Below are 72,089 nucleotides of genomic sequence, written 5' to 3' on the forward strand. Positions count from 1 at the left end.
GATTAATGAAATGGAAAAAAAATGATTGATGATAATGGGTCAATGAATATTGTAAAAAAGAAAAAAATGGAGCTGAAGTCATTGTTGGAACAAAGAGTTAAAGGTGCACTAGTTAGAGCTAGAATCTCTTCAGTTAAGGAAATGGATGGTCCGTGTAACGCTTCACAATTCAATCTTCAGACCATGCAATGCAAATGCAAAAATGAAAAATTGAAACCAGACGTTCATTTTTCTTGTTTTTCAGTTACATCATCAATGGATATTTGCCATTTTCCCCCTTTTTTCAATTTCACTTTTGCAAAATGATGACTTAAAAAACAATCATTTGAATAAATGAAATTAACTGATTTTCTTTTTTTCCATTTTTTTGTCTTGCAATTTGCGCCATGGGCTGTACCATTAGCACGGGGGTGTGGCCGCGGACTGCTGTCATCTCACTGATGTAACTTCTTTATTTATGCTGCATGCATGTTGAGGAGTAGTTGAAAAGACTGAATACACAGGATCATCTTTTCACTCTATCATTTTTATTATTAATATACTAGTAACTGTTCTAAATATAAGGTAGTGTTGACTGGCCATCGCGGGCTGCTGGGAAAAGTGAGATCCCGGTGGCTTGGCTGACTTGGCACATATTGTCTAGTTTGTTTGTATTTACTTATTCGTTATTACTTTATTTTATTAATATACATCATGCCCTTGGTAAGCGGGTGCATTTTACTTGGTAGGCTACAGTACAATCACGAGATCCCAGTTCATTTTCAGAGGGCAGGCTTGCAGGTCCTTCACGTCAATATATGAAAGATAAAAATACTACCAAGCGAAAATATACATTAAAAAAAAATTGAGCATCATTTTAAAAATTGTTAGGTTTTAGCTCTCATTTTATAGGCTAGCTATAGCGCTGTCAAGATAGGCTTATACGATTTATATCGGTTCATTATCAAATGCTGGATTCTCGCAGTAATCCTTTGGGTACACCACAGGCAACAAATAACACCGAATAAGTCAATAAATAAATACAAACAAGATGAGCAGTGCAACATCAAAGTATTTGTATTTATTTATTAAAATAATGGAAAATAAATCAGTGCTCCTGACTTGCAGCATAGATATATTTGATTTGCCTCATCTCCGGTGAACCGCCTCTACTGTAATGAACAGAGTTAATAACTGTGCTGGATTTAAGGTTATTTTAAGCGAATGAGAAGCGTGTGAAATGCGGAAGCTCAAGCGGTTGCCGTGCTAAAGAAAACATCTGCATTTTTACTGTACAAATATTGTATTACAAAAAAAAGGGAAAAACTTAATGTTTTGTATATTTTTTATAAATGTTTTGTATATTTTTGCTTGGTAGTCTTTTTTATCTTTCATATATTGACATGAAGGATCTTGGCAAGCGCTGCTGCTCGAGCTGCCCTCCATCAGCCTATCCCTCTGAAAATGAACTGGGATCTCGTGGTTGTACTGTAGCCTACCAAGTAAAAATGCACCCCCTGACAAAGGGTATTGTATATTAATAAAATAAAGTAATAACTAATAAGTAATTGTAAATTCAAACAAGCTGGGCAACGTGCCAAATCAGCCAACCCACCGCGATTTTACTTTTCCCAGCTCGCGATGGCCTGTTGGACTGTCTATATTAAGCACAGTTATTATATTAATAATTAAAAATGATAGCACTTCGGGTGAAAAAGGTCATCCTCCATTCTTTTAAACTGCTCCTCAACATGCAGTGTAAAGAAAGCAGGTACATCATTGAGATGACGGCAGTCCGCAGCCACACCCCGTGCTAATGGTACAGCCCACGGCGCAAATTACAAGACAGAAAATGGAAAAGTAGAAAATCGGTTAATTTCTTTTATTCAAATGATTGTTTTTTAAGTCATCATTTTGCAAAAGTGAAATTGAAAAAAGGGAGGAAAAATGGCAAATATCCATTTATGATGTAACCGAAAAAAAGGAAAAATGAACGTCTAGTTTCAATTTTTCATTTTTGCATTTCCATTGTATGGTCTGAAAATTGAATTGTGAAGCGTTACACGGACCATGGATGCTCCAACTGCTTATTTTTTTGAACATGAATGGAAAGAAGCACAAAAGAAATGTATCCTGCATCTTAACACTCTGAGGTCTGAAAACGCACCGGCGCATACCCTCCTCGCATACTGTGTTTCTTGGCAAAAAGTGTCTTACAAAAACTAAATCAATATATTGTTTTATATGAAGGAGTAGGCAGCATAATTTTTACATAATTTTGAAGCAAAAACTCTAGTTTACAACCTACAATACCCAAAAGTCTTGTGAACACAGATTTACTATACTTTTTTTGGCCTTATTTCAGTGACTTAAGTTTTTTGTTTTTTCAATAACCACGCATAAATGTTATTCCTTCAAAAACACAAACATGTACATACATGTTCCTCACATATTATTGTAGCCTAGTTTGTGCTGAATACAGTGTAATGACACTTTTTCCATTAATATGTTTATGAACAAATGAAAAAAGCACAAATGTCAGGGCATGTCAAAACTTCTCCAAGCCCCAAATCAGCCTCAGACTCCAGAGGGTTAAAAGAAATGATGGATCAATTACTTCAGTTCCAATAGAAATGAGAATGATTGGGATTGAATTTTATAAAGATCTGTTTGGAAATATAGACTGTGATATTGGATCTATGGACCAGTTCTTAAGAGACCTTCCTAAATTAAGGCCTAAGGAAAAAGAAGAACTGGACAAAATGATCTCTTTTGATGAACTTTCAAATGCTGTACAACAGCTTTCTACAGGAAAGTCACCAGGAGTTGATGGGTTACCATCAGAATTTCATAAAGCCTTTTGGGGTGTTTTAGGAAAAGATTTGTATGATGTGTTTTGTAAGTGTTTTGAAAGAGGATGTTTACCAAAAACCTGCCAGAGAGCTGTGTTGTCACTTTTACCAAAAAATGGAGACCTAGGGTGGTTAAAAAATTGCTTTAATGTGTTTAGACTATAAAATACTGTCAAAGTGTTTAGCCAACAGATTAAAGAATTTTTTGCATGTTGTGGTAGAAAGAGAACATACTAACTGCATTCCTGGGCGTACAATAATGGACAATTTGTTTCTTATGACAGATATGATGGATATGTCTATTAGTAATAATCTTGATGTGGGTTTTTATCTATTGATCAAGAAAAAGCTTTTGACCGGGTAGGTCATGAATACCTTTTTAATGTTTTAAAAGCTTTTGGATTTGGGGAGAATGTGATTTCTTGGATAAAAATACTTTATGAAGATGCTTCAGTTATGCTTAAGATAGGGGGTGGCCTGAGTTGTACTATCCCTGTTAAAAGAGGAATACGTCAGGGATGTCCTCTATCAGGGTAACTTTATAGTTTAGCTATAGAACCTTTTTTATGTAAGCTGAGAACTGAATTAAAAGGTTTATTGATACCTGGTGCTATTTCAAGACAAAGATTTTCCGTCTCTGCTTATGCAGATGATGTAACCGTTTTTATCACTACTCCAAATGATGTTCAGGTACTTTGTAAAAATTTAAACCTGTATGAGAAATGTTCTTCAGCTAAAGTAAACTGGGCAAAGTGTGAAGGGTTTGTTGTGGGTTCTTGGGATGAAAAGGGGATACCTAAACTTCCTGAAGGATTGAAATGGGGGAGGGAAGGTATGAAAGTGTTGGGGGTGTATCTGGGCTCTGATAAGTATAAAGAAAAGAACTGGGAAGGTCTGCTTGAAAAGGTTGTTGCCAAGTTGTCTAAATGTAATTGGCTATTACCCGAATTATCTTATAGACGCAGAGTTTTAATTATAAATAACTTGACTGCCTCTATGTTATGGCACAGACTGAATGTACTTGAGCCAACAGATGAAAGTATAAAGCATATTCAGAGGAAACTGGTGGACTTCTTCTGATCTGGTCAAAAATGGATTCCTGGGCCTGCACTCTACTTACCAGTGAATGAAGGAGGGAAAAGCCTAATAGATGTACGAAGCTGTATAAATGCCTTTCGGTTAAAAGCAGCACAGAGACTGTTGTATGAAGAGAATTTTGGGTGGATTAATGGTGCTTGTGTTCTTCTATGAAAAACATCTGGACTTTTGTATGATAAACAGCTTTTTTTTTTTACTACAAATTGATGAAGTGGATTTAAAGGAGTTAACACCTTTTTATAAGTCAATGATAACAGCTTGGAAAAAGACATTTTTATACACAGAGACATTTTAAACCCTGAGGACTGGATATTGGCAGAACCGTTGTTCCATAATCCATTATTAAGAATGAAGATTTTGTCCTCTAAATCGGTGGAAAGCTGTTTTGTTAAGGCGGGGTATGTCAAGTTGGGGGATTTGAGAAGTGGTAATGGCTGGAAAACAGCGGAGTCATTGCAGAATGCTACTGGACTGAGATCTCTTCGCCTTCTGAGAAAAATAATAGAGGAAGAATGGGCAGCTCTACCTGGTGTATGTAGAGAGGCATTGTCTAAGGATGGGAAGGGGGAATATACTTTTCCACCAATAAAATTATCAGCTACTGTACAAGAGGAGAATGAGATTCCTGGATCTTCAGTTTTATCTTTTGAGTACCCCGAGTTGGGAAGTTTTCAAGAAATTAAGAAGAAGGATCTTTATATGACTTCTGTGAAAGTTACTCATCAGAATGTGTTAAGAGGAGTGAAGACTTGGAGGTGGTCATAAGTTTTTGGGGCAAACTTTAAGCCTTTGGAAGTCTTTGTATAAATTCCCAATTGAAAAGCGTACTGCAGACTTACAGTGGAGATTAATGTTCGGGGCTATAGCTACGAACAGACACGTGGCACACCTAAATCAGGCAGTAGGAAAAGAGTGTATATTTTGTGGGAATGAAGAAACGGTTAATCACTTATTTATTGATTGTTTTAGGTTGAAGGGACTGTTTAATTTTTTAACACACTGTTTCATAAAATTCTGAGAAAATTTGTCTTATCAGAATTTTATAAGTGGTCCAATGTACAATTTTCATGAAAGGAGGAAAAAATGTTTATTGAATTTTTTGTTGGGGTCAGCTAAGATGGCTATATGGAAAACGAGAAAAAATAAAATGTTGGGTATGTAATCAATTAATGCAGAGATGGTTCTGAAAGGAATGATAGCTGACAGAATTAAGCTAGAGTATGCATATTATAAGTTGGTATGTGATATTGAAATGTTTTCTGAAAATTGGTCAGTGGGGGGAGTTCTTTGTCAGATTGGAGAAAATGAAATTTTAATTTTAAATTTGTAGAAGTGTATTTTATAATATGTAATTTTTTTTAAATGATTGTATGATACTGAAGTAGAAAGAAAAATGGCATAATAAAGATATTGTTAAGCCTCTCTCTCTCTCTCTCTCTCTCTCTCTCCCTCTCTCTCTCATATACAGACCCAAGACTTTGCAAAGGATCCTCATTGTGTGCTTTGAGAAAATGGTTAGTGGTCTAAGCAGTGACAGTGTTTTTGTTTATTGCTCTTTATTGATGAAGAGTTCCATTAAGTGTTAAGTATTCGTTTGAATGTATTCATACATGTTGAATTTTAGGGGTTTAGGTAACACTACGTGTTGAGGTTCAGTATTTTGTTATAATGAACAATGTATTTGAGTTTAAAAATGTATTTGCTACTTTTTAAGCCACGAACATGAGAAAATGAGATTTGTTTGTGATTTAATCTGATATCCTTGGTTTGAGTCTTTTTAGTTGAATTTTAGCAGTTCAGGGAACATTGAGGTTTAGAGCCCTGTCTTGCACCGACACAGCGCAAAGCCAAACGCAAGTGTCTTTGCTAGTTTAAGACAGACAACCACAGATGTCAGCAATAAATATGATATACAATATATTTCTGTGATTGGTCTGATCCAAGTGTGCCTACATTTGTAAGTATTTACCTTTCAGTGTTTGTATTACAATAATAAAAAAATTAATATCAACACGGAACTATTAGTTTTCTTTCACTTAAGTGTTAAATCTGATGGATTTTGCCTTGAGTATTAACTCAAGATAGATGTCTATAACAATCAGTGGTACACGTTACTATGCTAAAAATAATTAACAATATTTAATGGAAACAAAATAAATGGTGATTTAACAGGAAAATAATGCTAACACTGCTGCCAGTTGTTTCCTGATTTTTTCTGTGATTCACAGTAAATTCCTGTTGAAAAACATTACGGGGAGTGCACTTTAAAAAAAAACATTAACAGGAATTAACTGTTAAAATAACAGGAAAATAATGGTAACCCTGCTGTCAGTAATTTCCTGTTATTTAACAGGGAAATAATTAATTAACAATGTATAGTAATATGAATGCTGCAATTAAGTGGGGTGAATTTTATGGATGGGACATTTTCCTATTGGGACATATGAGGGGGTGCATTGCAGGTTATAGGATTAAGTAGTTTAAATGTGAATACATTTTGTTTTACATTTTACATAAATGCAAGACAACATAGGCAATTTTGCTATGTGTTTGATAACGAACAGGCGAGTACCCAGAAGCTATCTATCACGCCACATTAAAGAGCACCAAAGCGGTATTAATTGCTTGAATTTCTTAATGAAATGGACAGAATTTGAAATCTGAGACTTTGTTCCATATAAAGCAACACAAAGCTTTAAGCCTATTGCAATTTATTGGGTGGGAGGCGCACTATGTAGCTACTGTTTATTCATCAACTGGGATTTACGAATCGATATTGGTCTTATGAATGTGACCAAAACAGCAAGGAGACATTTTAATTGTTTATTAATAAAGTAATGTTTTCTGAATCAGTGTCGGCGGCAAAGATGAAGTTGACATTGACTCTCCTCATCTCTTTATGGACGCGCCTAGAGAGAGAATGCACATTTCATTCGGTTTAGGCTACATAATCAGAGTAGTCCATTTCTTTTAGTTTTGAATTATTTCATTGTCATTAAAGTAGATATTTCAAGCTTTCTATAGATATATTTCTCATGTCTCTGAGGCAAGCAGCCTATACGCTGACTTTCGGTTAATTTAGCCTGTAAGACGCATTCCAGTTCACGCGCCAGTGATCGCGCCCGCACTTCCATGTCATGATTATATTGTCTTCTATATTTGCTTCTTATTTATTACATCCAGGCAATTGGTTAATGAAACATCGATTAAAATTAAAATACAAATTTTACAAAACAAAATTCACTTTAAAGAAAGGCTTTCTACAAAAAAAAGTGGTCAAAATAATGTCTTGACACACTCCATGTCTCCCGATATATTGTGCATCTTATGAAGCATCTTACTCATGCTCTTCACTTTTCATAATCAAATAGTTGAATTCAAAACATAACATAGGACTATTTAAACAAATATGAAACTACGTTTTCTTTATTGTACAGTACAGAGAAATGTCACGTGTGAATTGGCCGTCATTTTAATTTTGATATTTTAATTATAATAACACATTTAATTGCTTTAATTTTTGTTCACATATAAAAGCAATTAAATGTGTTATTATAATTAAAATATCAAAATTAAAATAACGGAAAAACGTCAGAATTGTAATTTCATAATTTTGTAAATTCATTTGTTTTATATTCAGTGGCGGAAAAAGCTTTATAAATATAAGCTTATAAATATGGACTTTAATGAGAGCAAAATGTGGTATCGAATGAGAACGCTAATGATTGATGTCGGTTGTCGTTCATTTAAGGCAGTTATCTTCAAATGCGCACAGCAGGGGTGCGTTTTTCGGCACAACACCTGTTTCTGGGCAGTTTTAACGACAGTGCATAACGTTAACGTACTGGGGTGCGATAAAGTTATTCTTTAAATGTCACACATCTACTTAGTCGAGTGACCGCTTACCTGACAACCCATCTTGTGAGCGTCGGTCAGTCCGTCCTTTCCCAGCGCTGCCCAGGCTCTGTCCGTCTGTCAGCGTTGTGACACCAGCAACGGTAAATGGCAGTGAGCCCAGCCCACCCATCAGAGAAGTGTCAGCTCTTATTTTGAAAAGGGCTTATTGAGGGGGCGTGACATAACGTTGAACCAATACCCCTGATTGGCTGACTACACATGTGGATCGTAGTCACGCACTCTGCAGAAAGATTGTGCCAAAAAGATCTGTAGACGAGTGCAGAGGGATCTGTGAATGCCCTGTGATCTGCAAACACAGACTCAACACTTGCATGCTGAGCTTTGCACAGAATGTGTAAGAATGTCTTTTTACAGTGGTTTGAAAATACAAGTTAGACCATGTTTGTTTGCAAATTGTGAGGAGGGCATTTGTAGATTTTTTAATGGAAAAAACAGCGAAACAGCTGTGCCAAAATTCTGAAAACAAATGCAACACAATCTACAAACAAATAATGACCCTCATGCGCAGACGAATCACTTTGCAATCATTCAAATTCTGGTTGTCAAGTACAAGTCACTGATTTCTATTTGTGACTCATGAAGATTCTGTTTGTGGATTTTTTATCTATTTGTAGATCTTGTTTTACATTTGCAGATCATGAGGAGTTTGTTTGCAGATTTGGAATCTATTTACAGATTGTGTTTTACATTTGCAGATTTTAAATTTATTTGTAGATCTTGTTTTGTGTTTAGAAATTGTAATATGCATTTTTGACTCATAGTCTCTTCATTTTCAAGGATTATGGCATTATTTTGTCACAACAGCGAAACAATAGTGTCAGAATTATGAAAACAAATGTGACACAATCTACAAACAACATGATCTTCACCTGCAAACAAGTCACTTTACATTCATTCAAATTCTGGTTTTCAAGTACAAGTCACTGATTTATATTTGTGAATCAGGATGTGTTTATTTGTGGATTTTTTTGTAGATCATGCTTTATATTTGTGGATCACAAAGAGTTTGTTTGAGGACTTTGTATCTATTTGTAGACATTTTTGACAATAGACAATCTTGTTTTACATTTGCGGATCATGATGACTTTGTTTGCAGATTTTTTTTTTTTTATATATCTATTTGTAGATTTTGTTTTGTGTTTACAAGTTGTAATTAGGGCCCAAGCGAAAATTCGCGCAGGGCCCTCTTGTTCTTCTAAGGATTATTATTATTTTTAGGGCCCAAGCGAATTAAGCGCGCAGGGCTCTCTTGTTCTTCTAAGGATTATTAGGGCCCAAGCGAAAATTCGCGCAGGGCCCTCTTGTTCTTCTAAGGACTATTATTAGGGCCTGCGAAAGTCGCGCAGGGCCCTCTTGTTCTTCTAAGGATTATTAGGGCCCAAGCGAAAATTCGCGCAGGGCCCTCTTGTTCTTCTAAGGATTATTATTTTTTTTTTTTTTTTTTTTTCCGTCAACCGGGGCTTTATGGGGGCCTTAACATGCTCAAAAACTCTTGAAAATTGGCACACACATTGGAATCCGCGGCCATTAGGACGCCGGAGAGGCTGGTACCCGGGCGTGGCAGGGGGGCTCGACATCGCCCCCTTGAAAAAAGTCTGAAAATATGGTCCATATATTAAACATGCTTGCACGTATTAGTATGAAACTCGGTACACATATAGACCTCATCGGGCCGAACAACTTTCGCGCTCTAAGTTAATCGCCACGCCAACAGGAAGTCAGCTATTAAGGGTTGTTTGAAAAACGCATGCTCTGGAATTTGATATACTCCTCCTAGACGATTAATCCGATCGCCACCAAACTCGGTCAGCATGAAGTCAAGACACTGATGATTAAAAATTGCCAGGGGATTTTTGATATCTCGAACGGTTTGGCCGTGGCGAGGCAACGAATTTATGGCGAGAAAAAGGAAACAGGAAATGTGTTATAACGTCTTAATACATATATTGATCTTTATGAAACTTCACGAGTGTGTTCGTTATAGGAGTCTGATCACATGGATGTGACTATTGTGAGTCAAAGTTATAGCGCCACCAACTGGCAGCAGGAAGTGTATCACTTTTTGAAATGTTTTGAGATCACCCTCTTATTTTTACCTGATTTGCTTCAAACTTCATCAGTGTAATGTCAATACACAGCAGATGTAGACCTATGACAGGATTTTTGATATTTGAAATATTGTTGCCATGGCAACAGGTCAAACTGTAATAATATTCTTGAGTGTTTTTGAGGCTCTTAACATGCTTCAAATTGCATGAAACTCGACACACACATCAATATTGTCAACCAGTAGACATGGACAAAGCCATAGAAATGGGCGTGGTGGAGGGGCTCAGTAGCGCCACCTTTTGACAAAAGTGGGGGGGTTAGTTTTTCCTACAGTCACCAAACTCGGTACACATATTATTCTCATCAAGCCGGACAATTTTCTAATTTACATTCATTAGCTCCGACCAACAGGAAGTCAGCTATTTTGGTTTGAATGTTAATTTTTTGAAAAAACAGGCTATGAATTTTATACTACTACTCCTACAGGGTTTATCCAATTTACACCAAGCTTTTTTTAACTTGTTGCGAACACATTGAAGTTGTTTAATTGCAAAGGGATTTTGGATATCTCAAACGGTTTGGCCGTGGCGAGGCAACGAATTTATGGCGAGAAAAGGGAAACAGGAAATGTGTTATAACTTCTGCATACATTGATTGATGTTTATGAAACTTCAGGAGTGTGTTGGTTGTAGTAGTCTGATCACATGGATGTAACTATTGTGAGTCAAAGTTATAGCGCCACCAAATGGCAGCAAGAAGTGTATCACTTTTAAAATGCTTTGAGATCACCCTCTTATTTTTACCTGATTTGCTTCAAACTTCATCAGTGTAATGTCAATACACAGCAGATGTAGACCTATGACAGGATTTTTGATATTTGAAATATTGTTGCCATGGCAACAGGTCAAACTGTAATAATATTCTTGAGTGTTTTTGAGGCTCTTAACATGCTTCAAATTGCATGAAACTCGACACACACATCAATATTGTCAACCAGTAGACATGGACAAAGCCATAGAAATGGGCGTGGTGGAGGGGCTCAGTAGCGCCACCTTTTGACAAAAGTGGGGGGGGTTAGTTTTTCCTACAGTCACCAAACTCGGTACACATATTATTCTCATCAAGCCGGACAATTTTCTAATTTACATTCATTAGCTCCGACCAACAGGAAGTCAGCTATTTTGGTTTGAATGTTAATTTTTTGAAAAAACAGGCTATGAATTTTATACTACTACTCCTACAGGGTTTATCCCATTTACACCAAGCTTTTTTTTAACTTGTTGCTAACACATTGAAGTTGTTTAATTGCAAACGGATTTTGGATATCTCAAACGGTTTGGCCGTGGCGAGGCAACGAATTTATGGCAAGAAAAGGGAAACAAAGTGTTATAACTTCTGCATACATTAATTGATTTTGATGAAACTTTGGCTTAGTCTTCGTTGTACAAGGCTGATCACATGGATTTGACTATTGTGATTCAAAGTCATAGCGCCACCAACTGGAAGCAGAAAATGTGTCACTTTCAGCATACATTGAGATCACCCTCTTATTTTTACCTGATTTGCTTCAAAATTCATCAGAATAATGTTAAAACTTGGCACATGTAATCCTTTGAAAATGGGCAGGGAGGAGGGGCTCTATAGTGGCACCTTGTAGTGCAGTAAATGTGGAGTGAATTTGACATAGTCCTTTGATGTTTAACCGTTTTAAATGCCTATTGCCCGCTGTGCACAGTTGCCCTGAAGCCACCGGGGTGGCGGTGCCACCGGGCTTGGGCCCGCCATCGCTGCTCGCAGCTATATTATCTATTTGTGACTTTTAGTCTGTCCATTTTCAATGGTTTTGGCATCAATTTAACCCCATAGTATTATAGTGCATACTTCTCCAACAAACACAAACAAACTTCTATGTTCATAAATAAACAGTTGTTCGTGCCGTAAATGAAACGCTACCTTTACAAAAATGCGACTACTCAGTCATGTATTCGGCTGCAGTAAAGCTTTAATCAGGATAAAACTGTATATAGATGCTGTCACTGCTGTTTGTTAGCCGCAATTGCTGTTCATCTGGGTCTGATTCGGGCTCAATTTGATACAGCAATATAATCAAACTGAGCATACAAAATAACCGAAGCCCACGTAACCGGTAACAAATGGTAAGGGGCGTGGTGTTTCCGGACTCTTCAGCGAATCACGATTGCTCCGGATTACACTGGGCCCACTAACCAATCTGAGCACATTGCGTATTTAGGAGGGAGTGGCTTCATAGAAGCAGGAAGTCAAACGAGCCGTTCATATGACAGTGGAATCAGAGGTGTAGAATAAAGCTAAAATATATGAAAAATACAGCATTTTCAAAAAAACAAAGCATTACGACATGTTAAACTGCACCCCAAAAACACAATCAAGCCTAGAAAAAAAAAGTTTAACCACCCCTTTAAGAGGGGGCAGAGAAGAACAAGATTAAAAAAGATTATGTTGGGACTAGGTGAGAATGATGAAAACAAAACTATGATAAATTTGTTATGTGTTCTGGCTAAAAGTGCAATTTGGAAAAGAAGGAATCTGGTTAAAATTAAGAATGTTTATATAGATGTGTGGAAGCTGTTTAAGAATTTGGTGGAACATTATATGTTTACATTGTGTAATTATTGGAGAATGCAAGGGAAAGAAGAAGTGTTTTTTAAAATGTTTTCTTTTCAAGTGCAAAATATCTTAATGAAATATGGAATAGAAATATCGCTTTGAAAAATGTTTTTTAAGATGTGACTGTTATATGGAAGACGTTTGTATATGTATTTTATTGCTGATTATATTTATATGCTGTAATAATAATAATAATAATAAAAATTTTTAAAAAAGCACACCCGATCTCATCTGATCTCAGAAGCTCGGGCCTGGTTAGTACTTGGATGGGAGACCGCCTGGGAATACCAGGTGCTGTAAGATTTATATTTTTTCTGAAAATATAAAGAGTGTCTGAATGTCTTAAATAGCCCACTCTTGGCTGCAGATTTCGCTTACGGCCATACCACTCTGAGCACACTAGAAGGAGTAAGCGAGCAACAGGAAGTGAGGTGGCTATAGAAGGGTGAAGAAAGTTCACCCAAAAGTGTTTGTGTTATTTCTTTTTATTTGAGTCTTAACAATTGTTTTTGTTTCAATTTTTGTGTTATTTTTCTTACTTGTCCTCCCAACAGCCTAGCTGTTCGGGAGGGATCATTTGTTTTTTGTTCTTTTTTGTGTTTTTCTTTACGAAAAATGGATGGAACTATGGCAACAGACATGGACTTGGCACGAGGAACATGGCGGCAAATGGAAAACGAACTGGAAAAAACTCAATGAGAAAAGGATGACCCTGAAAGGAGATATAAAAGAACCTACACCGAAGATGCAACAGTAGTAGTTGATTTGGCAGAAAAGCAAGAAGGAAAAGCAGAAGACATAATACAAGCGTTGAAAGATAAGTTGGATGTGACAAAAATATTAGCTGTAAGGCCCAAAATGATAAAGGAATATGAAATAATGTTAGAAAAGGAAGAGGATATTGAAAAGCTGAATGAAGGTTTGATGATTAAAGGAAAACTATGTGAAATAAAAAAATTGAGTAACAGAGAATTTGTTGTCTCTTTTATGCATCTGCCCGCTTACCTGGATGACGCATAGATTCTACAGAAGCTGGAGGGATGGGGGGTAACTCCTGTCTCTCAGATAAGGAGAAGATTCTACACCGGCACCAACATAGAAGATGGAACAAGGTTCCTTAAGGTACAGTTCCCAAAAGAAGTGGTCTCCTTGCCCTGCAGTACCCGAATTGAAACGGAAGATGGTCCACAATACTATAGGGTGATACATAGCAAGCAGGTGAGAACCTGCAGGTTGTGTATGAGCCCTGATCATGTGATGAAGGACTGTCCCGATTTTACATGTTTTAAATGCGAGGAAACAGGCCGCTTTGCGAGGGGACTGTAAGGTGGTGAGGTGTCCGGACTGCAAGTGTGTACTGGACAAATGCTAATGCTGGTATGGAGACCAGCAAAATGAAGAAGAAAGGGGGAACAGGCAGATGCATGAGACAGACAGTGAAGAGGAGCAAAGGGAGGACACCGGAGCAATGCAAAGAGAAGACAATGAAAACACGGACAACGAAAATGAGATTGAAAAGACTGAGCTAACACAGGACAGTGTGGAAGTGGAGGTACAGATGGAGTTAAACGAGGTTTGACAAACAGAAACAGAAGAGAAAGAACGGATAGGTGAGAAGGACAGAAAGGACAAAGACAATGAAAACATGGGTGCAGACGGCACTGCAGGTACATCCAATAAAGAAGAAGAAAAGTCAAGGTAATACCCAATTTAGAGAAAGCTAAAAATAAAATGTGGAAACAAAGTAATGAGAAACAGGACTGTGGAAGAAGTGCAAAGGAGGGGGAGGAAATGTGGAGTAACGAAATTACAATGCTAAAGTTTGTCTTTTTATCTTTTTTAATTGTGTTGAAAATTGTTACTTTTAATGCAAGAGGGTTAATGAATGGTGTGAAATTTGAAAAAGTCAAAGAACTGAGCATGGATGAAGATGTGATTTTATTGCACGAAACAAACTGGAAAGAGAGTGTAATGGAGGATTTTAAAAAAAGATGGGAAGGGGAATTATTTTTTTAATAATGTGGAGGGAAAAATGGGAGGAGGAGTTGCAATGTAATAAGAAAAGATAGAGGTATCAGTTCAAAGCAAATGTATAATGACACAAAAGGAAAATGTTTGGCTGTAGAAATTAAGATGGATGAAGACGATTTTATTTTAGTAAACGTACATGCTCCAAATGAAGAGTAGAATAGAAAAGAAATAAAATATTTGAATATTTGCGTTGGATTTTAACAATTTTTAATAAAATGAATATGGCTAACGGAATGGTTTTTAAATCGGATGGGGGAAGAAAGGAGTTAAAGGGATAGTTTACCCAAAAATGAAAATATGATGTTTATCTGCTTACCCCCAGCGCATCCAAGATGTAGGTGACTTTGTTTCTTCAGTAGAACACAAATGATGATTTTTAACTCCAACCACTGCCATCTGTCAGTCAAATAATGCTAGTGAATGGGAACTCGTACAATAAAGGGGGTCACACACCGGATGCGAAGCTAGCTGCCACGCAGCGTCGCGTCTCTGACAACTCACAGGTATCACAAACCGGCCGCGCACATTATATACGTGCGAGCTCAATTTTGAATCCACTCCTGATAGAAGAGCTGCACAATGGGAGTGTTTTACATCAACAGGGAAACGTTACATGCCTATGCTTTAATATTTCGCACTGAGGTTAGTGTACATGGAAAAATGGCACAACAAAGCAAAAGGAAAGAAAATGCTACGTTTATTATACATTTTTAGACTTTATTCAAGCTGTTAAACTAAGAATGTGAAACTGATGTATCTTGCAGCACAGGGTGAAGTCAGTATGTACATTAACGATGATTTGAGATAAATATATACAATGTACATGGCGCTCTGTGGCACGACAGGATTTTAAACAACTTCCTGAGTCGTTGCTGGGCGCCGTGGACAGGCGCCGAATGCCGCCACCGGTGTGCGTACTCTCATAGAAAACAATGCGTTCAAATTTTAAAGACGTGGCGCGGCGCTGAGCTTCGTGTCCAGTGTGCGACCCCCTTAAGACTCTAAAACACTTCCATAGACAAATCCAAATGAAACCCTGTGGCTCGTGACGACACACTGATGTCCTAAGACACGAAACGATCGGTAAACCGAACAGTATTTATATAATTTTTTTACCTATAAAACACCACAATGTCCAACTGCATTCATCACTCGATACATGAGGTCTGATCGCACTCTGACAATGGCAGTGATGTCACGTGCTTATACTTCAATGAGTGCTAGACATCACTTCCACTGTCAGAGTGCGATCAGACATCAAGCGATTGCTGAAGGCAGTTGGACATAGTGGTGTATTAGAGGTCAAAAATTATATAAATACTGTTCGGTTTTTTCGCACAAACCGATCGTTTCGTGTCTTAGGACATCAATGTGTCGTCACGAGCCGCAGGGTTTAATTTGGATTTGTCTGTCGTGTTTTATTTACTCTTATAGTCAAAGTTCCTGCTGACTTGCATTATACCACTGACAGACGGCAACGGTTGGAGTTAAAAATCATCATTTGTGTTCTACTGAAGAAACTAAGTCACCTACATCTTCGATGCTCTGGGGGTAAGCAGATAAGCAAAATTTTCATTTTTGGGTGAACTATCCCTTTAATGTCGTTGATGGAGGAGAAAAACATGATTGATGTGTGGAGAGAAAGAAATGGGAAAAAGAGGGAATTTACAAGAAGACAGCTGGTAGGGAATTTTATGTGTCAAAGTAGAATAGACTACTTTTTAAGTACTAGGAATTTGGAATGTTTTATTGATGGAGTGTTTTATAAAGAAATGACTTTAAGTGATCACAAAATGGTGCAAATTAGAATGGATTTTAAAAAGGAAATGAGGGGACCAGGGGTATGGATTTTAAACACTGAAGTTTTAAAGGAAGAGAGTTTTAAAAAAAGAGATAGAAAATAAATTAGATGAGGGGGAAAATGACTTGATGTACATAGAAGATAAAAGGCAATGGTGGGAAAACATGAAATATGACATAAAGAAATATGTAATGAATAACTGTAAATTGTTACAAAAGGTGAAAAAAAACGAAGGAGAGGAGTTAAATAAAAATGAAGTAAACGTGCAAAGACTAATTGAAGTGGAGGAAAAGTTGAGGAAAATAGAAGAAGGGAAATATAAAGGGGTGATGTTAAGAAGTAAAGCTAAATATACAGTAGAAGGGGAAAAATGTAGCAGATTCTTTTTTAACCTTGAGAAAAGCAGGGGAAGGGTGAAAATAATTAAAGAACTTAAGAATAAGGAAGGACAAACTGTTTTAAGCACGAAGGAGATTTTAAAGGAAATAAGTGCATTTTATGAGGAACTTTTTAGATCAGAGGAAGGAGATGAGGAAAAAAGGAAAAGTTTGTTACAACAGTGTAACGATGTAGCGGTTATTAATCAATTTATGGGTGGAATATGAATATAATAATTCATAAGATTTTATGAATCATTATACACATACCAAGCCAAGGGGGAATTAAACATATATTGTGAATCAATTACAACGAATTATAATTGATTACATATGTGGTTAGTACAGGTTCAATAATTATTTAGAGAAACTACCAGCTCGTCCAGCAAACCGCTGCTTCTCATAGAATATTATGAACGGAGTTATTCTCTGGCCATGAGAACAACTTGCTATTATAGCATCAAAGCATAAAACGATCGAAAACGTTAAAGTGACTTGGTTTTCAGTTGAAAGAACAAACAGAACAATCGAGCGTGAATAACGTTTTAATATATGCAAACTACGAATACAGAGGTTATACGTCTAAATATATATACAAGAATATACACACCTATGTACAAGAGTGAAAGTAGAGAAGGAAAGAGAGAAGGCAAGTAGCAAACTTACAAACAGTCCTTGAAGCCAGCACGGAAATCAGTTTCATCATCTAAGATTGAGAAACGGCAGTATACTTGCATTGGTTGTGCGTGTCGAATTTCAGTTTAGCGCTGGTGCAGTTTGTTGGCTTCCTCCGTTCCGCGGGAAAGTTTGAACTTTTGGACTTGAGAGTGAGTTTAGCTGGAAGATGGTGGTCCCGAAGGTGAGCGCTATGGCATCGCGTGGTCACCAGAGATGTCCGGGAGAGACGTGCACGAGGTGTTCGTGAGACAATCGGGAGAACACAAGGACAAGGTGTGTGTCGTTGTTTTTATGGAAACCCAAGCTAACACACCTCCTGAATTGTAGCGACCAATAGATGCGCAGCACTATTTGGCGGGCAAAGTTCCTTTGTTTGGTCTCCTAGCTGAATTTGCATACTTAATGACTATCAGATCGGATTTCGAGATGGAGTACGTTCTTCACAGTATCATTAGACACATAGAAAAATGCATTTTTCAGCTATGTGACATATCTCAGTGAATAGCTCGAGTCCGGAGCTTTACGGAGAGATCAAACTCGATACATCAGAAATGCATATAAAAGAAGTTATGGTTTACAGACAGAATTCTCTCATTAAAATGCACACTAGCACAAATACACTCATTTAAACACTAGGAAACATGCATACGCTTCAAAATACTGGATGGGTATATGTTGGCATAGTTGTATTTTACATATACAGTCAAAAATGTATGTTTGTGTGTTTCTGTATGTGTCTGTGTGTGTGTGTGTGTGTGTGTGTGCCTGTGTGTGTGTGGGTGTTGGAATGTGGATCTGGTCAGTCTCTGGGGGGGTGGTACTCCTTTGGAAGTCACCAAAGTGAGGAAGTTGGAGTTTTCTGTTTACCCTCACGGGTCCACAAAGGTGTCAAGTGGGATCATCTTATGCAGACTGGTCGGAGCCGATTTAGTGATTAACGAACACAGTTCATCAGGTTAAAAGCGTTCTGAAAACTCCAAAGTTTGTTGATTATCCTGATACATGTGCATATGCTACAACAGATAACAAGAAAGGTTGGTGAGGGGGATAAAAAGGATTGTGATAAGGAAATAACAACTGAGGAAATTATACAAGCAATAAATCAGCCAAAAGAAAAGCCCAGGAATAGATGGTATTGGAAGTGAGTTTTTATAAAGTTTTTAAAGAAAAAGTAAGCCCGATTTTAAAAGAGGTTTTTAAAAAAGAAAGAGTACACCCAAGAATGGGTTTAGGCTTAATTAAAATAATCTACAAGAAAAAAGGAGACAAAGCGGAACTGAGGAATTTTAGGCCCATTACAATGTTAAACACAGATTGTAAAATTTTAGCCAAGGTTTTAGCGAACAGATTAAAAAATGTCTTGCCAAACATAATAGAAACTAACCAGGCCTATGGAGTAAAGGGGAGGGACATAGCAGATATCACGAGTAGCATAATAGATATAGTGGGGTACATAAAAGAAAAAAGGAAAGGGGGCATACATAATGAGCATGGATTTCGAGAAGTCTTTTGACAGAGTGGAGCATGGATTTTTATTGGTGGTTTTAAAGCAATCTGTTTATGGAGAGAATTTTATAAAATGGATCTCAGTTTTATACAGCAATATTCTAACAAAAGTAAAATGTAACGTTTTTTTTAATGCAACCTTTTAAAGTTTTAAGGTCTATAAGACAAAGGTGTCAACTGTCAGCGCAGTTATATTCTTTGTTTATTAAAAGCCCTAAGGGTTCAGCCACCAGAGAGGAAATATAAAGGGAATAAAACTAGAAGAAAAAGCGGAGCTAACTAAAATATTCCAATATGTTGATATGACAATTGTTGTTGAAAATATAGAAAGTGTGAAAGAAGTAATGGAAAAAAATAAATGCTACTGTGAGGGTTCAGGTGCAAAATAAATGAAGAAAAAACGGTATACATGAAGTTCGGAAGGACAGAGGGGTTTTTTTTTTTTTGCTCATCTTATCAAACATGAGATACACTTTACAATAATACATTTTCTTTTTATGTTAACCAACCCACACAGGAACAATCCCCACCTGTTGCACCAATACACATAATCATTTGGAAAAAAACAATCATTAATATGTTTTACAGAAGAAAGCACAAGTATGTATAGTACATTACTCCTCTGAAATTGAGATTAGAGAGGGATCCACCTTCCTAATTTGGTCCAGAACCGGTTGCCAGATATCAAAAAATTTATAGGCGCAACCTGTTGTAGCATACCTTATTTTTTCCATAGTCAGATTGTATAAGAGATCAATGAGCCACATTTTAAAAGTTGGAGGAGACTTGTCTTACCATTTAAACAGTATCTGCCGTCGAGCTAAAAGAGTAGTAAATGCTATGAGGCTTTTATTGTTCTGATTTAAGTGATAATGCTGCGGTACAATGCCGAATACAGAGATCATGGCATCAGGCTCTATGACTGTCCCCAATGTGTCGGAAATAAATTTAAACATAGACTTCCAAAAGTCTTCCAAGTTTTGGACATAACCAATACATGTGAGACAGAGTGCCTGGTTTGGCTTCACATCCATCACAGTGAGGACCTATGTCTGACTTAATTTTTGCCAACTTTACTTTAGACCTATGCAATCTATGAACAACTTTAAATTGAATCACTCGATGTCTTTGACATATTGAAGATGAATGAATGTTTTTCAATATAAATTCCCACACATCCTCAGAGATTCCTATAGCCAGTTCCTCTTCACACAATCTTTTCAATCTTTTTCTTTGTGAGCCAGAGGTCCCAAATTATGAGTATTCATTGCATTATAGATTTTACCAATGGCCCCCTTAGAGTATGGACTCACTTTTAAAACAGTCTCAAGAAGTGTCTCAGGTGGTAATGAGGGAAAGTGACTAACAGATGCTGCCACAAAACTGCGAAGTTGAAGATATTTAAAAAATATTTACTTGTAGTAGGCAAGTTTAAAGTAGTTAACAATGGTGCGTGATCTGATATCACTATATCAACAAACAAATAATCGATTCGAGAATATGTTTTGTGAACCGGTGAGTAGAAGGAGCAGCATCTGCGCCCAGGATTCTGAAAGCGCCACACATCAGTCAATCCATAAGTTTTAAGAAGCTGATTAAGTACTACCGTTGAACGAGTTAGTTGCATAGTCTTGGGTGAACTATGATCCAGTGAGGGCAACAGTACACAGTTAGTATCTCCTCCTAATATGACATGATGTGTATCTATATCGGGTATTCCAGAGAAGAGACTGGTTAAAAAAAAAGCACTATCATCCCAGTTAGGTGCATACACATTCACTAAAACTACTGGGGTACTGTTCAGTCTGCCTAATACTATTATATAATGGCCAGCAGAGTCAGCATCAACTTTTGATACTACAAACGGGATATTCTTTTTGATCAAAATAGCCGTTTCCCTAGATTTGGAATGAAAGCTAGAGTGGAAAATTTGTCCCACCCATCAAAGTCAAAAATGGTCAGATATGTTCAAGTGGGTTTCTTGCAGGAAGGCGATATCTGAATTCAGCTCCTTAAGGTGTGAGATTACTTTTCGGCGTTTCACTTGATGATTTAGAGATTTAACATTCCAACTAACAATGTTTATCTGGCAAGTACCTGATACATCAGTGTAAGCATTCATTTATATTAGTGTTAAGTATTTATAAATTGTAGTAGTACGGATCCAGCCTAACATTTGTACCCCGTAAACAGAAGAGGGTCCCTCCACTAACTTAGAGTTAGCAAAACAAAAAATAGAAGCAATCAATTTAGTGCAACAGTAACTTCCCCAGTCACCAACTAGAACATGGTGAAAAAATAACCCTTCGCAAATAACAAATCCACACATAAAGTGCTTTTTAAAGAGCTCTAGCGCTGCAGCTTGCTCTGCACAGACATGTTAACAACCCAGATAGCACACATACATGTGGCCGACGTCGGCCGCAGAGCGGAACGTCGGCCTCATATCTGTAACATCTAATAAGGATCGGCCAGGCATAGGCGCGTGTCTTCAGCAGGTCTTCAGTCAAAGCTCTATCTCCAGCTCGTCGGCTTTGGGTCGGATCACGACTGCAGGCCGATATGCCGCGCTTTTCTGCGCGTGACCATTCATCTCTGCAACCGACGAGAGAAATGGCGACTCCGGCAACATCTGTGGTTTTCAGGTAAATTTTCACTTTAAGTAAATTAGAAAAATCTTTTTATAATTCTGTGACACTTAAAAGTTACTAAGGCACTCGGTTTACTACAGGCAGTTTGTAATCTCAATTTCTCGGAGGCGAAGGGCACATGAGCAGCGGAATGCGAGGTTAGCCCAGCTTGTTTAGTTCAGAAAAGTTTTTCTAAGTAGCCAAATTATCTGAACATATCCCGTCCTCTGCAAAATAAACGGATAAAGTCATTAAACTGGTAATGTTAGATGTTTAAAATGCTGCGTGACTTTGAACGTTCAAACACTGGAGAAGTTACCATGGTAACGGTGAACCGCAGTAACGGACAAGCTGCAAAATTTCCATCTCTCGCTGTTGCTTTCTCTGCTTTCGAGTGAGTTTAGTCCCTAAAATCACATAAATGATATGAAACTGTTCTGGATACATTTCTTACCTGTAATTGACACGCTTCTGTCGAATATTTACTTTATTGAAATAGTTTATTTTCTTCGGAAAAAGTCCGTGAGCATAACCGTTTTCAGAACTGTTTGGCTAATATACTGAGCTCTTATGAAAGTTTGCGTTTTTAATCACATCTTTATGTTCAGAAGAGAGGCTTTCATAGTTTTGCTAAGGTTTTGTTGGTATTCTGTCAAAGGGTAATTGAAAGTGAGCTAATTTATATAAACTGCTATATGACATCACTTACAGGAAGCGCAAAAATCAAATGAAACGAAATGAAATGATCTCTCATGGTAAACAAATTACCTCGATTACATTTAATGTTTAATCATTTAATACCAATCACATTGAAGAAAAAATGTTCTGTGATTTCAGGAGTGAACAAATCTATAACACCGGAGGGGGAAGAGCTGCTGACAGGAGTAACTTTAGGAAACTCAGGTGAACTGAGAAAGCTCATGAAATAACTTCATAAGCATTTTTTCCACAAAGGGTAACACTTTAAAGTGAGAATTGTTCCCCATACTAAACTAGTTGCTTATTAGCTTGCATATAGGCTGTTATTACAGATATCAATGCCTTATTCTGCATGACTTTATTCTACAACATCCCTAAATCCCACCTGATATCCACCCTTAAATGTTGTAACTACCTTACGGTCTATTAATAAGCAGTATATTAAGAGTTTGAGGCAAAAGTTAATAGTAAATATGTCTCCCATTCCAAAGTGTTGCCCCACAAAATATTTTGTCTATATCACCATGCATGTTACTTTCTTTTGCAAAATTATTTTTTAATATTACAGTTTTTAAGGTTCTGACATCCAAACGTAAGTAACACACACTAATATATATATATATATAATATATATATATATATATATAAATGAAGTAAGCCTAAAACAAATTTTGTTAATACATTTTTGTTTATATATTCTGTTTATTCTACTTTCTCTTACCTGCATTTCACCTTTGCTGTAGCTGGTTTGATTCTAATGAACCTGACATTATATAGGCTCTGTGATAAACTTTTTGTTATGTTTCTAGATTCTTCCATGCTGATGGCCTGCACTCCTGTCCAAGAAAATCTCAGGCTAAAAACCATATAACCAGTAAGCAAATCCTCAAACATACACTACTGTTCAAAAGTTTGGGGTCTGCAAGATTTTTTTTTGTTTGTTTTTGAAAAAAAAAAAATCACATTTTAAAATCATTAAAGGGTTAGTAGTTTACCCAAAAATTAAAATAACGTCATTAATTACTCACCCTCATGTCGTTCCACACCCGCAAGATCTTCATCAATCTTTCAAAACACAAATTAAGATATTTTTGTTGAAATCCAATGGCTCAGTGAGGCCTGCATAGCCAGCAATGACATTATCTCTCTCAAGATCCATTAATGTACTAAAAACATATTTAAATCAGTTCATGTGAGTACAGTGGTTCAAAATTAATATTATAAAGCGACGAGAATATTTTTGGTGTGCCAAAAAACAAAATAACAACTTATATAGTGATGGCCGATTTCAAAACAATGCTTCAGAAAGCTTCGGAGCGCTATGAATCAGCGTATCGAATCATGTTTCGTGTCAAACTGATGAAATCACGTCGCTTCGAACCGCTGATTCGATATGCTGATTCATCAGGTCTTACGGGTGTGAGTAATTAATGACAGAATTTTTATTTTTGGATGAACTAACCCTTTAACCCCTGGTTGTTTCAGTGAGAGTGTCTGTGAAAAAAGCCCTTAGCATAAAATAATCAGCGAAATGAGATGAGGTGACAAATAATGTTTTAGTGGTTGTAGTTATGATAAACTTATGATAACAGGATGTTATGGTCATTAATATTTTTTCTCTAGGTCTTTTTTGAGTTATTTATTTATATGTATTTTTTACTGATACATTCTTAAATACGTTTTACTAAATATTTGGTAACTCTTTACAAGAAGTTTCATTTGTTAAACATTAGTTAATGTATTAACTAACATGAACTAACTATGAGCAATACATTTTCTGTATTTACTAATCTTCATTAATGTTAGTTAATGAAAATACAGTTGTTCATTATTTGTTCATGATAGTTCACAGTGCTTTAACTAATGTTAACAAGATTTTAATAATGTATTAGTATCTAATGTTAACTAATGGACCTTATTGTAAAGTGTTACCAAATACTTAAATACTTTAAATGCTGACTGGTTCAGGGGGGTCGATAACTTTAGGCATTCAAGTTATTTTTCACATAAATCTGGTCAGCTTACACTATGCTCATACTCGGCCTCTAAAATGTTTGAATTAAAATCACTAATACAATATCAGGGGGTAAAGATGTCATTAGGGTTCTTACAATTATGGCTGTGATCTTGTTACCAGATGAGATGTGATCCCCAGCGTTTGGCGCTGAGATTCTTCAGGACGTGGCCTTGATGCCATGAAGATGGTGAGTTTCCCCAATAGCTGCCACTACCGAGATCAAGAGACTGGTCACAACTTCAATCTGTATTAGTCTATTTTGATAGGTATATATGTAATGTGTCTCTTCTTTTTCATTACAGCCCATCACTGACAGGCTTTCCTGTGTAAACCATCATATTTATCCAAATGAGGTTTGTAAATGCATGAATTCTTTATATTTTACATTAATCATTAATTTTGAATAAACATTACTTATAGAAGAAAATGTGACAAGGCCTCTCACAAAATGCCATATTAAAGGAATATTCAGAGTGCAAGTCAAAACTGCTTCTTTTGGGCAATATTATGCTACAAATATCGTCTATTGAGCTAAAGTTAAATTGAACCTGGAATGGTGATCTATGTTACCAGATGCGATACTTAGTAATGGGCATGTACAATGGATTTTGAACTCTACTATTTTTATTGCAGGGTCTCTGGGATCCCCAGCTAAAGGCATGAAGACATCAGATCTTGGCCTGGACAGATGTACCAACAGTACACCACACCGACCTCTGCCCTAGCATGGATGGCTGATTACTACCATGTTCTGAGAGAGCATTACTATAGCAAAACTGAGCACCTGTGACACTGGGATTTCTAGTTGTAAAGAATAATCACACAATGTTTTTTAGATGTTGCAAACCTTTCTCTCTCTTTCTCTCTTACAAACAACACAACAGTTAAACCTTTTCAAATTCTTTTCTGGTGGTGCACAAGTCCTATTCTACGAAACAGAAATTAAGATATTCATATGCTCACATTTAAGCTGCGGACACATTACTTTGAGCATGTGAAATTTCTTCGGACACTGCAACTGCCGTGATATGACGTCTGCAGAGTCTTTTTATAAACATGAATTCAACATTGAACAAATAGTATATTCAAAATATAAAAATATACAGTCTACTCAACTTTACATTTTTTTTTTTAATTTAGCCATTAGGTCACACCTTCTTGTAGCGATTTTGTACTCTTTACACATAGTCCTGTGATGTGAATTCGCAGGTCAGAGTCCCAAACTAAACTTTTTGCAGTGACTTTACTGAAATATTCTCTACAGATTCCACTGTCACAGGAGCTCAGTTTTGCTACAATAATACTATATATTATACAGTACATGCATACTTTGAGACAATATCCTGATTCAATTTCCAGTCTCATTTTACCAATGACAAACCAAGTCTTATTAACTACTGTTCCTTTTGTGTATAATCAATATATAAACAAGTGATATTTAATTGTTAACGAGGAATTGGCTGGACCCTGCTGACCTAATCAGTATTTCTCGTCCAATGGTCATGCTTTAATTTTCCGGTTTCTCTAGTATTGCATCCTTCTCATGGGCATTTAATGACTTTTCAGTGTGGGTTAAACCTCTTTTTTGACCCATAATATTTTTTTTTTTTTTAAGTAATTAAAAATAGTTTTGTCTATGCTATTGAAATTGTGGGTTACATCTTTGTCACCTTTTTCACCCAAGGAGTTTACATTCCTGGCAATACAAGAGCGAGGAACTTACATTTTAATTACAAAGGAAAACCAATTCATCTGCTATATTCTTCTGTCCTCCGTTTTCAAGGGTAAGATTTCTTTATAAACCATCTACTCAACCATATGTCTTATTTTTGTGGAACACAAAAGGAGAGTCACAGCCTCAGTCACCATTAGAAAAGAAACGGATTGTGAATTATGACTGAGACTGTCAGTCTCTTGATGTTCTGCCTTACATTTCCTTTTGTGCTCCAATAAAAATAACATGTACAAAAGAACATGACCAGTTTTGTTCATGAGTAAATACTGTTTTAAATTTTTTAACTTGAGACTGTTAAGCCTGTAATTTTCATGTAATCCTCTGTATTTGAATGTAAATGCCTTCTCTATTAGTCATATTGACGGTTTGTATAGGAGGATGTATGCTCTAAACATGCAGGCTATATGTAACTGTATTTTGTAAATATTAAAACAATGTTAACTGAATGTGATGTGTGATTATTACATAAGCATGCTCATTTATCTATTAGTATTAAGTATTTGAGATTTTTAAAAACGAAAGTGTGTTAACTGTGTAAAACTTTAGCCCAACTGAAATCAGGATCGTTTCAGCATAAGGTAAGCAAACGATTCCGCGTCGATTTTCCGTTAGTTTTGAATGGCGTGTGTGACGTTGGTCTTTGATGTTGTGAGAAACATCGGTTGATTCTGTGTCAATGTGCTATCTCGGTGTAGCCTGAAAGGTGTAGCCTGAAAGGTTCAGCCTAAATAAATAAAGGCCATATAAAGCCCTTGCACAGCGGCCAGCATTTACAGCTTTGCATCGTCCACGCATCGGCCAGAGAGCATTCGCGATCAGAGGCCGACGTCTCGGCGACATTTTCCCGATGAGCAAACGCTCCGTGAGCTACGTCCCGGCGATAGAACTTTGTCCATCGAGACAACATCGGCCCGACGTATGTGTGTTATCTGGGAAGATATTTTAATATAGTCCCAATTTCAAATAAAATAAAATATATAAAAGGAGTGGTGCTTTTTATCTTCTAACAGACCGTAATACTGGTAAAAAGTAAATTATAAATAAAGAAATAACTTTATAGTCCCATATCAATAGGCCTCATTGTTGTATTTTGTATTATTGTTTACTAAACTTAAGATCGTCCACTCATCAAAAAGAGAGAGAAAAAAAAAAAACCTGCTGACAATAGAAACACAGGAAAAGAAAAGCGAAGCTAAGCCACCTCACGCAGAATATTGTCTTTAACATACGTGGCCTCCTGCGTCTTGAAACGCTTGTCCATCCCGTTATACGTGATCCGAAATCGGGCTGGATGTAGGAGACTATCGGACCCCCTCTCGTCCTCGAAGCAGTTTACGGACCTCGTTAAACGCCGATGTGGCGCGAGCTACACTCGGTGGGTAATCAGGAAAGATGAGTATGTTTGAGCCATTGTGTTGTAGCGGGCCGGACTCCCGAGCGAGGTGGAGGATTTCTACGCAATCTTGATAGTAGTGTAATTTTGCTGCGCTCTTGGTTTGCCTTCCAGTTCTGACCGAAAAGCTGATGTGTTGTTAGCTATCTCCTGTCTAACTGCTTGTAGCTCTGATTTAACTCCATCAAACTCTTTAGCCATGATTGACTTTAACTCGGTTTGAAAAAGTGTGTTCATCTCAGTTTTTATAGAGGACAGTAACTCTTCTTTCATCACCATCATTATATCACTCCGCTCTCCAGTTCGTTGAGCTTGTTCAGCCATCTGTCATGTTAGTTTCGTTGCTAACGCTAGTTGTGTCGCTCGTCTTGTTAGCAGAGGCCTTGTCCATATATTTATATTTGCGCAGGTTGCTCGCCATTTACATTTAACAGGGAATAAATCATCTTCGAAGATGCAGGACAGTCTTGGATAGTCTTTTTGTATGAAACATAGACCAAAGCACTATTTGAAAGGGTAAAAAAATATAATTTTGTGCAGAGCTCTCTCAACTTGCAACCTACTCCATTGCCTCGGAAGGACAGAGGTTTTATGGGAGTTGAAAGAGGGATTTTTACCACTACCCAGCCAGCAATGACATGTGGGGCCCAGATGAGGGCTTCATGGGCGGCAAATGTGGGCCCCATTATGGGCTTGCACCCGGGATCCACATTGGGGCAAGCCGTGGAAGCCCAGACGTACTAAAAGTGGGACCTGTAAGGGTACTGCATGGGTCTTAATTGGGCAATTCATGTCAGACCCATTTGGGCCCCACCTGCTCAAAGGGGTCCAAAGTGGGCTTTGCAACATGGCTAAACAGATGGGCTTTAAATGGGATCTGTAAGAGTCTTATGTGGGTCCTAACTGGGCAATTCATGCTAAACTCATTTGGGCCCCACCTGCCCAAAGGGGTTTAAAGTGGGCTTGCACCTGGGATCCACATGGGGGCCAGCCGTGGATGCCCAGATGGGTTTTAAGTGGGATCTGTAAGGGTCTTATGTGGGTCCTAACTGGGCAATTCATGCCAAACCCATTTGGGCCCACCAGTCTGAAGGGGTTTAAAGTGGGCTTGCACCCGGGATCCACATGGGGGCCAGCCATGGATGCCCAGGTGGGTTTTAAGCGGGATCTGTAAGGATCTTATGTGGGTCTTAACCGGGCAATTCATGACAGACCCATTTGGGCCCCACCTGCCCAAAGGGGTTTAAAGTGGGTTTGCACCCGGGATCCACATGGGGGCCAGCCATGGATGCCCAGGTGGGTTTTAAGTGGGATCTGTAAGGGTCTTATGTGGGTCTTAACCGGGCAATTTGTGTCAGACCCATTTGGGCCCCACCTGCCTAAAGGGGTTTAAAGTGGGTTTGCACCAGGATTTAACCGTGAATGCCCATATGGGCTTAAAGTGGGCTCTGTAAGGATCTTATGTTGGTCCTAACTGGGCAATTCATGCAAGGTAAGCCCAACCATTCATTTAAGGAAACAATCTAAGAAAAATTAAAAATGAAGAATGAATGTAAGTACAAGATAAATACAAGACACTTGATGCTTTGAACTGGAAGAAATATATTAAATTGAACAACAAAAATTATCTTTAAAAAACAATGTCACAACATACGGTAAACTATAAAATATATTTAAAAAAAAAAATCTGAAAAAAAAAAAAAAACCTCCAAAAATACAATACAAAATACACTCATTATATAATACATTGAACAACAAACATAATCTTTAACAATTAAAATTTTACAACGTACCGGTAAATAAATTAAAAATAAAAAATATTTTTTAAAAATGTCTGAAAAAAAGAAAACAAAACATCTCTCCAAAAAATACATCCAAAACAGTCATGGCGTTTGTGTTGATGTTCTTTTTTACCCATAGATATATGAGCAATATCACACTCGTAGCCGTGCGATATGGCTGTATATCAGCACGCTGCGATTCGTCCGTAGGTAATCACTGCGTGCCGATATACAGCCATATCGCACAGCTAGGAGTGTGATATTGCATTTATACAACAGTTCGACGGCACGACTTCGGTAAAGTTGATTTTATATTTGCACATTCGGACTTATAAATTCAAACTTTCCAATAAATGTGCAATAAATTAACCCATACGGTAAAAAAAAATATTTTAAAATATATTTTTAAGTATATTTCAAAATGTACAAAAAATGGCCAAAAAATATATTCGCTATAAATATATTTTCACATATAAATATATTTTCTAAAAATATATTTTTTGGCCATTTTTGGTATATTTTTTAAAAAATATATTTTCCTAAAATGTATTTTTTGGCCATTTTTTGTATATTTTTAAAAAATATATTTTCAAAATATATTTTACAAAAGCATTTAAAAATATATTTTGCCCTACATATATTTCAACCCAAGAAAATACATTCAGATTACATTTGAAAAACCTTTATTTGTTGTCTATAACACGTGAACATTTGAATAAAAATCAGCATGGAACATACTTTACAATGTTCAAAAAATTAACTTTTTTGCTTTCAATAAGTCTCAGTTTCCCAACGTCAAATCCTCAAAGCCTCTTTGGACACATTTGGAAATCTCTTCTTGACTGAGACAAAAATCTGTTATTTTTTTAACTTAATGTTTCTAGTAAATTTTCCTTTCACTAAGTATTAACTTACCGTATATATGGCTGCCATGGTTTCCTCATCAAAGGCACTTCTTCTCTGTCTCTACCACTGTACTCCTACAAAAGACAAAACACAATCACTGAACATCAGTACAGGAACAGAGGGCATGCACTTTGTCCTCTAACTAGTTTTGGATTTCCTGATATTTTTGTTTACACTGGAACTAAAACAATTACAGGTATACTGGATTTTAAAGATATTTAATGGGCATATTTTTAGACAGTACAGTAAAGAAACTGATGATTGAGGAGAGGTCGAATTAGCCTTTCTTTATACTTCTGCATTGCATTTTCACTTTTACAAATGAAGGGATAGTGGAATATCACAAAGTCACTCAGTTAAGCTAACTTAACAAAGGGATACTTACCCTCATGCTGTTCCAGTTGATTATGACATTCTCTTTTTCTGTGGAATACAAACAGAGATATTTAGAAAAATAATCCATCTCTGTGTGTTCACGCAAGAAGGTCAAAAACCAAAGTGAACATGACGGTAATCCACATGACCTCAGTTGACGAATCAACTTCTTCTCAAGTGAAACAATAGGTGTGTTTTTGGAAAATACTGTTATGTTAAATTTGTTACATTACAGATTTGCCAACTGTCCAATATGGGCTCAAAGTCAACATGTTGTAATTTGTGATGTGTTTTAAAGCTTGTGGAATCATTTGGATGTACAGACTTTAAAATATTAGAATTTTTCTAACACACACCTAGTGTTTCACTTCAACTAGGGTCATGTTGACTATTTCATGTTTATTACTGTGAAGCTGTTTTGTATAAAGTGCCACAGAAATGAAGATGACTTGACTATGAACATTATCCTGTACCTGTGACTTGTGGTTCTCCAGCACAATCGTTGGGCTGGTGGGGCGGACAGCAAGTGGACAAGCGTCTTGACAGATGGGTTTGACCCGCACCTGTTCCAGACAGAAACAGATATTAACACAAGTGCAGAGAACATATCAATTCATAAATTACACAAATAAAATAATACAATTTGCTTAACAGTGCTTAATTTAAAAAAAAAAAAATTACTTCTTAAAGTGTCTCATCATTCTCACCTTGTTGCTGTTGCACAAACCGTCTCTGCTTCTGCTACTGAAAATAAAAGGTAGATTTTTTTACAGTAATGAATGACACATGTAAACCTGTAAGTCGTGACAAATAAGCAACTTACTGAATCACTGGCTCAACTGGATAATCGAAAACAGCTTCATTCAGCAGAAAGTGAATAAAAATTATATTATAGTAAGGTAACCAGTAATATATATTATAGTATAGTAACCAGCATATGCCTGAACTTTAATAACGAGAAAATAACGTGTGCCTAATTAACAAGTTTAGTAAAACATTAAATTTAGCGGAAAAAAAAAAAAAAGACTTACGTTACAGGCCACTATCAGTGACAGGAGCATCATAGATCGACAACAGCAGGCAGCACCGTCTCCCAAACACTCTACAGCTGAAATTTAAAAAAAAATATTAAACTTTTTTTCTGTGTAACGTTAGTTTTCACTAGTGTCCAAATTAAAAACAACTAACTTTAAAACGGAAATCTGAAAATATCAAATGCGTCTCATGTGAGCAAATAAACAAACGGGGCATTAATTTGACAAATAAAGTAAAAAAAAAACCCTTGACAATAAAACATTATACATTCAAAGTAGCAATGAACATTACATATGTGAAAAATGACGACTAAAAATAATGTTATAACGTTAGCTCTTACCGAGAACTCCCGGTTGACTGACGACCGTTACAGTTCAAAATGACGCGCATGCGCAGTACTCCAAAAGTCCGTGAGCGCTGCTAGTGGTTTCCCATTCAAATGACGTTACAGTTAACATCGTACATCTAGCGATTTTATTAATCTATTGTATTTGATGTAGATCTAAACGCTATATTACACTGACAATAAATTACAATTAAATAAATAAATGAATTAATTAATTAATAAGTAATAGACTAAAACACACATTTGTGAGGTGCCATGATTACACAGATCTGTATTTTTAGGGAAGATATGTGAACAAAGTGTCAATGTGGAAAATATTTGTAAATTCATGTTTTTCTGTAAGTGTTTAAAATTCTTCAAACATAATGGATAGTTTTGTTCGCAAGGCTTTCTTCCACGCACATTTGCATTGTCGACTGTAAGATTGGAAATGTATTTTCTTGCGCCCTGAAATATATTTTTATATATAAATATATTTTTCCTGCCCCTGAAATACATGTTTAAATATATTTTAAGTATATGAAGGTTGAAACAAAATATATTTTGTTATAGAGAGTAGGCAATTACCTGTCTGATATATTGCATTACACTCATTCTTCAAGTCGATGTCCATAATATTATATCCATTATAAAAGTCCGTCTGAATGTCCTCTGAGGAAAGCATTCTTTGTATAACACCACAGCGCTAAAAACAACTTCCTTTGCAAAAGTTCCTTTCAATTTGAAAGTCTCTTGTGCTTCACTGACTCATTCCTCCTGTAAAGTGTTGCTGCCGAATTCGCGTCATGAGAGGGGCTCTCCCGCTCCTTTATGTGTCCCAGACTCTCCAACTGCTTTCTGCACACTTCCTCTGAATAAACACAACTTGTCAGTGGGGAAATAATTGTAAATTACAGCGAATAAGCTCAATTGGTCGTCTTTAGTTGGCTTGTAGTCTTAATATGTATGTATATATATGTATATATAGCTCAAATTGAGTAAAGACCGTTTTTTACAACTTATCAGATTGTCCGACCTCCTCACTCACTTTCTTTCAAACACGATCCTTTTTATTTCTGTTTCTATAAATGTATGAAGATGTACAGCGACGATGATTTTGTCCTCCATTGTTGTTTCGAATTTCTGCCTCAGCTCGCTACGTCACGTCACTACTAGAGCAAGCTCCTGATTGGTTAACGCGGCGCGAAAATTCGCCAAAGTTCAGATTTTTCAACTTGCACAACATCGCTCAATTCGCGCCGCGTCATTCGTGCCGCTTCATTCGCGCGAATCGCGCCGCAGGATGTCAATTCGCGTCTTTGCATTGACTTAACATGTAAATCACTCGCGCTTACCGCTTCATTCGCGTCCGGTGTGAACGCACCATAACTGTACCCCCGGAGTGAGTTTTTTTTAAGGCGACCGTTATTTTAGAACGTTTGCCTTTAATGTTTCCATGGCAACGCGTCTTGCATGTCACGAGCGCTGAACGCAGCAACAAAAACACTGTATGACAGATGGATCGCTATTATTTAGTTTTTCCTTTTATATTTAAAATATTCGCAAAATTGCTTACTATGTCATCAACTATATGATATTCCGATTCTCAAATATGTGTAAGTGAGTGTGCTTTGTCGTTTTAAAACCTTTAAAAATTATCTTTATCTTGATCTATAATGTGAGATGGGCGCCGCCATCTCACGTTTTCTTTACTCAAAAAACCCTATGTTTATAAAGTTTAATGTTTACGTATTTGAAGAGCAGAGAAGAGTCTTCGTCTGATATGTCCCGTCTAGTTGAAGCCAATATGCTAGCCTATATATAATGATGTAACATAACGTCGTTTATTATCAAATTTAACATAGCACAATTCGACTTGCTCTGGAACAAATAATAGATTAATAAAGACCAAAGATTGCCTGTTCTATGTACTCAAATTGAATAATGTCTCATGTTTAACCACTATAAGAGCCAGCGGCAAATCCACGGAGCACTGGCCGAGATTAAGCTGTTCTCGGCAGTTACATAAGCACTGAACGGCCGCTGACGCCCTGGAGCTCACATCTCCGAAAACGTCAAAACAAGTTGTAAAATAGGCGCTGTTATTAAATATGAGTCACATATTTCAGGTCTAAACAACTACATTCTCGCCTAAAAACTATTAAAACTACAGTTTGTGGTACAACAAGTAGTATTTGTAAAAACTGCGGTTGATTTGGTTGGCCGCCATGACGGTCACTTCAAGCGGAGTGATACAAACGGTGAAAAGATAGGAGGAGTGCTGTTATCGCTGAAATATTGCATGGCTATCAGCCAATCAGATTCGAGAACCAGACAGAACTGTTGTATAAATATATATAAGACCCATACAGTAGGTGGCCATCCAAAACGGTGTTTCTACCGCCGCGCCTGCCGCCACGTCGCAAAGTGCATTTGCAGCATTTGACCGCTGAGTGGCGCTTTAACCACGTTATCCAACAAATGCATCAAAGCACATTTATCTTTATGCAAAATGTAAGTTCTCTTACATATTAGGCCTATATTTATTACAAATACATGTTTTATTTATATTTTAAACTCCTTTAATAAAACAGCATGGATTTTTGACCCGCACATACTTCGTTATTCGTTACCTGTCCTTTATTTGACAGATAGCCTAACTACTTAGGAAAAATATAGCCTATCTGTTTGGACACTGATTAATAAATTGTTGCGTGTTTCATGAATTATATCCCTTTATTTTAGTAAAACGTGAGTCACTGAATAATTTCGCTCCCATTATTAAGGCACGATTTAGCTAAATCATTGAAACTAAAAAGAATGGACGGATTAATAAAACGTCATAAAAAACTGCAACTCCTGCAGCCGCATTTAAATGCAGGAGTGTAGCCTATTCCTTAAAATATCAAATACCAAATTCAGAAACAACACATTCCAGCGGGTAGATCACCTCTTATTTAACACAGAGCTACGAATTTATTATCGAATTGAGATATTTCTTTCTTTTTAGGTAATTATTCGCTGAGTTTAAGTTACGTTTCAGTTTCTCGCAGAGAGACAGCTAAAAGCTCACCCTGTTTTTATTTATTTTATTTTACTAAAGCACAAGGTTTTGTTGTTATCGTGAGCGCACACAAATAAAAGTAGACCATTTGTAGTCTTGCACTAATCTATAAGCTATCGCCAAAAATGACGGAAGGCCTGTTTTAAGTTGTTTCTGTCATGAGGAGAAAATCCATCAGAACGCGCCGGCGCTTTCGTCGACCAGGGGTGCGTTTCCCAAAGCGAACTATGGTCGCAAGTTCCGTCGTTACCAATAGAGTTCAATGGGACTTACGACAATGGGACTTACGACAATGGTTCACCAACGATGCTTTCGGGAAACGCACCCCAGAGGGATAAAAATGTAACCAATTTAGTTTCATATTTATATTTAAATATTGGGCTATAGCCTGATTTTTTTTTTTTTTTTTAAGATGTCACCAATGTTGATTATGAAAAGGGAATAGCATGACGGATGCGCAATGCGGGGAGACAAATGCAGCGGGTCAGACATAAGTTCGACCACTTCATTAAGTTTTGTTTTATGTAAGTCTTTCTTTAAAATGAATTTTGTTTTGTAGAACTTGTATCTTAATTTCAATCAATGTTTCATCAACCAATTGCCTATATTCAGGGGCGTAGTTTGTGGGGGGGATGGGGGGGAGGTCACCCCCCCAATATTCAAATGCTTCAGTTACAACCCCCCCAATATTTCAACATGAAAATCACAGCAGATCAAATGAAAAATATGTAGAATTCATTTATTTTGTAACAATAATTTTGTTTGTATTCAAATATGAGTTTGTCATAATAAATTAGACAAAAATATTCTCCCCCTCCATTGAACCGATTGGTAACGCCCAACCAACGCGCCTCGCTCTTTCACCAAAACAACGTGAGTGGAGCTGTACTGTTTGAATGAGAGATCGCAGGTAGCACCAAAAATGAAGAGAACCGCTGCCCAGCCAACTATATTAAACCGCTGGTCAGTTAAAAAGAATAAAGCATGTACTGAGAAGGAGGTATGAGAATGTTGTGTAATACACTCATATTTTAGCTAGCTAATCCATTACAATGTAGCCATAACTATCAGTGTAACTGTAACCAGTTACCAAAACAGCCGTCTGTTTTGTTTGTTCATTTTTCAATAGTGTCTGTAATGATCAATGACAAAAATATTCACATCGGTGTTTGTTTTCTTCCTAAATTAATCTGACTTTTGAACGAACTGGCTGAATGAACGATTTAAGTGACTCACTCACTCAATAAAAAAGCGAATCGCTGCCGCCTACTGGCGGTTTCAATATTTAACATAATTTCTTTCTTTTTAGAATCACCGTTATGTTAGAATTTGATGAATGATTATACATACATTTCATAAAGTTCTGATAGATAGATAGATAGATAGATAGATAGATAGATAGATAGATAGATAGATAGATAGATAGATAGATAGATTATCCAATAACACTACACATAAAACAGATTATTATTTTTTAATATAAAAAAAAACAAAAAAAACAAACAGGCAGCATACGTTCAACCCCCCCAATGTTGAAACCAAATCTACGCCCTTGCCTATATTTAATTAGGAAGAAAACCATGAATGTCAGGAGTGGAATGGAAACGAAACCATGTTTCCGCGGCCTTTGATAAATGCTGAAGCAATAGAAGTCTTTCTGTTTATTCAATTTCTTAAATACATCCATGTCTTTATTACTTAATTAATTGATAAGATTTTTTTTCGTCTAACAATAGGCTATATTTTAGCTGCTCTAAATTCTAAGTTAGACACAAATTTCAAAACTAAATTAATGTATTTACAGTAAAAGAATAAAGAAATAGCCTAACTCTAGACTTATATGCTATTTACGTTTGGGAAATATAATAATAATAATAATATCTCAGCAAAGACCGAACATATTTATTTGTGTCGGCACTGGACCGCTAACAGTAACGCACAGCGCATCAAAGCTTGCTGTTGTCTTGGCTACCTTACAAACGGCGATGGAAACAACAGTGGATTTTTCCCCCTTTTGTGGTAATTTAGCACTAGTTTCTGTGGTATTCTGCTTGCATTTTTGGGCTTCAGTTGGATGCTTTATTTTTATCTTTAGTCAATTGAGTTTAGTTCTAAAAAAAGCAAAGGCTAAATAGTAAATAATCTGCGCCAGGGCCCATCATAGGGTGGGGGCTGCGGGGTGTCCCGTACGCCCATGATGTAATGGTAATACATCGCTTACAAAGGGTTCATGTTAACTACTGTATGATTATCAGACGATTTTAATGTGTTAATGTTTCAGCTATAGCTATGTAACAATCTGATAAACTGCAATTGTGCCGTTTGTATCCATTAACACGCTCATAAACATTACAAAAAGAAATGTCATGCCATAAGCTACACAATTACGAAAAAAAAAAAAAAAACGTTATCCCAATAATCAACATTTTGTTATTCAACAAGTGCTAGGCTATTAAGATAAAAAGTTTCTGCTGTAGAGTTTGCGCCTAATCTGACTCCATGGGCTACACAATGCATATGAATATTTTATAGGCCTATTTGTATTTTGACTGCAGTTAAGAGCAAAATGACGACAACATGTTTAACATTGGAAGTTTAAGATTCTTTATTAAATATTACTTTGTGCAAAACATATAGGCATTGTACTTCTATAACATCATAACATAAATCATTAAATTATAGTTCAGATGAACCGTACAAACCCAATCTTGTTTTTTGCTATTTATTTAGGCCTATTTATTTATATCAGCAGATCTGTGTTGATTCAGATCATTTCAATAACTGCTGGTGTTGCAAACTGTGGTTAAGCTGTAAAGCAGCTCGAAAGAATTGACCAAGATAACATTATGGTTCTCTATATTATTAGAACAATAACTGTACATAATCTGCCATCCAAATAAAATAAAAATGTTAAAGAAAAACAAACAAAAACAACAAACCGATTGTGTTCCATTTATATATCAATGTATAATTTTTTACATTATCTTGTGTGTATAAAAAGCACTCACCCAACCTAACAGTGCTTGACAAGTTTGAGATGGGGGAAGGGCGCTTTGTTTAAAATGTTTGTGACCAAAGCCATTAATCCAGAGTGCGGGAGACTCAAAATATTAGCCTAAGCTATGCGCGTGACAGACCTTTTTGCAATTTTAGTGCTTTTTGTTAATTTTAACATCCTGATCTGATCATATGAAATAAGCTGACGAAATACACAATTGTTAGACTCTGTTATGAGTATTTGCAGTAAGTTTCTTTATTTGTTTGTATTATGGAGATTTGCAGTGTTTTGCGTTTCACGCTCCACTCCAGAAGTTCGAATGGGATCATCCCTCCCCCCGCGCGTTTGCCAGCGTCTGCTGCTGCCGAGCAGAATATGTGCGAAGTTTTGACTGGAGCAAGGAGGAATTTTGTAAAAGTCGGAGCATTGTGTTTTTTCTTTTGTTTGTTTGTTTTTTAAATCTGCACGAAATGTTTGGCATGTGGTAGGAAAAAAAAGTTTGCACAATAAGCCACTACGCAAATGTGTGTCTAAGTAGACCAGCTAAAATATATTGTTCGACCAAAAACATCTTATCAATTATTTAATAAGACATGTAATAAAGTAATAAATAAATTTAATTAAAACAGAAAGACGTATATTGCTTCAGCCTTATTCAAAGGCCGCGGAAACATGGTTTCGTTTCCATTCCACACCCGACGTTTGGTTTTCTTCCTATTTATTAAATATAGGCAAATGGTTGATGAAACATTGATTGAAATTAAGATACAATTTCTACAAAACGAAATTCACTTTAAAGGAAGACTTACTATAAAACAAAACTTAATGAAGTGGTCAAACTGTGTCTAACCCGCTGCATTTGTCTCCCAACATTGCGCATCCGTCATGCTATTCCCTTTTCATAATCAACATAGGTGAAATTTATTCATTTAAAAATAATAGGCAATAGCCCAATATTTAAATATAAATATGAAACTAAATTGGCTACATTATTATCCCTCTGGCCGACAAAAGCGCCGGCGCGTTCTGGTGGATTTTTTCCTCATGACAGCTGAAACAAAAACAGGCCTTCCGTCATTTTTGGCGATAGCTTACAGATTGATGCAAGACTACGAATGGTCTACTTTTATTTGTGTACGCTCACAATAACAACAAAACCTTGTACTTTTGTTTTGAATAATAAAATAAAAAAAAAAAAAAAACAGGGTGCGCTTTCAGCTGTCTCTCTGCGAGAATCTGAAACGTCTCAAAAGTGAACTTAAACTCAGCAATAATTGTACCTAAAAAGAAAGAAATATCTCAATTCGAGAAGATATAACTGTTAGGTCTGTGTTCAATAAGAGGCGATCTATCCGCTGGAACGTGTTGTTTCTGAAATCATGGCCAGTGCTCGTTGCTGTTATCAGTTCTCTTGGCGCTCGTGCACACGCGCAGTTTCACACAGACAATCGAGCGTTTCGGTCTGGTAAAAGCTAAAAACAAAATGCACACAACGTGTCCTTGCTCTTGATGTACAATGATGCACACCTTGGTTTTTAATGAGTAAATTAGCCTAAATATTTATTCCTTTAGTCTGCGACATAAACATCACTAAACATTACATAGCATATATAATAGCCCCCCCCCAAAAAAAAAAAAAATATATATATATATATATATATATATATATATATATATATATATATATATATATAATAATCCAGAACAATTTAACAAAATCTAGAACAATAGCAGTAAATAAGAATTATTGCTATTAATGCAGTCTTAATGCTGGACCGTTCTGAATGAAAATATTACAGAATGAAAATATTACATTTATAATCCGTGTGTGTGCTCCTAATATAAATATATATATATATATATATATATATATATATATATATATATATATATATATATATATATGCCTAATGACTGTTTAATGACAATAGCATGCAGTAAGACTTTGTGTAAAGGTCTTTCTTTTAATTTTTGATGCATAGAGTATCCTAACTATCCCACGTTTTGAAATTAACTCTCACTTTAAATTTTCTAATGGTTTTTAAGGATGTTAAAAGGTTATACTGTAATGTCGTTGTTTTACTTCGTCCTTCTCATCTCCGTTTACAAACCGACATTTTATCATTACAGTCACTTTCCAATCCGTCCCTTTGCGCCACCTGGCGGTAGTTTTTTACACGCGAATTTCAGTTAACGCCGCCGGTATGCGCGGCGGTAATACCCATTTTGGTTGTCCACCTACTGTATATGTGTTCCCAGTTCAAACCCATGCCAACTTGGCCCATAAATATATCATGCAAGACCCATATATGTGTTCCCAGTTCAAACCCATGCCAACTTGGCCCATAAATATATCATGCAAGACCCATATATTTTTTCCCAGTTCAAACCCATGCCCACTTGACCCATACAAATTCTATGCAGGACCCATATGTGCATTCCCAGTTCGAACCCATGCCCACTTGACCCATAAATATGCCATTCAAGACCCATATATGTGTTCTCAGATCAAACCCATGCCCACTTGGCCCATAAATACGTCATACAAGACCCATATATGTGTTCCCAGTTCAAACCCATGCCCACTTGGCCCATAAATATGTCATACAAGACCCATATATGTGTTCCCAGTTCAAACCCATGCCCACTTGGCCCATAAAAATCCTATGCAAGATCCATATGTGCATTCCCAGTTCAAACCCATGCCCACTTGACCCATAAATATGCCATTCAAGACCCATATATGTGTTCCCAGTTCAAACCCATGCCCACTTGGCCCATAAATATGTCATACAAGACCCATATATGTGTTCCCAGTTCAAACCCATGCCCACTTGGCCCATAAAAATTCTATGCAGGACCCATATGTGCATTCCCAGTTCAAACCTATGCCCACTTGGCCCATAAAAATTCTATGCAGGACCCATATGTGCATTCCTAGTTCAATCCCATGCCCACTTGGCCCATAAATATGTCATGCAAGACCCATATATGTGTTCCCAGTTCAAACCCATGCCCACTTGGCCCATAAAAATTCTATGCAGGACCCATATGTGCATTCCCAGTTCAAACCCATGCCCACTTGGCCCATAAATATGCCATTCAAGACCCATATATGTGTTCCCAGATCAAACCCATGCCCACTTGGCCCATAAATATGTCATACAAGACCCATATATGTGTTCCCAGTTCAAACCCATGCCCACTTGGCCCATAAAAATTCTATGCAGGACCCATATGTGCATTCCCAGTTCAAACCCATGCCCACTTGGCCCATAAATATGCCATTCAAGACCCATATATGTGTTCCCAGATCAAACCCATGCCCACTTGGCCCATAAATACGTCATGCAAGACCCATATATGTGTTCCCAGTTCAAACCCATGCCCACTTGGCCCATAAAAATTCTATGCAGGACCCATATGTGCATTCCCAGTTCAAACCCATGCCCACTTGGCCCATGCCTGTCCCTTATGGGGCCCATGTAATCAGCTCATATGGGCTTCCTATGTGGGACTCGTACTACAAAACCTACATGGGACCCGCTGATTTCACCCAGCCAAAGCCCATGCCCACACAGTACCCATGGAACCTGTAGTTAACCCATCTGGGCCCCACGTGTCATTGCTGGCTGGGTACAGGTGATTAAAGATACAATGGAGGAGAAGAGGGAGGATTTTAATGTGATGGTTTAAAAAAAAAAACTGTATGAAGATGTCAAGAAAGGCAATGGCTAGATGAAATTAAAAAAAAAGGGACAAAGAGAAAATAAGATGATGGTGTTTTTAAAATGTAAAGAAAAGAGGGTGGGTTTCAATTTGGGTACTGTGAAAATGTTCTATGATTTTTTTTTATAAATGGAGTTTTTTTTTTTTTTTTTTTCTATTGCCAACCAGATCTGGTTAAGGCATTTTAATGAAATTGAAGAAAAAGATATTTGGAAGAATAGAACATGGAAATGGTTGGATGTAGATTTAGAATGTTTTGACTATTTTATCAGACAAAATGTGATCTCTGCAGAAATGAGATTGTGTATAATGCAGAAGGAAACAAATGCCCAATGTAAAGTCTGTAAAAATGAGGATGAAGGTATTTTACATTTGTTTTTTATTATGTGAAAAGCTTAACCCATTTTTTAATGAACTGAAAGGAATTGTCAAAGAATTAAGAGAAAATAAAGAGGTTACTGACTGGAATAGATTTTTTATTCTGGGAATGACAGAGAACAAAGAAAATAAGAAACTTGTGAATTTGTTTTTAATCTTTAAGCAAAAAAAAGCAATATGGAAAAGAAGAAATGTAGCCAAAAAAAGAGATTTTATTCTAAACGTATGGGTGCTTTTTACAGTTTTTTACGATTGTTTACACACTAAAAATTTCCACACAATTTGCAAAATTCTACTCCAATGAGCAAAACACCTCCACATATTTGCACAACATTACACACAATGTCTGCTTCACCCCTTTTGCAAAACATTACACACAGTGGCTACGTTTACATGCACCAATTTTCGTCAATCCGAATGAATTGAATCCGATTGCAGATCTGTTTACATGTACTCTAAACATTGTAATCTGATTCAAATATCCGTTTATATGTATTTTATATACATTCCAATCAAAACCTTTGCGCACGCGCTCTGCATGTGTGACATCATATCAATCGCACTTGCGGTAACCCAGGTTACATCAACAGACGATGATCATGTATCGACGATAACCAGAGATGTTGTCAAAGGCATCAAATCTTGGCAATATTAAGAGGATTTGGTATTTGCAATTAATGTAGGCCTAGTCCTGCTACATTCTAGTCAATTATTATTACTATTAGGTTCAGTTTCTTGTATTATTAAATTAATATTATACTACGTGCTGTGAGGGTAATAAAAGATTAGGCTATTAGCTACCTTTGAAAATGTTTTAAACAATGAATTATTATATTAATATTATATTAAGCAATGAATTATAGGCCTATAACTAATAAAAAATTATTAAGAGTGTAGGCTATAATATTTCCTAACACTGCAGTCATCAATCAAAATTAGCGGGCAGATGACAAATAAGGTTGAAACAGCATTTTTTTAAATAAAGTTCTAAATTGCTTGAGAATTGTATGAGTTCAAATACTGTTGTTTTTAAAACTGTTAGAGGTTAGCAGATTTTTTTTCTCATTATGTAATTTATTAAGCTTTTCTCACAGCTCCAGGCAAAATATGTCCTGCGGTGTGACATGACATTACTATAAAATTCAAATATTGAAATATTATTAATTTCAAATACAAACCAGGTATGTTTTAAGTTTAACAAGTATTCTTAAAGAATGATCATTAAAATTCTGCATATATATTTTTTTCACAGCTGTTTTTCGATTATATTCTTTGCTTGTGCCATCTTTTACCACTCACTCCAGTGGAAATATTGTGTAAAATGAGAATATTTGAAAATGTTTATTATTTTTTAATATAGTTATATTATGCAGTGTTTTCAAATTCATATAATTATTTACGCTAGTTAACATAGTAAAAGTCGTTTAATTGTGTTTGAAGTGATGTCACACCACAGGACATCCCGTCACACCACAGGACGAAATGAGACACTGTATGAACATTTATGGTGAAATTTATTGAATATTTTTGTAACAAACAAATTCTTTATCTTCATTTGAAAATTATGAAACATATCAGTACAATCTCATTTCTATTTTTAACTTAAAATACTAAACAAATATCTTGTTTCTCAGGAGAAAGTCATTAAAATCATGCTAAAATAATTAAAAGCATGTTAAAATCATCAATTCAGCTCTTTGAACAAAGATTCCAGTGAACGAGAAATTTGACATTCTGGAGTCGTCACTAACAAAAGAGTGTTAAACAGACCATAAACATGACGAGCTGTTAGAGCCAATATTTAAAAAAAAAAAAAAAAAAGATGAAATTATTTCACAGGAGAAATGGTAAACTTATGTGTTGAACATGAGCCAGTCCATGTTTGTTAACTTCGCAACTTGACCATGGGGCTCAGCCTCTGAAATCTTACCAATTATGTCACTCCGCAAGTAGGTATCTTCTCTGTCAGGCCACTGAAAGGCATTCTTGTTTCCATGTTGAACCATACAGTCTGCCTGTATTTCCTCTCCCTGAATATTCAACACTTGGCCCACATATCGCTTCTCATCATATTTTACTATGATGAACTTTCCCACTTCAAACACTTGGTCTTGGTCACTTTCAACATCTTCATCCAAGAAGGACGGGATAGGGATAGAGATAATCTCTTGAGCTGGACTGTCACCAGCCATTGTGACTTTTGTAACCTTGAAGCAGCCACACACTTTTGGGTAGCTGCAGAAGCAACTTACTGCCCTATGATACACCTCCCCTGGTGTTGTAGAGAAAATCTGGTGTGTACCAAGTATGCCTTTCACAGCAGGGAGCACAGGAGGGAGCAGTTTGTCAAATTCTTCTATGTCCTTTTCCTCAATCCATTTCATTTGGATTTTCATCTCCTCTTTGCTGGACAAGAAGTCAAAGAGGGCCTCTGCGGTTTGCAGATCAGCTCCCCTTTGGACAGCCTGATCTGCCATCCGCTTCACACAAGCTCCAACCCATTCAGGAGCTCCTTTTCCGTGGCCCCGTTCACTGTAATTCCATGTGAGACACTGGAACCCCCAGGTAAATGGCAGCGTACTCATTAGGAAACAATTTGCCTTGTTGCGATACTGTGTCACAGGACCATCACTGATGAGGTGGAGTGACTCAGACTGTGTGTCATGCTGCATTTGGCTCGGTGGCGCTGCTCTGCTGGCGACTTGGACGCATGAACACTGGCCAGTTTGTTTGTTGTTTTAATGTTGTTATCTATTTATATATTTACTTTCTTTATAAGTTGTTAATCAAGTTGATCTGAGTTTCACTACAATGAAGATGCTACTGGCATATTTTTTGTTGCTGGTACTTGTTGGAAGGGAGGTGTCCGCTCTGAATCAAGTGACACCTGTACGCACAGTTGGCGTGCTACCGATCTACTACAGCAGAGAGGAGTTGCTTTCGTTAAGGCCTGCAAAGTCAACGTTACAAACGGATATACCAGAGGTCGTCAGGAGGCAGCGTGCTTATTTAGTGCGACCTCGTAGAAGAGGAAAGAGAGGAGGTATTCGACTACGTCTTCGGAATCGGGGCAACAAACCACCGCTTCCATCCATGATTCTAAGCAATGTGCGGTCTCTGAGGAATAAGATAGAAGAGCTGCGTACACTTTCAAGGATTTGCTATGAGTATCGTGAATCCTGCTTGATGGCATTTACAGAGACCTGGCTGCACCCTGACGTTCCCAACTCACTCGTTGAGCTAGAAGGGTTTTCTCTGGTTCGAGCAGACAGGGATGAAACTTCGGGGAAGACAATAGGCGGTGGCGTCTGTGTTTACATCAGAGATGAATGGTGCAGCCAATATACGGTGAGGGAGTCATTGTGCAATCCAGACGTGGAATTACTCTGTTTATCATTGAGACCCTTTTATCTTCCGCGAGAATTTGGTAATATAATAATTTGTGCAGCATATGTTCCACCGAGCGGGAATGCTGTTAAAGCTGCTGGCTGTATAACTGATTGTGTTTATAATCAACTAAAGCGTACTCCAGAAGCTCCTATTTTTATACTTGGTGATTTTAATCACTGCGAACTGGGCTGCACACTCCCGGGGTATGAACAATATATTAAATGTGTTACCCGAGGCAATAAGATCTTAGACAAATGCTACGGGAATGTGAAAGATGCATATGTGGCCAAGCCCAAAACCCCTCTGTCGAACTGTGATCACAATGTTATTTATTTGATTCCTATTTATAAAACACTTTTAAAAAGGTCAAAGCCACAGACAAAGACCGTATCTGTTTGGTCGGAAGACAGCATTGAAAATTTAAAGGGCTGCTTTGCCTGCACCGACTGGGAACTGTTTCATGCAATGGACATTGAGGATGCCACAGAGACAATAACAGACTATATTAACTTTTGTGTGGACACAGTTGTTGAAAAGAAAACTATAACTGTATTTCCTAATAACAAAAGTTATATAACAAAGGAAGTTAAGGAGTGCCTAAATAGGAAGAAGTTGGCTTTTAACAATCATGATAAAACTGAATTAAAATTGGCCCAAAAGGAATTAAATTCTCTGTTGAAGGAGGCAAGAAAAAGACACAGAGATATTATAGAACACAGTTTTAACTCAGGGAATTCCAGAAAATTATGGGATGCTATGAAAGTAGTAACCAATATGGAACCCAGCCGGAAAAGGTTAATAACTAGTAACGATCGGCAAAGAGCTAATGAATTGAATTAATTTTTTCTCAGGTTTGAGTCTCCCTTGGAGCAAATGGCTGATGTGGATTCTATTATATGTAATACAGATCAGAGATTAGAGGTACCCCCACATGTAGTTTGTTCGTTATTTAGAGGTATACATACAAAAAAATCTACAGGTCCAGATGGAATTTCTGCCTTCTTGTTAAAGACTTGTGCTTATGAACTTACTTCAGCATTTTATCCTATCTTTCAAAGATCTTTAGATTTGCATAGCATCCCTTCCTTGTGGAAAAAATCTATAATCATGCCAGTTCCCAAGAAAAATGGTCGAGTCGAGAACTGCGATTTTAGACCTGTGGCTCTGACTTCAAACGTTATGAAATGTTTTGAAAAAATTGTAGTAAATGTTTTAAAGTATGAGGTTAAATCAGCCCTTGATCCATTTCAGTTCGCTTATAAGGCCGGACGGGGCACCGAGGATGCCATTAATTGTATCACTCACTTGGTGAGTAGACACTTAGAAGATACTCAAGCATATGCACGTTTACTTTTTATAGATTTTAGTTCTGCATTTAATACACTCCAACCTAACATCTTGATTAGGAAGCTGACAGAGTTGAATGTGAACCCCTTTTGTATTAAGTGGTTTTATTCTTTTTTAACAAACCGTACACAACAGGTCAGGATTAACAACTCTTACTCAGAGGTCAAAAACACTAATATAGGGGCCCCGCAGGGTTGTGTTAGTTCACCCATCTTGTTTACGTTATATACTAATGAGTGTGTGTCATGTCAGGATAACAACTTTTTAATTAAATTCTCAGATGACACTGCAATACTGAGTTTACTGTACAGGAACACCACACCTCTGCAGTATTTTGATGAAGTTTTGAGGTTTGTTGGTTGGTGTGACGATAATTTTCTGATTTTAAATGGAAAAAAGACTGTTGGGATGATCTTTGACCCCAGATCTGTGGGGGACCATAGCCCTGTAATAATACATGGAAATATTATTGAACAGGTTTCATCATACAAATATTTGGGTGTTTATATAGACAGTTCTTTATGTTGGTCCTCCCACATTAATAGTCTGTGTTCTAGATTGCAGCAAAGGCTATATTTCTTGCGAAGGTTAAAAATGTTTGGGGTAAATCAGAAGATTTTATTTTTGTTTTATCAGTCTGTTTGTGAAAGTCTGATAAGATATGGAATAACAGCATGGTATGGAAACCTGACTGTCCAAGTAAAATCAAAACTCGTACGTCTTGTCCATATGGCTCAAAAAATTGTCGGGTGTGAGGAGAAACAATCTTTACAAGAGCTGTATGAGATATCTATTTTAAGACAAGCTAAGAAAATTGTTGTTGATGAGACTCACATTTTACATGAGGATTTTAAGATGTTGCCCTCCGGTAGACGATTGAGGATTTTGAAGTGCAAATCAAATCGCTACAAAAATTCTTTTGTGCCAACTGCAGTCAAATTATTTAATAGGGAATTGCTTAAATGAAAGAATAGGTAGGGTATGTTGTTGTTTTATCTGGCTTGTGGTTTTAGCAATTTTTTTATGTTTGTACTGTTCATGTGTGTTAATGTTGTATTGGCTTTGTCATGGCTGTCCAAGATGAATTTCTCAGCAATGGGACAATAAAGTATATTCTGATTCTGATTTGGAGGTCTTCAATGACTGGCTGTAAGTGAGCCCATACAGCACGCTCATCATGCCTCAGAGATTTTGAGATGGTTGCAAAGCTCTGAATGGCCGTTTTGGTGTAGGCAACCACTGTATGTATGGTTACTTGGTTTCTATTTCCACCAAAGTGGAAAGATTGAATTTCTGTGTTCAGTTTGCATCCATAATTTTCAGAGAAATCAACGTGCAACACCAAATCATTTTCTTGCAATTTCTCCTTTAACTCCCTCATTTTGGCTGATTGGTGCATCCCATTGAATTGATGGGAGGCAATTGACTCCAGGTCACGCTGGAAGGTCTCTGCAGCTTTCCCAGTGTTCCCTCAACCCCTTTTTTAACCCAGTTTGTGAACACCTTTTCCCCTACAGTCACCTTCACCCGCTCCCACTGCTCCCACCTAGCGAATTCATCAGGATTGTGTGATTTGAGACGCACCTCATCAAAACAGCAGTTGGTGCATTGCCTGTACATACATTTTTGTTCCTCTGTGTTACAAGTAATGGAGGAAAGAAGATTAGACAGGCTTTTGGTTGAAATCATGCCTTTAAAAACCAAAGAGTCAATCAGTAGGCGCTTGTTTTCATGCTGGTAGCATGCACAGGTATTTCTATCTGTTGGCCTGGTCTCTGTTATGTGCTTGGGCCTGTAGCGAGCAAACTGCCGGTACGACATTTGCATTGTGAAGCTAGATTCTTGGTTGTATTCAGAGTGTAGCTGAATTTTGTTGTTTTTCCGGCCCACAGTATCCCTTTTCCCTGCCAAGAGCCGGCTGTTTTCATCCCTGGAAAGAAAGTTGGTGACTTGCTGTTTTTTTTGTGTCGCAGCTCTTTTCGTTGAAGATCTGAGGGTAGGTTGACGTGCTTTCTTAGCTTTATTCCAGCGATGCTTTTGAATCCTCATTTTACTATTGGCTTTTTTCATGCCATCAAGCATTGCTTTTAGCTTCTTGTTTTCTCTTTCCAGCCTCTTAATTTTTGCTGTCAACTTGGGTGGACAAACTCTTTCGGGGGGACTTGGAATTGGGGAAATAGAACCATGAGCAGGAGAAAGATTAACTGGACTAAAGGACACATCAAGAGCTTCGGGTGATGGGGGAGTAATATCCAAAATGGCTGCCAGATCCTCCTTCTTCTTCCTGTTCCTTGCCTTTGTCTTCTTCCATTGCTCACGAAGCTTTGCTCGCTTATGTTTTGGGAGGCTGGTTATATTTCGTGGTTGAATTTCTCCTTTAGCTTTCTTTTCTTGATATCTGTTGATGGAACAGAGATAGTTGTTTCATGTTTTCTATACAAGTGTACATCTTAGAGAATGTTTCACCAATCAAATTTGCCTATTATATTCCCTATATATATCCCTATTATTTACTTTCTCCTTCTCTCCCTAAGGATCTCCTCGTGCCTGGCTTCATCCTGCGCTAACCTTTCCCGGTACCTCCTTGTCCTTTCTTTGCTCATGCCTAAAAACTGACAAAAATCACTTTAAAAACAATGATCAGTGACTGTTAACATACACATACAACAAACAAATGAAAACAGATATATATTTATGTTTAATATATGTATAATATAGGTATATTATGTATAATGAAGACAGATATATATTTGTTTAATATATGTATAATATAGGTATATTATATATAATATTTACAATATTTGATTAATATATATATATATATATATATATATATATATATATATATATAGAGAGAGAGAGAGAGAGAGAGAGAGAGACAGAGATATATTTATATTTATGTTTAATATTGCAAACATAACAGACGAGAATCTAGCTAGACATCTGACTTAATTATGTCACACTACAGGACGGGCTGTCACACCACAGGACTCTTTCACCTTTGCAGCCATTTTGAGTAATTGCTATACAAGACTGAACTTGGGCATTACAGTAACTGAATAAGTTCATTGTTTTAAACCTGAATATGATTCTTTTTTTAAAAATATTTTTCTTTTTTCTCGAACTAGATCAGTCACACCACAGGACTATCAAAAATGGACACGTTCATGGTCTGACAGAAATGATGAAATTTATCAAATTAATAAGAAATTAACATGAAATATGAACAACACCAAATACATTTTATATCCCAAAATCATGATATTGAAATAAAATGTTCTATGCCCCACTGGCATGTGTTGTTTTAGTTGAGAAATGCAGTTCATTAAACATTTACACTTAATTACAGAAAAAACATGCGTCACGTCATCTGCCCTAGCGCAGCTTTACTTCAAGCACCGACTTAAAAAAACAACCTGTTTAACACGAAATAATATTATTCTCGTTTGTTTCACAAGCCATATGTATGGACACAAGAAAAATAATGAAATAAATTAAGACAGTTACCGTTATCAGCATTTTATGCTGAAATTCGTCTCTGAGAGGATATGCTCTGTTAATGCAGCGTCAGACAGCTCCGTCACTTTTTACTTTCACTTTGAATACTGACCGAGGTTGAGACTTTTTCACCAGCATAACTATTGTGTGATATCCATTGGCTCCCCTTCTTGTTTTAAAACGGAAAGATTTCCAATATTGTGACGAAGGGATACATCTTTAAAACTAAAGAAGTGAACATGAACTTGCGCACTGCATAATGCGTGTCAACACTGCATTGCGCATGTGCCCCAGAGACTTCTGAATACGATTGAGAAAGTAGTCGGATTCAAGCGTTTACATGGTCATTTTTTGCTGTTGGATCGGATTAGAAAAGGAATAGCCCCGGACAGCCCCGGCCCAATTTAAAGGCAGGGTAGGCAAAAAATTTTGTCCCAAAATTGTTTAAACTTTCTATATATATCCATGCATAATTAAAATGTAAGAACTCTGATAAAAAGAGTATAAAAATCGAGTGACTCTAGACCGTTTAATCTGTATTAAACACAGCTCATTATTTCCATCCGGGACGAAACATAGGATTGGCTGAGGCGACTGTCACTCTCTCGCAACCATGGCAACCACCCTTTTGACACACATGACCTGCCCACTTGCGCGCGCGCGCGCGTTTGATTTGGGGAATTCAAGAGGCATGGATCCTAGGAATACCAAAACAATGGCAGAGAAACAGCAAGCAAAATTCACAGTACCGGCCTATGCAGTTAGTAAAGGCAAACCAGGCAAAAAAAGGAAGACCGTAACAGTACATGAAAAGGCAATGAACAAAAAGTCTTTGGATAAACAAAGAAATAAAACGCGAGTTAATATCGGCGTGGCTTTCCAGCGATGGAGAGAACTGAGAGCAGGATTGTGCAGTTTGCACGCATGCATCAATCGGCATTTATCATATATGCATCATATAACAGTGGCAGGTCCCGAGGCAGGCGCATATAACCACGGAAGGTCCCGAGGCAGGCGCGCATAACCGTGGCAGGTCCAGTGACAGCTCCCCCTGCCACGCAAAGATTTTACTCCCTCTCAACTGAGGGAACTCAAGGGGCTGAAAAGTGACTCCTTGATGGCTTTATTTCTGCTGGACAGGTAAATCTTTCTTTTTGTATTTTGATCATACATATTTTTTTGTTTATTTTTTCATGAAGCATGTGTCATTAGCACATGTAGCTGCGTAATATAGCTAACATAACATTACTCAGCGAGCCGTTGTAGAGACTATAAATAATCTATAGGCCTAGCTCAAGATGATAGCTATAGTGTTGAAATGTGCATAATTTTGCTTTAGATACATAAATACATGTTTAACAGATAGTAGGCCTAATGTTACTCATCTAGGAACTTTTCTTAGAACTATATTTACCCTCTGTCTAACTCTTTTACCATGTTCACCTGTAAGTTTACCTGCACGTTTTTTTTCGCCTTTGTTTTGTTTTTATATTCTCTACCTATGTTTACTGATGTCTTTATCTTGTATCTGTGTGTGTCGTACACACTTTGTTGTATGTGTGTGTTATTATTTTGTGTCTGCAATGCAGTTGTGAGTTGATATTTGAGTGTATGTTACTCTGTTTATCTGTAGAACAACGTATATGTTATGAATCTTACACGAAATTCATCTTCATCACAGTGTAAATGATGGTAATGGAAAAACGTGTATCATGCAACCTGTTTTTAGCTTTGCCTTATAGATAACTAGCTCGCTAGCGAATCAAAAAATATATATTTTAAACTTTACCAATATCAATATGCTAGCTTGATAGTGAGTACTAAAATACATCTTGTTTGTTTATCTTCATAATTATAAAGTTATATTCTGACATGATGTCACTACATGCACTGTGCTCCTTCCTCTCCGCTCGTCTCAGGTAAATAATGTGTCCTCCAGCTCAGTGGTCGGAGTCGCGCGCTCATGCGTTTTGGGGGCGTGGCTTTGGAAGGAGCCCAGAAGGGAGGGGGTGGAGTGAATGGAAATAATGAGCTGTCTTTAAAACAGTCATGAGAGGTCTACAGACACTCGATTTTTATACTTTATTTTTCAGAGTACTTACATTTTAATTATGTATTGATATATAAATAAAGTTTAAACAAATTTTGAAAAAAAGTTTTTTTATACATTTTTTACCTACCCTGCCTTTAACCCCTGTATATATATATATATATATATAAATATATAATATATATAAATATATAATATATATAAATATATAATATATATAAATATATAATATATATAAATATATATATATATATATATATATATATATATATATATATATATATATATATATAAGGGAACTCAGTTCCCTTTACGTTGCTCCTCATCTTCTGTTACTACTGTACATGAACATTATCCAGCCCATTCTGCTATATTGCTCCACTAGTTTTTATACCATGCTGTCAGTCATCAACAAAAATAAACTGAATAAAATAACATACATAGCTTCAAAAATAATACATGCTCCTACACCCAACATCTCAGAACTCAATGACAGAGCAATTGCCCGCCTTGCCCAAACCATAAGAGACCCAGAGCACCCTCTCAACTACCACTTTGCTCTCCTGCCCTCCGGGCGCAGGTACAGGACCCCGACATGGAGAAGGGCTCGTTTCAAAAAGAGCTTTGTACCATCTGCAATCTCAATTCTTAACAGGCTACAAAGTTGAACATCTACATCTTTTTTGTGCTTTTGTGTTGTTGTTTTTGTGTACATATGTTTTTTTTTTTTTTGTATGCCAGTTACGTGAACTGTATGACAGTCTGTGAAAACAAATTTCCCGTTAAGGGACAATAAAGTTATCTATCTATCTATCTATCTATCTATCTATCTATCTATCTATCTATCTATCTATATATATATATATTATATACTTTATATACTTTTTTTTTTTACATAGGGCCCCTTCCACCTTGGTGTCCTCGACCCTCAATCCTATGTTCACTCGTGCACAAGAGGCTGCCATTGTGAACATGGTTTTGACCAATAATTGTATCAGGCTGCGAGAAATCCAAGCCAATGTCATTAATGATGACCATATTTTCAATAACATCCAACAAATCTCTCTGTCAACATTAGGTCGAATCCTCAAGAAAAATCAAATATACATGAAGCAACTGTATCGGGTACCATTTGGCAGAAATTCAGAGAGAGTGAAACGTCTGCGCAATGAGTATGTGGAGGTATGTATTGTTCATTTTACTATGGTGTGGTATTGTGCACTGCTCATAATGTTCTGGCACAAAAAAATACTGTACAATAGATATTGAATAGCACCCTATTGTCTAGAGTCTTGCAAATGGATGCTCTAGAAATTCAACATGAATTTATATATGTGACCCGTCACGGAAACCAGCAGCACAACATTCGCGCAAAATGAGAAAGAAGCGTTTTTTTTTTTTTGTCAAAATTGTTTTGTTTTTTGTTTTTTTTTGCAGAATCTGTTAGTTGAGATCACGAAGAAGCCTCTCCGTGTTTGAGATAGCAGTATTGGTATATTTAAAAGCGTACATTTTAAGTTTGCAATCGGCTTGTTTTTTTGAGATTCTATCTCGCAGTAGGGGCGTGTCAATGTCGGTTTGTATTTCCTTACTGGAATCGGATACGCCGGCTTTTGTTTCTTTTGTTATTGGCCCCGCCCTCCAAGGGAAGCGTGGCTACTTAGTATGCAGCGCCGGCTCTGCTGGATTCTTTAGCTGCGGAAAATAGTGGCGAATTATTGGACATTTAGAGGCAAACAGACAGTTACATCCACGAAGAAGACCCTGACAAAGAGAAAGTGTGCCCGTGTGTCTATTGTTATTAGCTAGCTCAGGACTGTTGTTTTAATTAAATTACTATAACATGTTTTTAGATGGTAATGTTAGCATCTGCTATTAATTTGAATAACGCTTCAATTGCTTGAAGTGACTGTTGTGACTTAGCCCACATAAACCTGCCTGTTAGCATTCTTGAATTGAATGTGATGCTAATAATTTTAGCCCGTGGTGGAGAAAGTGCTACTTAATATTCTTAACAAGGATTTACTAAAGTAATAGTAAATGTATCATATTAAATTCCTACTTAAGTAAAAGTATAAAGTATCCGTAGCCGTAAAATGTGCATTATTAAGTCAAAAGTAAAATTATGAAGAGTTTAATGTACAGGATTTTTTTTTAATCCTTTGACTCAAACCACTAACTAAGGTCTAAACCAGGAAAGATAAATTAAAAGATAAATTACTGACATTTACAATGCACATTATCCTTTATTATTAATAGTATGCGGTCCGATTTTTCCCATTGCGTCTGTCGTTGCTATGCAACCATGCAGCTTTACAGGGGGAGCTTTACAGGGGGTATGGCTTATCTAAATGAGATGTAAATGAGCCCTATTGTCACTCCCAGCAGGTGAGAACAGGCAAGAACTGCACAAGTTTTAGAGGCATTTTCTCTCTTTAGAGCTTTTTTGAGTGCCTACCTTCTGATGGATCCGAAATGGTCAATATTCATATTCATGCATTTTTATTAATATTTATTTTTAATCATTTATGGCTTATGATTTATAAGTTTTACTCTTGCTTTCATATATTTATGTACTCATACTTTATAGATTAATTCTTATCATATTTTCAAGTATTTACTGGTGATTGTACCCTTATGGTTATTTTATATTTAAGAGAGTATGCTTGTTATGTTCAATTGTTCTTCAAGTGTTCCAGTGTGACAGGTCACGCTGACACGTTTGTGGTTAGGTATTGGACGCCTACCAAGTATTTCAGAAGTGATGTTTTTCAGAATTATTGCTCATTTGAATCTGATCAAAATATGTCTGCTGACATTTGCAAAATTCCCTATAGGGAATAAAACAACTATTTTTGACACTGGACCAGTAGATGACGTAATGGGTGAAATTAACCTTTTCTTTTAGAACAAAAACATCAATTTGTGTGGGATGTAAATTTCCCTATATGCTCATGGTATAAAGCTGACCGAGTTATTGATAATTCAGCTATTTCCCTCCTTTTCTCTCCTTGGCTTCTGCTTCTTGTCTCTTATCTGCAAATGCCTTAATTATTGCTCTTTTTGATCTCCATCTATTAGATACAACACTCTAAATTTATTATTAACTATTGACTAATACTTTATGATGGTTATCTTGCCTTTTAGTTTTATTAAGTATTTTTCATTATCGATTAAGGTTTTTGTGTGAGGCTAAATTTAATTGTAATGAATAAATAATTTTTCATCAACTTTATCTACTGCCTGGATCTCATTTTCACAAGTTTTTGCATTACTTCAAATGGCCATCAACATCCACATTTCCATGTGTTACACATCGTTGGAAAGCTTGGAGACTACACTTTCAGAATCTGTGTAACTTAAAATGCCCCCGAACCGACTTGTGTCCCTACTTTCCGTGATTGGTCACATATGTGGATGAGGCTGGATTTAACCTTACGAAAACAAGAAGAGGGAGAAATGTAATTGGACACAGGGCAATCACCAATGTGCCAGGGTAGCGAGGGGGTAACATCATCCTTTGTGCTGCTATTACACAAAATGGGGTCCTCCACCACCATGCAAATCTGGGACCCTATAATGCAAATCTAATACTTGCATTTCTTGACAGATTGCATGAGATTGTCACAGCATTAAACCAAGTGGACCAGATGTGGTACATTGTCGTTTGGGACAATGTCTCATTCCATCGGGCTGCTCTGGTCCACTGAATTGGTTCCATGAGCACCCTGAATTTTAAGTCTTATACCTTCCCCCATACTCCCCCTTCCTGAATCCAATAGAAGAGTTTTTTTCAGCATGGCGGTGGAAGGTATACGACCTGCGGCCCTATGACCGTTTGCCCCTCATTCAGGCCATGGAGCAGGCCTGTGATCATATCGAAGCAGCTTCTGTGCAGGGGTGGATTCATCACACGAGACGATTCTTCCAACGGTGCCTTGCCTTCACAAATATTGTGTATATGTTTTGACTGAAGTGTGTATGTTTTGACTGAAGTGTGGCATTTTGCAAACAATCTAGGAATTATGTCAGCTGAGTGTGGTGTTTGGATAATTGTGATTATATTTTTAAAAAAAGAACCCGGTTTTCATAATTACAATAAACAATTGAAAAAAACTGTAAACAGGTGGTAGAAAATTGTGGAAATGTTATACAATTATTTTAAAATGTAAAACAAGATGTTTTTTTTTTTGTTTTGTTTTTTATACAAATGATGTTATATGTATTTTTAAACAAGCATTTTTACATGCCAGGAGAAGAAGAACACTTATTGTTTTAGTTTCAGGGTTAAACTATGTTATGAAGGTGTTAAAAAGATACGTATGTGATGTTGCTGAAGGAACATTAATAAAATTCACAACTTTTAATGGCGATTTTAGTTGGACTATGAGATTAATGTAATTGTATGTCTAAGAAAAATTGTTTTGTTTTGTAATGAATAAAATATCAAAAAAAAAAAAAAAAAAAAAGCACACCCGATCTAGTCTGATCTCAGAAGCTAAGCAGAGTTGGGCCTAGTTAGTACTTGGATGGGAGACCGCCTGGGAATACCAGGTGCTGTAAGCTTTATGTTTTTTCTGAAAATATAAAGAGTGTCTGAATGTCTTAAATAGCCCACTCTTGGCTGCAGACTTCGCTTACGGCCATACCACTCTGAGGGCACTATTGAGCTACAGGAAGTGTGTTTGGCTGCAGTTAGGAGAGGAAGGCTCTCCTCCATTTTGTTTTTCTTACTGTTTTGTTTTTTGTGTTTTTTCATACTTTTAGTTTATTTTTTGTTTTGTTTTTTTCATTTAAACCACCTAACAGCAGCTTTTGCTGGCTTTTGCAATTATGGACGGAATAATGGATAACGATACTGGACTGGCTGGAGGAAGACGCACGGCAAACAACACTGGACTGGCAGGAGGACCACGAACGGCAAATGACACTGGACTGGCAGGAGGACAATGGAATGGATCAACGACTACGAGCAAAGAATGGAAAGAACCAACAAGTAAGAGAAAAGTTTGCTGAAGGGAAATACTTAAAAGAAGCTACAGTCATTGTGAATGGGGAGAATGTGATTGAGGTGAAAGCGGAGGACATTATTAAAGCTGTAACGGAGCAATGTGGACATGGTAAAATTTTAGCACCGAGACCAAGGCAAGGTAAAGAATACGAGCTGACAATGGAAAAGGAGGAAACGTGATAAACTGACTGAAGGACTGAAAGTTAAAGGAGTGATGTGTGAGGTGAAAAACTTGCAAAATCGTGATTATGTTGTTACCTTCATGCACCTGCCCGTCTACCTGGATCACGAAAAATTGGAGGGTTGGGGAGTTGATCCCATCAGTCAAATTAAAAGGAGATGCTACCCGGGCACCGACACAGAGGACGGAACAAGATTAAGGTCCGGTTCCCCAAAGATGTGGCATCCTTGCCATACAGCACGAGGCTTGAGACAGCCGAAGGGCAGCAGTATTTCCGGGTGATGCACAGCCATCAAGTGAAAACTTGTAGGCTGTGCTTGAGCCCGGATCACCTGATGAAGGACTGCCCAAACTTCATGTGCTACAAATGTGAGGAGAGGGGACATTTTGCAAAGGATTGCATTAAGTGCCCGGAGTGTCAAGAGGTTTTAAATAAATGTGAATGCTGGATGGAGGGAGAGGAAGGAGGAAGGGAAAAACAGGTGGGCGGACAGGTGCATGAAGGAAACAACGAGGAGGATGGACAAACTGATGAAAGACAAGAGGAAGAAGGAAAGAGCAACAGAGAGGAAGGAGAAAGTGAGAAAGACAACAGTAATAATAATGAACAAACGATCGAGCAGGACACTCAATGGACGGAAATGGAAATATCGGACAGTTTTAATACTTTTATGGAGGACGTGGAGAGAGATGGACATGGAAGGATGGATCAAAATAAAGAAATGGACAGTGAAGGAGAAATAAAGATGGACAGCATGGACAAAGACAGGACAAATAAGAAGAAGAGCTTTAAAGGTAAAACCAAATTTGGAAGGTGCAAGAAAAACAAAATGACAAAAAGTAACAAATATGATGTGTTAAGGGGCTTGGAAGGAGAAAATGGTGAATAATGGTTTTTAAGTATTTATTTGTCTTTCTTTTAATGGTTTTTGTTATGTTACTTTTAATGCAAGGGGACTGTTGGACATTGGAAAATTTGAAAAAGTAAAAGAGAAATGTAAAAGGGAAGATATTATAGCATTACAAGAAACGAACTGGAGAGAAAATGTTATGATTGATTATAAAAAGAGATGGGATGGAGGTATTTTATATAATAATGGAGATGGGAGGTTTGGAAGAGGTGTGGCTTTTTTAATGAAGGATGATGTTTTTAAAGTGAGTAAAATTGTGTATAAGGACAGGATGGGGAAGTGTATGGTAGTTGAGACAAAGTATGAAGGAAGAGATTTGATTTTAGTAAATGTACATGCACAAGTGGAGGAGAAGGAAAACAAAGAGTTTTTTAATGTTTTAAGAAATATTGTAAAGAAGTATAAAGAAATAATAATGATGGGGGATTGTAACAGTTTTTAGCAAGCAAGATATGGCTCAAGGAATGGTTTTCGGGATACGGGAAGAAAAGAATTAAAGGCATTAATGGAGGAAAATAATTTGATAGATGTGTGGAGATAAAGGAATGAACAGAAAAAAGAATTTTCAAGGAGACAAATAGTGAGGAGTTTTGTATGCCAAACCAGAATTGACTTTATGTAGTAGAAATGTGGAGAATTTTATTGAAAAGATTAAGTATGAAGAAACAAGTTTTAGTGATCACAAGTTTTTATTTTTTATAGTGGACTGGAGTAAAATGCAAAGAGGGCCGGGAGTATGGATTTTAAATACGCAGATTTTAAAGAATGAAGATTGTTACAAAAGTTAAAGAAATTATAGAAAAAGAAAAGGAAAATGGAATGTATGAAGAGGAAAAGAGAATATGGTGGGAGAATGTAAAGTTTTTAATCAAAAAAATTCTCGATCAAATATTGTAGTTTAATACAGAGATGTAAAAGATACAAAGAAAGAGAAATAAAAGCAAGTTTGGAAAAGGAATTGAATAAAGAAAATAAAGACATAATAAAGATAAAGGAAATAGAGGGAAAATTGAAAGAAATAGAAGAAAAAGAATATGAGGGAGCGAGACTAAGAAGCAAAGCAAAATATGTGGTGGAGGGAGAAAAATGTACAAAGTTCATTTTTGATTTGGAAAAAAGAAAGGGAAAGCGGAAACGATCAAAGAAATAAGAGGAAAAAATGGGGAAATTGTAGAAAGGAATGAAAAAATTTTAGAAGAAATAAAGTATTTTTATGAAGATCTATTTGTCACGGTTGCTGATCCGCTGTCTCATTCTGTTGTCTTGTGTGCGTGTGGTTTGTCACGTAATCTGTTCGTGTGGGCGTCGCCGCTGAATGTCTGATCAGCGGCAGCTGTTTCTCATCACCTCAGCCTACTTAATGCCCTGTCTTTCGTCTCTTGTTGCCAGATCGTTGTTTTTCCCCTCGTGTTCCTCGTGAGTCTTGTCTGCGATTGGAGTTCTTCGTGTCTTCGTGTTCCTGTTCTCACGCTGCCACGCTGGATTATACTCACCACGGACTTCCACTGATCTGCACTACCACGGACCGGTTTCACCACCTCATCTCATCTGTTACATGGCCCATCGAAGTCCCTGTGATCACCTCTCTCCTGCTGCCCGCCCATTGAGTCTTGTGTTTTCTTTGTTGGAGTGAAGCTCAATAAATGAGATTGTACTTGCATTTGCATCCATCTTATTATTCCGTGACAGAACGATCTGACCATCATGGATGCAGCAAGTTCAGCGGCGCTGACTGAATTCATCAACAGGAGAGCATCTCATCCACCGGCCGTGCTGTACAAGCCCTGGTGACACAGGTGTCTGAGCTCTCTCAGCAGCTACAAGAACTACGCAATCCCACTGCGCCACCCACGCCGCCGGTTCCCCCCTCACCACCGGATCGAGGAGACCATCATAAGCCTCGACTGCCTGTCCCTCAACCATACTCGGGTGAGCCGAATTTCTGCAGAGCCTTTCTTAATCGTTGTTCCATGCATTTCTCCCTTCAGCCTCGCATCTTTGAGAGAGAGGAGACCAAGGTGGCATTCGTGCTCACCCTGCTCACGGGACAGGCAGCTTTATGGGGAACGGCGGTGTGGGAGAAACGGGATCCTTGCTGTTCCTCGTTCCAGGCACTCGCCGCAGAAATGAAGAGGGTCTTCAAACGTGCGGTCGCGGGCAAGGAAGCGGCTCGCCAACTCACGGAACTTAACCCTCTGGAGTCTGAGGCTGATTTGGGGCTTGGAGAAGTTTTGACATGCCCTGACATTTGTGCTTTTTTCAGTTGTTCATAAACATATACTCAGCAAAAAAAGAAACGTCCCTTTTTCAGGACTGTGCATTTCAACAATAATGTTGTAAAAATCCAAATAACTTTACAGATCTTCATTGTAAAGGGTTTAAACAATGTTTTCCATGCATGTTCAATTAACCATAATCAATTAATTAACATGCACCTCTGGAATGGTCGTTAAGACCTTAACAGCTTACAAAAAGTAGGCATTTAAGGTCACATTTCTAAAAACGCAGGACACTAAAGAGACTTGTCTACCGACTGTGAAAAACACCCAAAGAAAGATGCCCAGGGTCCCTGCTCATCTGCGTGAACGTGCATTAGGCATGCTGCAGGGAGGCATGAGGACTGCTGATGTGGCTATAGGGCAATAAATTGCCATGTCCGCGCTGTGAGACGCCTGAGACAGCGCTACAGGGAGACAGGAAGGACAGCTGATCATCCTCTTTTAGTGTTCATACAAATATTTACACATTAAGTTTACTGAAAGTAAAAACAGTTGAAAGTCAGAGGACGTTTCTTTTTTTGCTGAGTATATAAATGACAAAAGTGTCATTACACTGTATTCAGCACAAACTAGGCTACAATAATATGTGAGGAACATGTATGTACATGTTTGCGTTTTTGAAGGAATAACATTTATGCATGGTTATTGAAAAAACAAAAAACTTAAGTCACTGAAATAAGGCCAAAAAAGTATAGTAAATCTGTGTTCACAAGACTTTTGGGTATTGGAGGTTGTAGACTAGATTTTTGCTTCAAAATTATGTAAAAATTATGCTGCCTACTCCTTAATATAAAACAAATTATTGATTTAGTTTTTGTAAGACACTTTTTGCCAAGAAACACAATATGCGAGGAGGCGTGAATCACCACTGAAAATGGGCCATTCTCACCTGAGAAGACAAAAGAATTGGATAGTAATGAGCTGAAATGACTTGCATATTAATGAGGCATTTCAGTCAGGTAGGCTGTGAAAAAAACCTTCTGTGATGTCTCAAGCTCATTATGATATATGAAACATACAGAAAAATATTATTACAATATAAAGTAATGGTTTTATATTATACTTTAAAATATAATGTATTTCTGTGATGCAAAGAGTCTGTATATAGGCTTTTAGTTTAAAAGCATGCACATTTGGAGAAATATTGGATTCTCATATGCTTATGTCAATTTTCTATACAGAGGAGTTATATTAATTTAATATTCATTGTCATTACTATAAGCGCTGGTGTTTTCAATTCATCCTTGAAGTCGGAGGGCGCTCTGTGCATTTTTAGTCCACAAATTCATCTAAAAGAAGAAGAGGCTATTCCATGAATGGAGTTTCCAATTCATATTGCAGCAGGAGGGCGCTAAAGAAACAAAAACTCATCTAAAATCATCTGTAGAAGAAAAGTAAACAGGAACTAACTGCATGTCTTCTAGAGATCGCTAACCATGACTTTTACATCCAGATAAACACTTTTCAAGACAATAAATACACGATTGAGATGATGAATGCATGTATTGCCTCTGAATTTGCGTCTGAATAGCGCTGGCTCCGTGGGTGTGGCCGCATTAGCGGATAATGAGCTGAATCACGGATTTCTGACACGGCTCTCTTTTCATACAGATTACATAAACACAGAAGGTTTGTTTTCGATTTTACTTACATGATTTAAAACCTGACATCTTAACGTTTTTTTAGACATAAGTTTGATTTTTCTGTGATTAGTATTCACTAAGTTAGTTCATTTTACTGAGAACTATCAGATTGGACTTCGTTCAAAGGAAGAGGAGAGATCACGCATCATGTTAGTTTTCTTTATTTTACAAAAAGCACAACATTTTGTTTTTACTTTGAGTGTATATAAATAAAAGAAGATATTCTATAGTTTCAATTGATATATTACTTATGTCTCTATGACAAAAAATGACGGAGTATTTTAAGTCTGTTTTGCTGCAATGTGAAAAAAAACCTGCAAAACGCGCCGGCGCGTTTTCAGACCTCAGAGTGTTAAACAAGGTCGTTGCACTGTTGCCGAGTATTCGATCGAGTTCCGCACCCTTGCGGCGGAGTGCCAATGGAACGAGGAGGTGCAGTGGGACGTCTTCCTGCATGGGCTGGCTAAACGTGTCCACATGGAGATCTACGCTTTGGACCTACCACCGGATCTCAACGGCCTCATCGAACTGGCGCTACGGGTGGATTCCCGGCTCAATCGTTTAGAGCGCCTCTCCCAGCCGGACGGTGGAGCTAGTGGCTCGGAGGTTCGGACAGTCGGCGTGAGAGACACGGTCAGTCCCGCTTTCGATCCGAAGCCCATGCAGGTTGGGAGAGCTCGGCTTTCCCGGGAGGAGAGAGAGCGGCAGAGGTCCCAAGGACTGTGTATATACTGCGGTGGTTCCAGGCACTTCCTGAATACGTGCCCGGTAAAAGACCGAGCCCGGTAGTAAAGACGAGGCTACTATCGGGCGGGATCTCCATGGAAAAGTCCTCTCCATCCACTCTCCTTCCGGTAAGACTTAGATGGGCCAATCACTCAGTCACCTGTCAAGCCTTGCTGGATTCAGGAGCAGAAGGTAATTTCATGGACACTCAGTTTGCACTAAAGTTTAATTTATCCTCTGTTCCACTCCCTAAACAGATTACTGTCAACGCACTCAACGGTTAGAGTCTCCCGGAAATTTCATTCTCCACCGAGAAGATAACCATGGTCACCTCTGGCAACCACACAGAACGCATTCATTTCCTTCTCATGGACTCACCACTAGCACCCATTGTTCTCGGACACAAATGGCTCACCCAGCACAATCCCAAGGTGGACTGGCGGCAGCACACCATTCTGGAATGGAGCACTCAGTGTCATGAGTCTTGTCTTGTGTCTGCTTGTCCATCTGTTTCTGTGTTATAGGAGAAGGCAGCGGATTTGTCAAACGTGCCTGTGGAGTACCTGGACCTGAAGGAGGTGTTCATTAAGTCCCGGGCTGCTTCTCTCCCTCCGCATCGTCCCTATGACTGTGCTATAGATTTAGTGCCCGGTAAGTCTCCGCCTAAAGGCAAATTATACTCTCTTTCTGTTCCTGAGAGGGAGGCCATAGAGAAATACATTTCTGATTCTCTAGCAGCGGGGTTCATCTGTCCTTCCTCTTCTCCAGCGGGGGCGGGGTTCTTTTTTGTGGGGAAGAAGGATGGTTACTTGCGACCTTGTATTGACTACCGGGGGCTGAATAACATCACGGTAAAGAATACCTACCCTTTGCCTTTGATGTCTTCAGCCTTCGAGAGGTTGCAGGGAGCATCCGTTTTCACAAAACTGGATTTACGTAACGCTTATCATTTGGTCCACATCAGGAAGGGGGATGAATGGAAGACCGCCTTTAACACCCCCAGGGGGCACTTTGAATACTTGGTCATGCCCTTCGGGCTGTCCAACTCCCCGGCGTTCTTCCAAGCACTCGTCAATGACCTGTTGAGAGATATGGTTGACCAGTTCATATAGGTCTACCTGGACGACATATTGATTTTTTCCTCGTCTCTCCAGGAACATGTTCAACATGTCAGGCGAGTGCTTCAACGACTGCTAGAGAATGGGCATGCTAGAGAATGAGAATGGTCAAGGCGGAGAAATGCGAGTTTCATGCACAGTCTGTTTCTTTTTTAGAGTACATCGTCTCGTCTGAGGGAGTTCGCATGGACCCTGACAAGGTTAAGGCTGTGGTGGATTGGCCAACTTCAGATTCCCGTAAGGCCCTACAGAGGTTCCTGGGGTTTGCCAATTTCTACCGGCAGTTTATTCGCAATTTCAGCCAACTAGCCGCGACTCGTAGACGGGGAACCCACTTATTCGGTTAATCGCATTCTGGACTCGAGAAGGAGAGGACGCGGATTCCAGTACTTGGTGGACTGGGAAGGTTACGGTCCAGAGGAGAGAAGTTGGGTTCCTGCTAGGGATATTCTGGATCACACCTTTATCGATGATTACAATCGACAGGTAGGTGCTCCTGGGAACGCCGTGAGGCGTTCTTAGGAGGGGGGGTACTGTCACGATTGCTGATCCGCTGTCTCATTCTGTTGTCTTGTGTGCGTGTGGTTTGTCACGTAATCTGTTCGTGTGATTGTCTGATCAGCGGCAGCTGTTTCTCATCACCTCAGCCTACTTAATGCCCTGTCTTTCGTCTCTTGTTGTCAGATCGTTGTTTGGAATCCCGCATGTGTTTTCCCTCGTGTTCCTCGTGAGTCTTGTCTGCGATTGGAGTTCTTCGTGTCTTCGTGTTCCTGTTCTCACGCTGCCACGCTGGATTATACTCACCACGGACTTCCACTGATCTGCACTACCACGGACCGGTTTCACCACCTCATATCATCTGTTACATGGCCCATCGAAGTCCCTGTGATCACCTCTCTCCTGCTGCCCGCCCATTGAGTCTTGTGTTTTCTTTGTTGGAGTGAAGCTCAATAAATGAGATTGTACTTGCATTTGCATCCGTCTTATTATTCCGTGACACTATTTAGTGCAAGAGGTGTGGAGCAAAGGTAAGTGAGGAAGATAAAAAAAAAGAATGTGACCAAGAAATCAGAAGAAGAGATTGAAAGAGCAATAAGTCAACTGAATAAAAAGAAAAGTCCAGGAATAGATGGTTTGGGAACGGAATTTTATATATGTTTTAAAGAAGTTTTAGTAAAAATTTTAAAGGAGGTTTTTAAAGTTGTTTTTGAAAAAGAAGAAATTAATGAAAGAACAAGGATGTGGTTAATGATTAATGGTTACTGATATATACAAGGAAAGGAGAAAAAGTAGATTTAAAAAACTACAGACCGATCACAATGTTGAACACAGATCTTAAGATTTTAGCAAACAGATTAAAAGAAGTAGTGCCAAGTATAATTAAAACAAATCATGCATATGGAGTAAAAGGGAAAGATATAGCTGATATAACAATGAGTATAAGAGATACAATATGGTACATGAAAGAAAAAAAGGATGGATATATAATTAGTTTTGAAAAAGCGTTTGATAGGGTTGAGCACAGATATTTATTTGAGGTTTTAAGGAGTTTTGGTTTTGGCGAGAATTTTATTAAATGGATTGAGATTTTATATAAGGGTGCACTAACAAGGATTAAATGTAATGAGTTTTTAACAGACTGTTTTAAAATCACACGTTCAATTAGGCAGGGTTGTCCGCTTTCGGCATTATTATATTCACTTGTTTCAGAATCTTTAGGATTGGCAATTAGAGAAAAGAAGGAATAACAGGGATTGAAATTGAGGAAAATAAGGCTGAGGGGAAAGTTTTTCAATACACTGATGACACGACAATAATTGTAAAGGGAAAAGGGAGTGTTAAAGAAGTAATGAATGTTGTAAAAGAGTATTGTAGGGGATCTGGAAGTAAAGTAAATGAGGACAAAACAGTATATATGAGATTTGGTAAAGCTATGGTTTTAACGGATTGTTTTTATTTCAAGGAAGTGGAAGAAATGAGGATTTTAGGAGTTTTAATGGGGAAGAATGAGAGAAAAGTAAGAGATGAAATGTAGGAGCAACTAGTTACAGATATAGAGAGGAGGTAAAATTTTTGGAAATTAAGATCTTTAAACTTAAAGGGGAAAGTTTTAATATTGAATGTTTTAATGGTTTCTAAACTTTGGTATGTTTTATATATGTCTGAAATGCCGTTATGGACAGATCAGATGTTGAAGAAATGTTTTCTTGACTTTTTATGGGAAAGGAAGCCTGCAAGGATGCACACAACAGAGGAAGCCTGCAAGGATGCACACAACACGATTTTAGGGGCGGTGGAAAAGTGGGTCTAGGATTAATGGATTTGGAACTGTTAAAAATTTTGAAAATTGTTAAGAAATACTGAGTGGAAGAAAACAATGAAATACTTTTTAAATAAACTTTTTAACATAGGGGATGGAATTTTATGGATGAAAACAAAAATTTGGATGACAGAAGGATTTTTAGTGCTTGGGGAAAGTTTTTAGCAATCCGCATGGGAGATAAAGCATTTTAAGTCAATCTCTGTTCTTAAATAACAACATTTTAAAACAAGGGAAAGAAATTTTTTTTGAGAAATGGACAGAAGTGGGGATAACAAGAGTGAGAGATGTTTTCTATGAGTTTAAATAGAGGTTTTTACCAACACAATATGTTGTGGATGCAATGGAAGTAGCAAAAGAAGAATACAGCAAACAAGAAATAACAAACAAATATGAATGCTGATGAAAAGTGCAATATGGGAAAGAAGAATTGTGGATAAAAAGGAAAAAATTGTGTTGGATGTTTGGAATGTTTTTAAAAGGGAAACCAAAGTCTACATGGAAAGACTTTTTGTGTATTTTAAATGTGAAAATATGTTGGATGCTTTTTATCATGTTTTTACTCCACAAGTGTGTTGTGTTTTAAAAGAATTAATGTGGAAGCTGCCAGGAAGTGAAGGAGAATTCTGAATTATTTATGTAAAGGTATGATGTAAGGTAAATGTGTGATATGTGATATAAAGGTGATTGTGTAAGAAAAAATTGAATTTTTATTGTATTATTTATTGATCTTGGAAGCTAAGCAGAGTTGGGCCTGGTTAGTACTTGGATGGGAGACCGCCTGGGAATACCAGGTGCTGTAAGCTTTATGTTTTTTTCTGAAAATATAAAGAGTGTCTGAATGTCTTAAATAGCCCAATCTTGGCAGCAGATTTCGCTTATGGTACTACTGCCCAGTAATGTGGCAGTAGTAAAAAGTAGTAGGTGAGAGAGGCTCACCAAAATTTTTCTTTTATTTGTTGTTTTTTTTAGTTAAGTTTATGCGTTTTTGAGGCTTTTTTTTTGTGAGTTTATACACTTCCCAGCAGCATTTTGCTGTCTGGGGATTATTTTTTTGTTTCGTTCGTATTGACACTTGACGGATTAAAAGGCAAGGACATGGACACAGCAGGAGAAAGACGAGGGCGATTGGATTTTGGACCTGAAAAATGACAACGAGCTGGACATGGACGAATGGATAAGAACATTTATTCCAGAGAAGCAATGGTAATTGTGGAATTGGCAGACCTGAGAGATGTAAGGGCGGAGGACATTTTAACAGTGGTGAGTGGAAGGATTGGTGAAGGGAAGATTCTTGCAGTAAAACCAAGACAAGGGAAGGAGTATGAGATAACATTGATAAACAAAGATGCATGTGAGGACTTGAATGAAGGACTGACAATCAAAGGAAAAATGTGTGAAATAAGACAATTACAAATAAGAGAATATGTCGTTTCTTTTATACATTTGCCTGCTACATTGAGGACTCCGAAATTTTAGATAAATTAAAAAATTGGGGAGTAACACCAGCATCTGACATCAGGAGAAGAATGTATCCGGGCACTGAGATCTCAGATGGCACAAGATACCTAAGGGTTAAATTCCCTAAAGAGGTAGTATCCCTCCCATACAGCACAAAGTTCGACACTGAGGAAGGAACGCAATTTTTCCAGATTATGCATGACAGGTTAAAACCTGCCAATTGTGTATGGGTCCGGGACATGTGTTCAAAGAGTTTAAATGTTTTCAGTGTGAAGAACAAGGACATTTTGCAAGGGATTGTGATGCAGTGAAGTGCCCGGAGTGTAGGAAGGTGATGGTAAGATGCGAGTGTTGGATAGAGGATGTGGATGAAATACAAAATATAGAGTCTGGTAATGTAGGGAGCCAAATGTTAAAATAAATTGAACTGGGAAAGGCTTGGAGAGATGGACAAAGAAAACCGAGAGAACAAAGAGACTCATGTGGAGAATAAGGAGGGAATGGAGGAGAATGAACAGGAAGGACAAATGGAAGAGGATATATGGACACCACTGGAAATGACACAAGGAACATTGGCAGAAATGGAGGAGCAACAAGTAAAAGGCAACGAGGAAGAGAAGAAAGAAACAACCGAGGGAAAGAAAGAAATGTAACTAAGGTAATACCAAATATAGAAGCTGCAAAGAAAAAGAGACTTGAAAGAACAGTAAAGAAAAGATTTTATGGGAAAATAGATTTCATGTGTTGATGGAGGAGGAGGAGGTTGTTTTCAAATCAATTTTGTATAATGCTAAAAAAAAAAAGTAAAAAATAGTATGGAAACTGAGATAAAGAAAGAGCTGGAGCAAGAAAAAAAAATCAAAAGGAAGAAGAACTAGGCAAAATTTTAAATCAGCGGGAACAATTAAGAGAAATGGAAGATGAAAAATGTAAGGGGGCTAGAAGTAAAGCAAAATACGTTGTGGAGGGGGAAAGAAGCACAAAACTTTTAATTTAGAGAAAAATAGACAGAGAGCACATTTAATGAAGGAGGTTTTAGATAAAAAATGGAGAGATAAAACAAGGAACAGAAGAGATCTTATTGGTAGTTAATTTTTATAAAGACATGTTTAAGGGACAGGGGATTGACAAAGCAGAAGAAGAGTGTTCTTTAAATCAAATAAAAGTAAAGGTTTCTGTGCTTTTATGTGATGGAGAGATAACGGAAGAGGAAATTGATAAAGCAATAAGGCAATTAACCATGGGAAAGAGCCCAGGTATAGATTGTTTAACAAATGAGTCATAAGAATTTTAGAGAAATACTAGTCCCGGTTTTAAAAGCAATATATGATGAGATCTTTAAAAAAGAAGAATTAAGTGAAAGAATGAAGGTAGGAATGATTAAAATGATTTAGAAAAAAAGAGGAAATCCTAATGATCTTAAGAATTACAGGCCTTTAACAATGCTAAATACAGATTTTAAAATTTTAGCAAAGGTTTTAGCAAATAGATTAAAGGTTTTACCTAAAATAATAAGCACCACTCAGGCATATGGAGTACAAGGGAAAGATATATTAGATTTTGTTCAAAGCATAAAAGATACAATGTTTTATATGAAGGAGAAAAATAAGAAGGGATATTTAATTAGTTTGGATTTGGAGAAAGCATTTGACAGAGTGGAACATGAATATTTATTTAACATTATTAAGGAGTTTGGATTTGGGGGAAATTTTAGAAAGTGGATTATGATTTCCTTACGTGTATTAAATGCAATGGGTTTTTATCAGAATGCTTTAAACCAACAAGGTCAATAAGACAAGGATGTCCTTTATCTGCCTTACTTTAGCCTCTGGGATTAGCAATGAAAGCAGATAGTAAGATAAAAGGCATAAGAATAGAGGGTAGTACTATACAGGAGCCAATTTATCAATATGCAGATGACACCTTGTTGGTTGAAGACGTTCAAAGTTTTATGAAGGTAGTGGGGATTTTGAAGAAATATTGTAAAGGGTCTGGAGCAAAGGTGAACATTGAAAAGAGTGTGTGTATGAGAATTGGGAATGTGGAAAACTTTACCTCAGCACATACATTTTAAAGAAGAAGGTTTAAAAGGTTTTGTAAAAGTGTTTTAGATTTGTTATGGGGAAAGGAAGAGCAAAAATCACATATGATATGCTTATTGGAGGAACTGAAGTGGGAGGACTTAGGCTCTTAGATCCATTGTTAAGGATGAAAACATTAAGAGTTAAATTGGTAAAAAGTTTTATAGATGAAAAGAGAAAAGCAATGGGATATTTTTTTAAAGAAATGTAGTAATTTTAACATGGGATGCAATGTACTGTGGATGAAAACAAAAAAAGATATGTTGACCAAATAGGTTTACCAAAGTTTTATGAAGAAGTTTTAGAAGCCTGGTCAAATTTTATAGATAATGTATTGATTTTACCAAAAGGAAGAATGCAATTGTTAGAACATACTTTGTTGAGGGATGAGGGAATGTAATATAATTTTTTATTAAGACACAATTATATTTTTACAGTAATGTGGTTGTGTAAATTTGGGATAGAAACAGATGCAAGTTGCAAAGTCTGTATGAAAAGTGAAAAAGGTCTTTTACATCTGTTTTTTTATTGTGAAGAATTGGGTGCTTTTATGGAGAAAATGAAAAACATTGTGAAATCTATGTTGAAAGAAAAATATGATAAAACATGACAGAAGGCATGGGAAAAAATGATTTTATTTGGTTTTAATAGTAAAGATTGTAATGTCAATGTTTTAAATTTATTGATAACGGTTGCAAAGAATGTAATATGGTTAAGAAGGAACATAGCAAAGTATGAAAAAAGGAAAGCTGATGTATGGAGTTTGTTTAAAAACAAAATGGAAACAGCAGTGGAAAGTTATTATGGAAATATATTTTTTAATGAGTAACAAAGAGGATGACTTAATTGGAATGTTTGTAAAAGAAAACACGATGGTGGAGTACACAGTGAATGATGTGGAATGGATATGGCAGAAATATGAATGAATGTATGTAAAAATTGCATATGTGAAAACTGTAAATGTGTGTAAACTTTAAAGGTAAATACATGTGAAATATACCTTGTACTTTTGTAATGTAAAATATAATGTATTTCTGTGATGCAAAGCATCTGAACATTCCTACCTCTATGGCATTTCATATAGGCTACTATATTTGTTATATCATATAGCCTAAATGTTAATGTGCAGTAAACAAACTATACATCATTGAAAAGATCTAAGACTCAAGCTTCACATTTTTAACTCTTAAAATCTTATATTGACCGTAATTTCTTAATATGCTTAAAAGCATACACATTTGGAGAAATATTGATGGATTCTCATTTGTTTATATCAATTTTCTATACAGAGGAGTAATATTTATTCAGTATTTATTGTCATCACTGCGAGCGCTGGATACTGTGTTTCAATTCATACTTGCAGCCGGAGGGCGCTCTGTGCACCTTAGTTCACAAATACCTCCTAAAGAAGAACAGATACCATGTGACAATCCAGGAACTAACAGAGGCCAGAGTTTACTGGCCGCATTAGCAGATAATGAGCTGAATCACGGACTTCTGACATGGCTCTCTTTTCATACAGATTACATAAACAGAGAATTTTTGTTTTCGATTTGACTTACACTATTTAATTTTTTTGTGATTAGTATTCACTAAGTTACAGTTCATTTTCTGAGAACTAACAGATTGGACTTCCTTGAGAAGTGAGACGAGAGATCACGCATCATGTTAGGTTTTCTTTATTTTGCAAAAAGCACAACATTTTGTTTTTACTCTGAGTGCACACAAATAAAAGAAGATATTCCACAGATTAAAATGGTGTATAACTCTTAATTGTATGTGCAAAATTGACGGAGTATTTTGAGTATCTTTCACACTGGTAAGAAAAAAAACACAGTGGTATCGCCGGCGATACCTCAGACCTCAGAGTGTTAATATCATTTTAATTTTTGAATCTTATCAATAAAAAAAAAAAAAAAAAAGCATCTCGTCTGATCTCGGAAGCAAAGCAGAGTCGGGCCTGGTTAGTACTTGGATGGGAGACCGCCTGGGAATACCAGGTGCTGTAAATTATGTTTTTTAAAAAAATAAAATAAATAGTAATAGTATTTGAATATCTTAAATAGCCCACTC

At 37.2% G+C, this 72,089-nt stretch overlaps 1 protein-coding gene and 1 long non-coding RNA gene across 4 annotated transcripts; both read right to left on the reverse strand.

The window, feature by feature from the left end:
* Positions 1–30,105: 30,105 nt before the first annotated feature.
* Positions 30,106–31,331, reverse strand: LOC137018013 (uncharacterized). Its single transcript, XR_010894673.1, has 5 exons — positions 31,295–31,331; positions 31,179–31,215; positions 30,945–31,034; positions 30,482–30,519; positions 30,106–30,170 (listed from the first exon to the last, which is right to left on the reverse strand). It is a non-coding gene; the product is annotated as an uncharacterized lncRNA (long non-coding RNA).
* Positions 31,332–43,380: 12,049 nt separating this feature from the next.
* Positions 43,381–50,512, reverse strand: LOC137013634 (uncharacterized). 3 transcript variants are annotated; one of them, XM_067377591.1, is made up of 3 exons: positions 50,348–50,512; positions 49,252–49,349; positions 43,381–49,135 (listed from the first exon to the last, which is right to left on the reverse strand). In XM_067377591.1, exons 2-3 carry the CDS (start codon positions 49,338–49,340, stop codon positions 48,115–48,117), a joined length of 1,110 nt encoding a protein of 369 aa, XP_067233692.1. In that variant the 5' UTR covers positions 49,341–49,349; positions 50,348–50,512; the 3' UTR covers positions 43,381–48,114. The 3 variants fall into 3 exon arrangements, 2 of the variants coding, with proteins under 2 accessions (XP_067233692.1, XP_067233683.1); XM_067377582.1 differs by having other exon boundaries at positions 49,252–49,342; positions 50,245–50,512; XR_010893755.1 differs by lacking the exon at positions 49,252–49,349 and having other exon boundaries at positions 50,245–50,512.
* Between the last annotated feature and the right edge of the window lie 21,577 nt (positions 50,513–72,089).

Source organism: Chanodichthys erythropterus, chromosome 3 (assembly GCF_024489055.1).
Source record: "Chanodichthys erythropterus isolate Z2021 chromosome 3, ASM2448905v1, whole genome shotgun sequence".
NCBI classification, from domain to species: Eukaryota; Metazoa; Chordata; class Actinopteri; order Cypriniformes; family Xenocyprididae; genus Chanodichthys; species Chanodichthys erythropterus.

What these genes read in the sequence shown, in the direction of transcription:
- LOC137013634 (XM_067377591.1), bottom strand. Translation starts at nt 49,340, where the DNA reads ATGAGCAAAGAAAGGACAAGGAGGTACCGGGAAAGGTTAGCGCAGGAT. An exon ending in CTTAGGGAGAGAAGGAGAAA is followed by an intron (nt 49,136 to 49,251) that starts GTAAATAATAGG and finishes TTCCATCAACAG; the next exon opens with ATATCAAGAAAAGAAAGCTA.